Here is a 71,446-nt window from a genome sequence, read left to right as displayed (position 1 = left end):
AAAGCACGACTTGCAAAGATGTGTGCATCTACGAATCTTAAATGTCCAGATGCATTGCCTTTGGTTTGATGAGCATGAGAAACACATTTGATAGGAAGACAGGACTGTCACCCCATGAAATCCTCATGGGTAGAGCAATGAAGATGCAGGCTGTTCCTGCAAATGCTCTTGTGAATATAACAGATGATATGGTGCTGGATTACTGCGAAAATATCGGTGATGTGGTTCGCTCTTTCTCTCATCAGGTGGAAGCGATAAGCGTGCAACCATCCCAGGACCAGGGTCACAGTCTGTGGGCTGGCGACTGGGTAGTGGTCAGCCACAAAAGGAAATTGCCCTATCCACTAGAAGATGAAAATGAACAGTCTCAAGAAGCAAGAAGAGAGACTGTGGAAACAGAAACAGAGACAATGCAAACTGGTGAAGATCTAGGTATACCTTGTATTTTGTAAGTTTGAACCGCTTTTGGGTCAAAAAGTGATACAAATGCGGCGCACAAAAAATGTAAATATGGGCCTAAGACAAAAAAGGGAAACCTATTCTGAAATAATTGGGGTGTTAAACGTGGCATCCTTGGTGTGGTCTTTCCTGTCTTTTTTGCCGCTGCTTCCCATGTTTTGGTGTGAATTCCCTCTAGACTGTGAGACAAAGGGAGATGGGAAGTAGCCTGCATATCCTGATGGGCCATCTGAGCTAGAGTGGAGGGAGGAGTGGGCAATTACACCTAAATGGGCTCTCCCTACCCTCACATAATGCAGTCTCCAACCCCCTCGTCTGAGTCTGGAGCCTGGCCTGGGCAAGGCAGGATCTTGTGAACAACAGAGACTTTCCTTTGAAGTTTGCCAACTTCAAAGGCAGAAAGGGGTATAAGTATTGGGCCCAACCCCCCTGAAAATCAGATTACTTCAAGGATTCAGGAGCAACCTCTGCCTGGAGAAGAGCTGAACAGCTGAGGAGAAGTGCTGCCCTGGCCTGTGCTGTGTTGGGCTATCCTGCAGTTGCTGCTTCTGCCTGTGCAAAGGGACAGAGACTGGACTTTGTTACATTCCTGCTTGAGAAGTAACTCCAAGGGCTGAGAGTAGAGCTTGCCGTCTGTTTTGAAGCCTCAGGGACAGCAAAGGCTTCACCATCCAGACCCAAGTCTACTTGCTGTGAACTCTAGCTTGCCAGAGGGTGACATTCCAGTTTTGCGACTCCTGGAAGTGAATTCCTGGAGAAAAAACAGCCTAACGACACCATGCAACTTCGCAAAGGACGCCGCTGCCCAGAACCGCGCCACCACCTGCCCCGAGGCCGTGAACCTGTCTGAGTGCGACAAATCCGATGACTCTGTAGGCCGATGCCACTACTCCGGAACCAGAACACTGCCTGCCCAAGGCTGTGGACCTCAAAAAAGTCCGACGACCCTGTAGGTCTCTTATCGCTGCAGCCGCTAATCCCGCCCGACTTCGCTGACATCAGAGTGTCGTAAGACCGACGTCCGTGACGAGCCAACACCATTGCAGCACCTGCGGCCCTGTGACATCATCGCAGCCCGTGAGGTTGATCCACAGCATTGTGACTCTGTTGGACCTCGCATCTGCCGGAACCAGGGGACCGACTTCGCATCTGAAGCCGCTTCATCTCCACCGCCCTGCAGTAAGGACCTGACGCCGCTGTACGACGCCTCTGCTCTTCTGCCCTGTGTCACCGGAACCAACGCTGCATCGAACCCATTGACACTGCTCTCCCCGACTCCGTGCCCCGGCCTGTTTTCTACTTGTTTACTAAGGTACTGTACCTGGGGGTCAAAAGACTCCGTAAACAACGCCATCGGCATCGCATTGTAGGAACAACTCCATCACAACGCCGCTTGTTACCAACTTTCAGTATTTGTGCCTCAAGGCACTGTTTTCATGCTTTTTATTGCTAAATTCATACTTTTAACTGTATGTTGTGGATTTTTATCGTATTTGGTCTTGTTTATTTAGAAAAATAATAACTATTTTTTTCTAAACCTGTGTTGTGTCATTTTGTAGTGGTTCACTGTCTTACTGTGTGTGTTTGTACAAATACTTAACACATTGGCCCTCATTCTGACCTTGGCGGGCGGCGGAGGCCGCCCGCCAAAGTCCCGCCGTCAGGTTACCGTTCCGCGGTCGAAAGACCGCAGCGGTAATTCTGACTTTCCCGCTGGGCTGGCGGGCGGTCGCCTTCAGACCGCCCGCCAGCCCAGCGGGAAAGAGGCTTCCACGATGAAGCCGGCTCGGAATCGAGCCGGCGGAGTGGAAGCTGTGCGACGGGTGCAGTTGCACCCGTCGCGTATTTCACTGTCTGCGCAGCAGACAGTGAAATACATTTAGGGGCCCTCTTACGGGGGCCCCTGCAATGCCCATGCCAGTGGCTTGGGCACTGCAGGGGCCCCCAGGGGCCCCGCGACCCCCCCTACCGCCATCCGGATCCCGGCGGTCGGACCGCCGGGATCTGGATGGCGGTAGGGGGGGTCGGAATCCCCTCGGCGGCGCAGCAAGCTGCGCCGCCTTGGAGGATTCAATGGGGCGGCGGTACACTGGCGGGAGCCCGCCAGTGGTGCCGGTCCGACCGCGGCTTTACCGCCGCGGTCGGAATCCCCATTGGAGCACCGCCGGCCTGTCGGCGGTGCTCCCGCGGTCCTCCGCCCTGGCGGTCTTTGACCGCCAGGGTCAGAATGACCGCCATTGTCTCTGAAGTTAAGCCTGCCTGCTCGTTCCAAGTTACCAAGGGGGTGAGCAGCAGTTAACTGACTGTGATTCTCCTTTACCCTGACTAGAGTGAGGGTCCTTGCTTGGACAGAGTGTAACCTGACTGCCAAACAAAGACACCATTTCTAACATGAGATATATTTGGAGCAATTATTCCTTCTACAGGAATTGCTCTGAATGCTCTGAAAATTAGAAAGTTGTCTACTATTGTGGATAACATGCTAACTGATTTTTCTGGAGGTGTAATTTTAATCGATACTGAAATGGCTGCGGTCCATTTAATGGTTCTTCAGAACCATCTTGCATTAGAAATCATTTTAGCAAAAGAAGGCTGAGTCTGGCGGATACTGAAATCGAAACATTGTTGTGCGTACATTTCCGAAAATAGTAAAGGAATTAGAAATTTTATTAAGAACCTGACAGATTCAAATTCAGACTTAAAAGATCTTGGTTAAGGGAAAATGCTGGCAAAAGTGTGACAAGTGTGAGAAATTGGCTGCGTAATATTGGTTTGGGAATTGTGGGAAAAATTCTAAGACCATTATTGAGCGTAATTACTTGTGTCATTTGTACTATCGGATTTTACAAACTGTATAAACTGATTAAGAGAAATCAAATTAAAAATTAACAAAGAAGGGAAGAATTGAGCCTTGAGAAACTGAGAAGCAAACAATGTTATGAATTAGGACAAACTGAAAATTGGAGAAATACAAAAAAGAATAGATGTATTAGAGAGACTAAGGCCCTCATTAGGACCTTGACGGTCGGTGCAATAGTGGCGGTAGTACCGCCAACAGGCTGGCGGTACATACTGCATATTATGACATTGGCAGTTTGGCAAAAGCCAAACTGCCAATCTAACACACCGACAGCCATGGCAGTAACGACGCCAGGCTGGAGACTACAGTCTCCAGCCCGGAGGCCGTCACTAGGCCACCCACGGCAGTATGACACCCCCCACCGACCATAGTTTCCGTGGCTTTTGTACCACCATGCAAACCATGGTTGTAGGCAATATCAGTGCCAGGGAATTCCTTCCCTGGCACTGATAGGGGTCTCCCATGCCCCCTCCCCAGAGTCCTCCCCCTCCCTCCCCATTCCGCTCCTCAACATAAAAATACATGCACACATGGCAAAACACACGCATACACACGCATACCCACATTCACCTACGCATGCATACATCCATGCATACACACATACCCACACACACTGACATCCATACAAGCACACATGCATTCACACATCACAACATACACGCACACTCGCCCCACACCCGCAATCACGCACACAGACACAAACACACACACCCCCACAAACTCACACAACACCCCCTTTCTCCTGTCAGAGCACTGCTTGCAGGGGGTCCTCTGGCAGGACACGGAATGCAGCACTGCTGCCAGCAGCAGCGTCCGCCAGCGAAACACCCCCAAGCCGTATCATGTGCCACCGTGACTGCAGCTTGAATTCCGCCAGCCTTCTGGCGGAAATTCGGCCACGGTCATAATATGGTGGATGGTAGCTAGCCATGGCGACGGTCTTTTTGTGGCCTTGGCCATGGCGGTAGGCGGAATTTACCACCATTATCATAATGAGGCCCTAAGATTTGGGCTAACATAAATGAATTAATACATTAATTAATTTAGTATTGTGATGACATATATATGGTCATTAGAGGAGTGATTGTTAGAGTGTGAAAATTACTAATAAAATTGCGTGATTAACTGAAAGAATAACATGCGTTTAAAAGTGCAAGGCTGAAATTAAAATGAGGCCTACACTGATAATTGAGACCGATATTTTGAAAATGAAAATAAATTAATGTGTAATTAAATGTATTTTATGTTTTACTAACTGAGAGTAATGGAAAAATAATAATTACATGTTCAGGAAATAAATAGTTTGAGTTTTATGAGATGTTGTACGCTGCACATTTTACTGTGTTTTTAAGCAGGGCTATGTTAAGCTAATTCAGAATGAAATAAATGTGATGCTTAGAAAATGCCGATGGCAGTGGAGAGTTTTCTGTTCTTTCTGAAACATCCTGTGTGATGATCTAATGTTGGAGAGAAATTTTCTTGTGCTGTATATTTTGATACGTTTATTAGTTCCACAAAAAACAATGGCTTTCAGTAGTTTTCTGCAAACGGAAACTGGTGATGGCACTGAAAGAAGCTGAACCAATGAGGGAGAAAAAGAACACAATAAATGCAACATGAAGAAATGTGCTTTAGTTTTAATTGGTTCTTTCCTAACCACTCCATAGTCTGACCAAGGTCTGACCAATGGTAGAGTAGCTAGTTATTGTCTGGGATTTTAACATAGCAAAGTTTAGGTGATGTCAGTCCAGCCTTATTCTTTCTTGCTCAAGCTCAGACTGATTCAAGATTCTCTCTTCCTGCAGTTACTGTCTGTGCTGTGTTCAGATGTGCTTTTATTTCTACTAGTGAAATAATGTGCTTTGCGCCACTGACAATTTAGATGCATTAAGGCCAAACTTTACTGAACTGTTTCCCCATATGTCACTGTCCACTGAAGCTGACCATGAAGATGCTCCACTGAAGAAGACTTCACTGCCTGCTGAACCCATTAAGGAGAGGTATAACATAGTGGGGGTGATTCTAACATCGGCGGGCGGCAGAGGCCGCCCGCCGATGTTCCCCCACCAAAATACCGCTCCGCGGTCGCAAGACCGCGGAGGGTATTTTGAGATTTGCCCTGGGCTGGCGGGCGGCCGCCAAAAGGCCGCCCGCCAGCCCAGGGCAAATCTACCTTCCCACGAGGACGCCGGCTCCGAATGGAGCCGGCGTAGTGGGAAGGTGCGACGGGTGCAGTTGCACCCGTCGCGTATTTCAGTGTCTGCTTTGCAGACACTGAAATACTTTGCGGGGCCCTCTTACGGGGGCCCCTGCAGTGCCCATGCCATTGGCATGGGCACTGCAGGGGCCCCCAGGGGCCCCGCGGCACCCCCTACCGCCATCCTGTTCCTGGCAGGAGACCCGCCAGGAACAGGATGGCGGTAGGGGGTGTCAGAATCCCCATGGCGGCGGAGCGCGCTCTGCCGCCATGGAGGATTCACCCGAGCAGCGGAAAGTCGGCGGGAGACCGCCGACTTTCCGTTTCTGACCGCGGCTGAACCGCCGTGGTCAGAATGCTCGAGGGAGCACCGCCAGCCTGTTGGCGGTGCTCCCGTGGTCGGTGACCCTGGCGGTCACCGGCCGCCAGGGTCAGAATGACCCCCAGTGTGCACATTTGTCTTTCTTGTAGGTTTTCAATTCTTTCTCTTTTGGAAACCCAACCGCTGTTTTTGCTAGCGCCAGAGATAGATGTTTTCCAAATTAGGTTTTGTCTTCTTTTCTTTTTGCATGAAGTACAACATGCTTAATCCAATTAGGGTGATAGTTAGAATGTCACATTCTGAATTTGGTTGTGCAAATAACTGATTATGAATAATACATCTGTGTTAACTCAATGTATTCCATCTCAACTGTGCATCTTTAGAAGGTTTGGTCAACCTGTGTTATTCATGTATCTTTATAATTTGGATTTGTGCTTGGTTTACGTGACCTGAGCATTCCTAATCTAAAGGGCAATAAATGTTTGAACTTTATTAAACTGATGTGGTGATTCATGGCCAAATAGGTCTTGGTGCATATAAATTACTGACTCTAATGTTGCTTAATGATGATATTCTTTGATTTTGTTTATTGTTGACTTTGTTTTGTTCAGAGCCACTCACACCTATCTGAGTCCAAAGGTTCATTCAACCTCATGAGGGTAGATGATTGATGACCCTTGCGTGTCCCCTCATAAAATAAATTATCAAAGCAAATCTAAGGTAGGACGCCCACAAACATGCATTTTTAAAAACTCTTAAATCTTAAAGTACCAGTGCCAAAGTGCAACAGTCTAAACCAACATCACTAAAGTGCCAAACGACAAAAGTCATTTTAAGCATATAATACTAAAGTTCTTAGTATCAATACAACCCTTAAAACCACCTTGTTAAGTTGATCCACAAAACTAAAATGCTGCAAATCAGCCACACTTGTTATAATAGGAACTAAAACATAAATAAAACATGGTACAGATAGGCAACTGGTTAGTACCCCAGCCACAATATAGTACTCTCATATCTAGGATGTTTTTCCTATAAAACCTATTTTGTCAGCAACATTTGCAGATGATAAAGCAGTTTAGAGACTGTAGGAAGTTGGCTCTGTATATACTATTTCAAAGTAAGAAATAGCATGCACAGAGTCCAAGGGTTCCCCTTAGAGGTAAGATAGTGGTAAAAATAGATAATTCTAATGCTCTATTTTGTGGTAGTGTGGTCGAGCAGTAGGCTTATCAGAGGGTAATGCTAAGCATTTGTTGTACACACACAGGCAATAAATGAGGAACACACACTCAAAGACAATTCCAGGCCAATAGGTTTTTATATAGAAAAATATATTTTCTTACTTTATTTTAAGAACCACAGGTTCAGGATTTACAAACAATACTTTAAATGAAAGGTATTTCACTCAGGTATCTTAGGAACTTTGAATAATCACAATAATATGTAAAGTTTTGGCAAAAATGTCAATAAGCTATTGTAAAAGTGGACACAGTGCAAAAATCAACAGTTCCTGGGGGAGGTAAGTAAATGTTAAGTTCACAGGTAAGTAAAACACTTACAGAGTTCAAAGTTGGGTTCCAAGGTAGCCCACCGTTGGGGGTTCAAGGCAACCCCAAAGTTACCACACCAGCAGCTCAGGGCCGGTCAGGTGCAGAGGTCAAAGTGGTGCCCAAAACACATAGGCTTCAATGGAAATAGGGGTGCCCGGGTTCCAGTCTGCCACCAGGTAAGTACCCGTGACTTCGGAGGGCAGACCAGGGGGGTTCTGAAAGGCACCGGGGAGGACACAAGCAGCACAGAAAGTACACCCTCAGCGGCACAGGGGCGGCGAATGCAGAGTGCAAACAGGTGTCAGGTTTGCAATAGGATTCAAGGGGGAGACCCGGGGACCTCTTCAACGATGCAGGCAGGAAAGGTGGGGGGGTCCTTGGGGTAGCCACCACCTGGGCTAGGAAGAGGGCTGCCTGGGGGTCGTTCCTGTACTGGAGTTCGGTTCCTTCAGGTCCTAGGGGCTGCTGGTGCAGTGTCTTTTCCAGGCAACAGGTTCCTTGAAGCAGGCAGTCGCGGTCAGGGGAAGCCTCTGGATTCCTTCTGCAGTCGCCGGGGAATCCTCCCTGTGGTGTTAGTTTTCTGCAGGTCGAGCCGGGGGCGTCCGGTGCAGAGTGGAAAGTCTCACGCTTTCGGCGGGAAACGTGTGGTCTCTAAAAGTTGCTTCTTTGTTGCACAGTTGCAGTTTTGTTGAACAGGGCCGCTGTCCTTGGGAGCTTCTTGGTCCTTTTAGATGCAGGGTAGTCCTCTGAGGCTTCAGAGGTCGCTGGACCCTGGGGGACGCGTCGCTGTTGCAGTTTTTCTTGAAGTGGGGAGACAGGCCGTTCGGGCTGGGGCCAAATAAGTTGGTGTCTCCGTCTTCTCTGCAGGGCTTCAGGTCAGAAGTCCTTCTTAGTCTTCAGGTTGCAGGAATCTAGTTTCCTAGGTTCTGGGGAGCCCCTAAATACTGAATTTTAGGGGTGGGAGGGCAGTAGCCAATGGCTACTGTCCTTGAGGGTAGCTACACCCTCTTTGTGCCTCCTCCCTGTGGGGAGGGGGGCACATCCCTAATCCTATTGGGGGAATCCTTCAAAACCAAGATGGAGGATTTCTAAAGGCAGGGGTCACCTCAGCTCAGGACACCTTAGGGGCTTGTCCTGACTGGTGGGTGACTTCTCCTTGTTTTTCTCATTATCTCCCCTGGACTTTCCACCAAAAGTGGGCGCTGTGTCCAGGGGGCGGGCATCTCCACTAGCTGGAGTGCCCTAGGGCATTGTAACACGAAGCCTGAGCCTTTGAGGCTCACTGCTAGGTGTCACAGTTCCTGCAGGGGGGAGGTGTGAAGCACCTCCACCCAGAGCAGGGTTTTGTTTCTGTCCTCAGAGAGCACAAAGGCCCTCACCACATGGGGTCAGAAACTCATCTCTCAGCAGCAGGCTGGCACAGACCAGTCAGTCCTGCACTGAACAATTGGGTAAAATTGAAGGGGCATCTCTAAGATGCCCTCTGTGTGCATTTTTTAATAAATTCAACACTGGCATCAGTGTGGGTTTATTATTCTGAGAAGTTTGATACCAAACTTCCCAGTATTCAGTGTAACCATTATGGAGCTGTGGAGTTCGTTTTTGACAAACTCCCAGATCATATACTTAATATGGCCACAACTGTACTTACAATGTCTAAGAATAGACTTAGACACTGTAGGGGCAATATGCCCCTACAGTGTCTATGCCCTCACCTGTGGTATAGTGCACCCTGCCTTAGGGCTGTAAGGCCTGCTAGAGGGGTGGTTTACCGATGCCACAGGCAGCATTTTGTATGCATGGCATCCTGAGGGGGATGCCATGTTGACTTTGTCTTTTTCTCTCCACCAACACACACAATCTGCAATGGCAATGTGCATGTGTTAGGTGAGGGGTCCCTTAGGGTGGCACAACATATGCTGCTGCCCTTGGGGACCTTCCCTGGCCACAGGGCCCTTGGTACAACTGGTACCTTTTACAAGGGACTTATCTGTGTTCCAGGGGTGTGCGAATTGTGGAAACAATGGTACATTTTAGGTGAAAGAACACTGGTGCTGGGGCCTGGTTAGCAGGGTCCCAGCGCACTTCTCAGTCAAGTCAGCATCAGTATCAGGCAAAAAGTGGCGGGTAATTGCAACAGGGAGCTGCTTCTCCTGGTTGCCAGGTTACGGACTCTTCCCCCGGCCCGCCCTCAGCTCTAAAAATACGGCCCGCCCCTCGCGGGACGCGGTTGCTGCTTCTCCTGGTTGCCGGGTTACGGACTCTTCCCCCGGCCCGCCCTCAGCTCTACAAATAAGGCGCGCCCCTCGCGGGACGCAGTTGCTGCTTCTCCTGGTTGCCATGTTACGGACTCTTCCCCCGGCCCGCCCTCAGCTCTACAAATAAGGCGCGCCCCTCACGGGATGCGGGACGTGCGCAGGACGTGCCCGGGCGAAGACCAGGCCAAGACGGGCCCATCTACGCCCATCTTCGACCGACTAAGGCCGGGCAGGGCCCAATCTCTTTTATTGCTGATTCATCTAACACGTAAGACCTAAAGTACTTTAACTTTTTACTGTGTTGTTGTCACTTTTTACTGGCCATATGGGGAAGAGGAAAGCTGTACATTCGTTGGATCCCCTGATTGACTGCAAAAAGCAGAAAAAGCGTTCTAGAAAACCAGTTATTAAGACCAAAGGAAGTAGCCACAAACCATTTGAAGAGATAGATCAGTTATTTGAAGAAGTGGAGGCCATTTTAAATTGCACAGCGGGTAATGACGGAGCCCTGCCTCCAAAGAAGGCTTTAGCTCATCCTAGGAGGATCCAAGAGTTTTTTAACAAAAAAAAGATGAAGGATCAAGTCTCAGATCCTGTTATTTTGTCTAATAGAGGAGGGGCTCTATCTAACACATTTAATACTACCCCTCCTCACCCCAAGGATCAACGATTGCTGCTACTGATCTTTTATTTAGACGAGGGCCACCCCAAACAGAAGAGGAAAGAAGTATATCTATTCCAGCTGTTCCACTAAGCCCCGTGATAAATCTGATCCCAAACATACCCTGCAGAAATCGGTTCGAGGCCCTAGCTGAGGAGGGTGATCCACTTAGGGCTTACAAACACCTTGCAGTCGAGCTCAATAAAGAGGATACCATTTGTCCACCCATTTCTATCTCAGCTTCCCATTTAGAGCAACCTTCTACTGGGACCAATGTGTCTCTTATACTGCAGAGACCGGATGAAGTTAGGACCCTGGTACTGCAATTAGCCAAAATTCTGCAGGAAAGGACAGTACATCCGTGCAGATGGAAATGCCATTCAAGAGGTGAAGGGGCGAAGGGTGGATTTATAACGACTGACTCGATTACATCCACCTCGACTGTACATGGGGGTCAAGCTATTCACCATCAAAGGAAAAAGGCATACAGGGACGGCTCAGATGTGAATTTAACATGCCCTGCAGATAATTTTATATATGAGCAGCTAGGCAACAAATATACCTCTACTGAGGGGGCCGCTACGACAAATCATGTTGCCCCTATTGGTCGCCCTCCTGACCTCTCAAATTGTTTGTCAACTAGGAGGTGTAAAGTGATTGACAATTCCTCATGCAAGGGGGGGCGCTTTTTTTTTTTAATGCTAGTAGGCCACTTGCACCTCTCCCTGCTTCTGATCCTATTTGTGATGTTCCCCCCCAGAGAGCCCCCAGTGGTCCAGTTACGCTGACAAAAGATCAAGGCACTAAGCCTGGGTCCAACACTCTCTTCTTGAACAACATCCCAAAGTTGCTTCCGGGGCTCACTGAGGACCATGAGTCCAGGGTCAACAAGGTCACCCACTGGCTACGACATCAATGGAATTGCTTATCGGTCATACGTACAGACATTTCCAAAGCCAAACGGTGGAGCCCCTCAGGTTGAACTATGATGTAATCTCAATTGAGTTCTATGAGAAAACCTTGGTTGAGTGCCTTATTGCATTTGATGAACGTACTCGCCTTCTCAGGGGGCAAAGCAAGGGAGGTATTACCCTAGAGACAGAAATAGACGAAGTAGGCCAGGCTTCAGCTAATAGTCATTTGTGCCGCAATACTGTATGGGATCAATTAGGGTGTAGTGAGCCTATTCAGACTAATTCTGTATGACTGTCCACAGTTCAGGAAGCTATTTCTGGGGGTAGCTTAGAGGAACCACTTTTGATCAATCTTGACGGCCCTACTACTAATGAGTTAATTCCAGAGAACACTAGTTTCCAGACACATAGTGCTGCGTCTGACAGAAATGGTCTATCAATAATGACATGGAATCTAGCTGGCCTTGGGAGGAAATTAGATGATATTGACTGGTGTTCATATATAAATACTCAGGACATATGTCTCTTTCAAGAAACATGGGCTGAGGAGAGGATTAACATAGATGGGTTTCTTTCTTTTAATATAGCTGCCCAACCACCTGAAAAGGCGACAGGTCGTGCAAAAGGGGGGCTGCTGATGTTACTAAACAAAAGAGTGCAATGTGAATATAAGATTTTAAAATTTGACCGTGCTGATTTGATGGGGTTACAAATTTCGTTTCAACAGAGTTTTAATGTAATTTTTAATAAATGTCTATGCCAGGTCTATACACTGAGCAGAATCTCAGGTTTTAACCCAGCTACTTGATTTTTTAGATACCCTACAACCAACATCCTATCTGATAATAGCTGGTGACATAAACTGCACCTTTGAACCTTCTGTGTTACTTAGTGGTCTAACAGAGGAAGAAGATCAAATATGGGGGATTGCACAGCTGAATTGTGATTGTCTTTGTCCTCGTTCCCGTGCAGCGGCCCAGTTGGCTTCCCTTTGCTTGAAGCATGGCCTTAGGGCCTGCAATGGTCATATGCCCTCTAACTTGGACACTGCACCTACATTCAAACGAGGCACAATTACAAGCTTAATCAACTACTTTTTAGTTGACGTAAGACTGTGGCCCCTGCTGAGAGATATGAAGGTGGATGTCAGATGTGAAAGTGATCATTATCCCTTGTTACTCTCCATCTCTGGGGATGTTTTTGGTAGAACCTAGAATAACCAATTTACTATGGTTCACACCCCCATTTTGAATAATCTATCCATGAAGGATAGGTGGCCGAAGGTGGTGTCGAACCCCTACCTGTTACGCAAAATTTACCTATTTTTTTTATAGATAACTTGGCTCCATACCAAGACCATGATTTCAAGGATATTCCATTTCTTCATATACACGAAAACATGGATGTCAAATTGCAAAGTATCTTTTACAGGAAGGTTGGGGCAAGACAGCAAGGAGGGACACCGGCAAACAACTCATGGTTTGATGAATCATGTAATAGGGCCAAGACAGGGTTAAAAAACGCCATTATGAAAGGGATCCCCTGGGAAATACAACAAGACAGACGCACATATAAGGGGTCCATTACACGAGCAAAAAGATCTCGGGAAGAAACAATTTGCAGGAGCTGTTGGATGCTACGGAATCCAACAACAACAAGTTGTTCTGGGAATTGTTGTACAAGCGAGAGAAAGAGGGTAGGACTAGCCTAAGGAACCACATACAACCTGAAAGATGGGTGGAACATTTTTCATGTCTTTATGATAAAATGGACATCCCTGTGACCCCTGCCAATCAGGATGTGGGGCAAGACCCTCCCCCATTCCCAGATGCAGTTTCTGCCCTTGTTTCTATAGGAGGGGGGCCCACAGGATCCCGAGGGCCACATCTGCTTCTCTATTGAAGAAACTGCTGAGGCAATCCGCTCGTTGAAACCCGGAAAAGCACCAGGTCCAGACAAGATACCAGGGGATCTTTATAGATCCGAGCCAGAAATATAGACCTGGTACATTAATACACCCTCTAATAAAATTTCTGAAGGAGGGCAGGTCCCCATGACATGGAAGGGTGCTGAAATTATTCCTATCTATAAAAAGGGTAATGTAAACCTCCCAGCAAATTATAGGCCGGTCAGACTTATAGATAATATGCAAACAATTTATGCAAAGCAACTCCTAGGCAGATTAATAAGCTGGGCCACGGAGCAGCAGAACCTTTCTCCCCTCCAAGCAGGGTTTCGATCTAGAATCAGTACAGTGGATTAGGTCTTTAGGCTGGCCGTGCTGTACTGGAAATATACAGCTCTTGCAAAACAACCTTTATATGTTGCTTTTGTTGATTTGAGATCAGCCTTTGACCTGGTTCCAAGAGAAAAGCTAGGTGCTACATAGACTAGGTACTCCAGCTAACATAATTCAACTCCTGAAGCGACTGCATGAAGATACATACGTGCAAGTGAGATGGGGCAACCAAGGCGAACTAACAGACAAAATCCCCATAAATAGGGGTGTTCGCCAGGGATGTGTGCTGGCACCGTTTTTATTTTCTATCTTTATCAATCAGGTGGTGCAGGTTCTGATGGCATGCCAGAACGATGCTCCCACCCTGTGCACTCAGAAAATCCCAATCCTTCTTTTTGCAGACGATTCCCTTCTTATCTCTGTAAGGAAATGCCTCCTTGGCATGGTTACCCCCTGACTTTTTCCCTTTGCTAATGCCAAGTTATGATTTGAAAGTGTGCTGAGGCCTGCTAATCAGGCCCCAGCACCAGTGTTCTTTCCCTAACCTGTACCTTTGTTTCCAAAATTGGCACACCCTGGCATCCAGATACGTCCCTTGTAACTGGTACCCCTTGTACCAAGGGACCTGATGCCAGGGAAGGTCTCTAAGGGCTGCAGCATGTCTTAAGCTACCCTGGGGACCCCTCACTCAGCACAGACGCACTGCTTGCCAGCTTATGTGTGCTAGTGGGGATAAAACGACTAAGTCAACATGGCACTCCCTTCAGGGTGCTATGCCAACTTCACACTGCCTATAGGTGTAGATAAATCACCCCTCTAGCAGGCCTTACAGCCCTAAGGCAGGGTGCACTATACCATAGGTGAGGGCATAAGTGCACGAGCACTATTCCCCGACAGTGTCTAAGCAAAACCTTAGACATTGTAAGTGCAGGGTAGCCATAAGAGTATATGGTCTGGGAGTCTGTCATGCATGAACTCCACAGCACCATAATGGCTACACTGAAAACTGTGAAGTTTGGTATCAAACTTCTCAGCACAATAAATGCACACTGATGCCAGTGTACATTTTATTGTAACATACACCCCGGAGGGAACCTTAGAGGTGCCCCCTGAAACCTTAACCGACTACCAGTATGGGCTGACTAGTTTTAGCACCCTGCCACACACCAGACATGTTGCTGGCCACATGGGGAGAGTGCCTTTGTCACTCTGTGGCTAGTAACAAAGCCTATAGTGGGTGGAGGTGCTTCTCACCTCCCCCTGCAGGAACTGTAACACCTGGCGGTGAACCTCAAAGGCTCACCCTCTTTGTTACTACACCCCAGGGCACTCCAGCTAGTGGAGTTGCCCGCCCCCTCCAGCCACGGCCCCACTTTTGGCGGCAAGGCCGGAGGAGATAATGAGAAAAACAAGGAGGAGTCACTGGCCAGTCAGGACAGCCCCTAAGGTGTCCTGAGCTGAGGTGACTCTGACTTTTAGAAATCCTCCATCTTGCAGATGGAGGATTCCCCCATTAGGGATAGGAATATGCCCCCCTCCCCTCAGGGAGGAGGCACAAAGAGGGTGTAGCCACCCTCAGGGCTAGTAGCCATTGGCTACTAACCCCCCAGACCTAAACACACCCCTAAATTCAGTATTTAGGGGTTCCCCAGAACCTAGGAACTCAGATTCCTGCAACCTAAGACGAAGAAGGACTGCTGAGCTGAAAAACCTGCAGAGAAGACGGAGACACCAACTGCTTTGGCCCCAGCTCTACCGGTCTGTCTCCCCACTTCTAAAGACACTGCTCCAACAACGCGTTCCACAGGGTCCAGCAACCTCTGAAGCCTCAGAGGACTACCCTGCATCTAGAAGGACCAAGAATTCCAGAGGACAGCGGCTCTGTTCCCCAAAGACTGCAACTTTGCAACAAAGAAGCAACTTTGAAACAACACACGTTTCCCGCCGGAAGCGTGAGACTTTGCACTTTGCACCCGAAGCCCCCGGCTCGACTTGTGGAGAACAAACACCACAGGGAGGACTCCCCGGCGACTACGAGACCGTGAGTAGCCAGAGTTGACCCCCCTGAGCCCCCCACAGCGACGCCTGCAGAGGGAATCCCGAGACTCCCCCTGACTGCGACGCCTGGTAAAGACTCTGCACCCGCAGCCCCCAGGACCTGAAGGATCCGACCTCCAGTGCAGGAGCGACCCCCAGGTGGCCCTCTCCCTTGCCCAGGTGGTGGCTACCCCGAGGAGCCCCCCCCTTGCCTGCCTGCATCGCTGAAGAGACCCCTTGGTCTCCCATTGAAATCTATTGCGAACCCGACGCTTGTTTGCACACTGCACCAGGACGCCGTCGTGCTGCTGAGGGTGTACTTTTTGTGTGGACTTGTGTCCCCCCCAGTGCCCTACAAAACCCCCCTGGCCTGACCTCCGAAGACGCGGGTACTTACCTGCTGGCTGACTGGAACCGGGGCACCCCCTTCTCCATTGAAGCCTATGCGTTTTGGGCACCACTTTGACCTCTGCACCTGACTGGCCCCGAGCTGCTGGTGTGGTAACTTTGGGGTTGCTCTGAACCCCCTACGGTGGGCTACCTTGGACCCAAACTTGAACCCCGTAGGTGGTTTACTTACCTGCAAAAACTAAAACACTTACCTCCCCCAGGAACTGTTGAAAATTGCACTGTGTCTAGTTTTAAAATAGCTATATGTCATTTATGTGAAAACTCTATATGCTGTTTTGCTAATTCAAAGTTCCTAAAGTTGCTAAGTGAAATACCTGTCATTTGAAGTATTACTAGTAAATCTTGAACCTGTGGTTCTTAAAATAAACTAAGAAAATATATTTTTCTAAACAAAAACCTATTAGCCTGGAATTGTCTCTGAGTGTGTGTTCCTCATTTATTGCCTGTGTGTGTACAAAAATTGCTTAACACTACTCCTCTGATAAGCCTACTGCTCGACCACACTACCACAAAATAGAGCATTAGAATTATCTCTTTTTGCCACTATCTTATCTCTAAGGGGAACCCTTGGACCCTGTGCATACTATTCCTTACTTTGAAATAGTGCATATAGAGCCATCTTCCTACATTGGTGGATCAGCGGTGGGGTACAAGACTTTGCATTTGCTGGACTACTCAGCCAATACATGATCACACGACTAAATTCCAAAAATTGTCATTAGAAACTGATTTTTGAAATTTGAGCTATTTTTCTAAATTATTAAAAGTCCTGCTAGGGCCTTGTGTTAGTCCCTGTTAGCATTTCGTTTATAGTTTAAAAGTTTTGTAAAAATCTGAATTAAGTTCTAGAGATAGTTTTAGATTCTTAAAAAGTAGTCCAACTTTTAGAAACATAGGGGGTCATTCTGACCCTGGCGGTCTTTGACCGCCAGGGTCGCGAATGACGGAAGCACCGCCAACAGGCTGGCGGTGCTTCCAAGCCCATTCTGACCGCGGCGGTAAAGCCGCGGTCAGAAAAGCGGGGCTGGCGGTTTCCCGCCGTTTTACCCCCGGCTGGCCGAACAGGGCCCCGGCCAGCTTCTCACTGTCTGCCTAGCAGACAGTGAAAAGCGCAACGGGTGCAACTGCACCCGTCGCACGCCCGCAACACCACCGGCTCCATTCGGAGCCGGCTTCTGTGTTGCAGGCCTCCTTCCCGCTGGGCCGGCGGGCGATAACATGGTTAGCGCCCGCCGTCCCAGCGGGAAGGTCGGAATGGGGGAAGCGGTATTTTGGCCGCGTAGCGGCCAAATGGCGGTTCCCGCCTGGCGGGCGGCAACCGCCGCCCGCCAGACTCGGAATCACCCCCATAATGTCTAATGCAGAAGAGAATGTGATGGAAATCGACATCGCCCCTTATCTGAATCTTAGGATGAAAGAGTTAAGGTCTCTCTGCAAAATAAAAAAGATGAGAACTGGTTCAAACCCTACCAAAATACAGCTCCAGGAGCTTTTGGCAGAGTTTGCCAAGAACAACCCCTCTGAGATGGGTTTTGGTCCCATCCATGGTGGCAGCAACATAAATAGGGTCAGAGATTCTCCTGACATGTTGAAAATCCCAAAAGGGATTGTAACTAAATATGAAGAGGGTGATGACATCACCAAATGGTTCACAGCTTTTGAGAGGGCTTGTGCAACCAGAAAAGTAAACAGATCTCACTGGGGTGCTCTCCTTTGGGAAATGTTCACTGGAAAGTGTAGGGATAGACTCCTCACACTCTCTGGAAAAGATGCAGAATCCTATGACCTCATGAAGGCTACCCTGATTGAGGGCTTTGGATTCTCCACTGAGGAGTATAGAATTAGGTTCAGGGGGCTAAAAAATCCTCGAGCCAGACCTGGGTTGATTTTGTTGACTCCTCAGTGAAAACACTGGATGGTGGGGTTCAAGGCAGTGGTGTAAATGATTATAATGGGCTGTACAATTTATTTGTGAAAGAACACCTGTTAAGTAATTATTTCAATGATAAACTGCATCAGCATCTGGTAGACCTAGGACCAATTTCTCCCCAAGAATTGGGAAAGAAGGCGGACCATTGGGTCAAGACTAGGGTGACCAAGACTTCCACAGGGGGTGACCAAAAGAAAGGGGTCACAAAGACTCCCCAGGGGAAGAGTGTTGAGACATCCAAAGGGAAAAATAGTAAAGAGTCTTCTACAGGGCGCCGAAAACCTGCTCAGGAGGGTGGGCCCAGAGCCTCTTCACAATCCAATTTTGGGTACAAGGGTAAAATCTTTGATCCCAAAAAGGCCTGGTGTCGTAGCTGTAATCAGCCATGACACAAAACTGGAGACAAGGCCTGTCCCAAGAAAGGTTCCACTTCTAACTCTACTCCAGCTAACACTGGAATGGCCAGTCTCCAAGTGGGATCAACAGTGTGCCCAGAGCAAATCAGGGTTCACACTGAAGATACATTAGTCACTGAGGGTGGAGTGGAGTTAGCCACACTAGCTGCATGGCCCCCTAATATGCAAAAATACAGGCAGAAGCTCTTAATTAATGGGACAAGTGTAGAAGGCCTGACGGATACAGGTGCCAGTGTCACCATGGTGACAGAGAAACTGGCTTCCCCTGGTCAATACCTGGCTGGACAAACTTATCCAGTCACCAACGCTGACAATCAGACTAAAGTACATCCCATGGCAATGGTAACTTTAGAGTGGGGAGGGGTCAATGGCCTGAAACAGGTGGTGGTCTCCTTAAATATCCCTGTAGACTGTTTGCTTGGAAATGACCTGGAGTCCTCAGCATGGGCTGAGGTAGAACTCAAAACCCATGCAGCCATGCTGGGTATCCCTGAACTGGTGTGTGTCAAGACAAGGGCACAGTGCAAGGCTCAGGGTGAAAAAGTGGTGTTGGAGCCTGGAAAAAGGGCCCAACCCTCCAAGAGAAAAGGAAAGAAGACTGGGGAACCAGCTTCAACACAGCAAGAAAAAGAGAACCTATCTTCTCAGGAAGAAGTTCTGCCCTCTGAGGGAACTGAGCCTCTGGAGTTAGAACCATATCAGGTTGAGCTCCTAGGCCCAGGGGGACCCTCAAGGGAACAGTTGTGTAAGGGGCAAGAAACCTGTCCCTCTCTTGAAGGCCTTAGGCAGCAAGCTGCTGAAGAGTCCAAAGGAAAAATAACAGGAACACATAAAGTCTATTGGGAAGATGGACTCCTTTACACTGAGGCAAGAGATCCCAAACCTGGTGCCACTAGGAGAGTGGTAGTGCCTCAGGAGTTCATTCTGACCTTAGCTCATGATATTCCTCTTGCTGGGCTTTTGGGATAGACCAAGACGTGGGAGAGATTAGTCAACCACTTCTATTGGCCCAACATGTCCCAGAAGGTCAAGTAGTTTTGTGTCTACTGTGCCACCTGTCAAGCCAGTGGTAAGACAGGTGGGCACCCAAAGGCCCTCCTCATTCCACTTCCAGTGGTGGGGCTCCCCTTTGAAAGAGTGGGTGTGGACATAGTGGGTCCACTTGAACCTCCCACAGCCTCAGGGAACCAATACATACTAGTAGTAGTGGATCATGCTACTAGGTACCCTGAAGCAATTCCCCTTAGGTCGACTACTGCCCCTGCAGTAGCCAAAGCACTCATTGGTATTTTTACCAGAGTGGGTTTTCCTAAGGAGGTGGTGTCTGACAGAGGTACCATCTTCATGTCAGCATACCTGAAGTACATGTGGAATGAGTGTGGGATGACTTACAAATTCACCACACCATACCATCCACAAACCAATGGTCTTGTTGAAAGGTTTAACAAGACATTGAAAGGCATAATAATGGGGCTCCCTGAAAAACTCAAAAGGAGATGGGATGTCCTCTTGCCATGTCTGCTTTTCAATTACAAAGAGGTGCCTCAGAAGGGAGTAGGGTTTTCCCCCTTTGAACTTCTGTTTGGCCATCCTGTCAGGGGACCACTAGCTCTTGTGAAAGAAGGCTGGGAGAGACCTCTTCATGAGCCTAAGCAAGATATAGTGGACTATGTACTAGGCCTACGTTCAAGGATGGCAGAGTATATGGAAAAGGCAAGTAAAAACCTTGAGGCCAGCCAACAGCTCCAGAGGTTTTGGTATGACCAAAAGGCTGCTATGGTTGAATTTCAGCCAGGGCAGAAAGTCTGGGTTCTGGAGCCTGTGGCTCCCAGGGCACTTCAGGACAGATGGAGTGGCCCTTACCCAGTGCTAGAAAAGAAGAGTCAGGTCACCTACCTGGTAGACCGAGGCACTAGCAGGACCCCCAAGAGGGTGATCCATGTGAACCGCCTCAAACTCTTCCATGACAGGGCAGATGTGAATCTGTTGATGGTAACAGATGAGGACCAGGAAGCTGAGAATGAACATCTCCCTGATCTCCTCTCCACAGACCCTAAAGATGGTTCAGTTGATTAAGTGATCTATTCAAACACCCTCTCTGGTCAACAGCAATCTGACTGCAGGAAGGTCCTGCAACAGTTTGCTGAGCTCTTTTCCATAACCCCTGGTCGGACCCACCTGTGTACCCATGATGTGGACACAGGAGACAGCATGCCTGTCAAAAACAAAATATTCAGACAGTCTGACCAAGTTAAGGAAAGCATCAAAGTCGAAGTCCACAAGATGCTGGAATTGTGAGTCATTGAGCACTCTGACAGCCCCTGGGCTAGCCCAGTGGTCTTAGTCCCCAAAATTCACAGCAAATATGGAAAGAGAGAGATGAGGTTTTGTGTGGACTACAGAGGACTTAATTCTGTCACCAAGACAGATGCCCATCCCATTCCAAGGGCAGATGAATGAATTGATAAATTAGGTGCTGCCAAATACTTAAGTGCCTTTGATTTGACAGCAGGGTACTGGCAAATCAAAATGGCACCAGGAGCAAAAGAAAAGACAGCATTCTCCACACCTGATGGGCATTATCAGTTTACTGTTATGCCCTTTGGTTTAAAGAATGCCCCTGCCACCTTCCAAAGGTTGGTGAATCAAGTCCTTGCTGGCTTGGAGTCCTTTAGTGCAGCCTATCTTGACGATATTGCTGTCTTTAGCTCCAGCTGGCAGGATCACCTGGTCCACCTGAAGAAGGATTTGAAGGCTCTGCAAGCAGCAGGCCTCTCTATCAATGCATCCAAATGCCAGATAGGGCAGGGAACTGTGGTATACTTGGGTCACCTTGTAGGTGAAGGCCAAGTTCAGCCACACCAGCCTAAGCTCCAGACTATTCTGGACTGGGCAGCTCCAAAACCCCAGACTCAAGTGAGGGCATTCCTTGGTTTGACTGGGTACTACAGGAGGTTTGTGAAGGGATATGGATCTATAGTGACATCCAAGGTAGCCCACCGTTGGGGGTTCAGGGCAACCCAAAAAAACCACACCAGCAGCTCAGGGCTGGTCAGGTGCAGAGGTCAAAGTGGTGCCCAAAACGTATAGGCTTCAATGGAGAAGGGGGTGCCCCGGTTCCAGTCTGCCAGCAGGTAAGTACCCGCGACTTCGGAGGACAGACCGGGGGGTTTTTATGGCACCTGGGCGGACACAAGTCAGCACAAAAAGTACACCCTCAGCGGCACGGGGCGGCCGGGTGCAGAGTGCAAACAGGCGTCGGGTTTGCAAAAGGATTCAATGGGAGACCCAGTTGTCTCTTCATCGAAGCAGGCAGGCAAGGGGGGGGGGCTCCTCGGGGTAGCCACCATCTGGGCAAGGGAGAGGGTCACCTGGGGGTCGCTTCTGCACTGGAGGTCGGATCCTTCCGGTCCTGGGGGCTGCGGGTGCAGTGTCTTTACCAGGCGTTGGGTTCTTTGAAGCAGGCAGTCGCGGTCAGGGGGAGCCTCTGGATTCCCTCTGCAGGCGTCGCTTGGGGGGGGCTCAGGGGGGTCAATTCTCGCTACTCACAGGGTCACAGTCACCGGGGAGTCCTCCCTGTAGTGTTGTTTCTCCACAGGCCAGGCCGGGGCGTCGGGTGCAGAGTGGAAAGTCTCACGCTTCCGGCGGGAAACGTGGAGACCTTTTAAAGTTGTTTCTTTGATGCAAGTTTTGGTTTCTTTGGAGCAGGGCCGCTGTCCTCAGGAGTTCTTGGTCCTTTTAGATGCAGGGTAGTCCTCTGAAGCTTCAGAGGTCGCTGGACCCTGGGGAACGCGTCGCTGTTGCAGTTTTTCTCGAAGTGGGGAGACAGGCCGGTAGGGCTGGGGCCAAAGCAGTTGGTGTCTCCGTCTTCTATGCAGGGCTTCAGGTCAGCAGTCCTTCTTCGTCTTAGGTTGCAGGAATCTGGTTTCCTAGGTTCTGGGGAACTCCTAAATACATAATTTAGGGGTGTGTTTTGGTTTGGGAGGGCAGTTGGCTACACCCTCTTTGTGCCTCCTCCCTGAGGAGAGCCGGGCACATCCCTATTCCTATTGGGGGAATCCTCCAAAATCAAGATGGAGGATTTCTAAAGGCAGGGGTCACCTCAGCTCAGGACACCTTAGGGGCTGTCCTGACTGGTGGGTGACTCCTCCTTGTTTTTCTCATTATCTCCCCTGGACTTGCCGCCAAAAGTGGAGGCTGTGTCCAGGGGGGCGGGCATCTCCACTAGCTGGAGTGCCCTGGGGCATTGTAACACGAAGCCTGAGCCTTTGAGGCTCACTGCTAGGTGTTACAGTTCCTGCAGGGGGGAGGTGTGAAGCACCTCCACCCAGAGCAGGCTTTTGTTTCTGTCCTCAGAGAGCACAAAGGCCCTCACCACATGGGGTCAGAAACTCGTCTCTCAGCAGCAGGCTGGCACAGACCAGTCAGTCCCGCACTGAATTGGGTAAAATACAGGGGGCATCTCTGAGATGCCCTCTGTGTGCATTGTTTAATAAATCCAACACTGTCATCAGTGTGGGTTTATTATTCTGAGAAGTTTGATACCAAACTTTCCAGTATTCAGTGTAGCCATTATGGAGCTGTGGAATTCGTTTTTGACAGACCATATACTCTTATGGCTACCCTGCACTTACAATGTCTAAGGTTTTGCTTAGACACTGTAGGGGCATAGTGCTCATGCACCTATGCCCTCACCTGTGATATTGTGCACCCTGCCTTAGGGCTGTAAGGCCTGCTAGAGGGGTGACTTACTTATGCCACAGGCAGTGTGAGGTTGGCATGGCACCCGAGGGGAGTGCCATGTCGACTTAGTCATTTTCTCCCCACCAGCACACACAAGCTGGCTAGCAGTGTGTGTGCTGAGTGAGGGATCCCTAGGGTGGCATAATACATGCTGCAGCCCTTAGAGACCTTCCCTGGCATCAGGGCCCTTGGTACCAGGGGTACCAGTTACAATGGACTTACCTGGGTGCCAGGGTTGTGCCAATTGTGGAGAAAATGGTACATTTTAGGTGAAAGAACACTGGTGCTGGGGCCTGGTTAGCAGGGTCCCAGCACACTTCAGTCAAGTCAGCATCAGTATCAGGCAACAAGTGGGGGGGTAATTGCAACTGGGAGCCATTTCCTTACAATTTCCGAAGGTGCAAAACTATCACAGTTCGAAATTGCAGTGAGTTGTCACTAATGCTGATAGACAGGTTGCTGCTTCGGTAATTGATGGTTGCTGAGTCATGCGTAGATCCGCTTTCTAAAGGAACTGTAGAGCAGATGAGGCTGATTACGTAGGGCAAGAACCTCCACCTTAATTCCTGCCTCTTAGTTTATTGTTCAATTTGCAGTAACTGAACATTTTAGAGCTTCTAACCCTCGCTCTGAGTGACGGTCAAGAAAAATTAGAGTCCTTCAAAAGACACATGTGCTAGTTCGCATTTGCTTGCCATCACAGTTTTAACGGGGCTCACCAGATTTCAGCCCCAACCCTCAGTGACCTTCAACACTGTGAGGCCAATGACTCCTATGATGCACTGCAAAGTCATTTATTTAAAAGAGTCTGAGCACTTTGAGCTTAAACCATGGGTTTCATAAACTGTTAGTAAGCCAGGGTACACCACACATTTCAGAACTCATCACAGTGTGGGGTTGGACAAGCAAGCTTCCTTAGTCCCACTCTATCCTGAGAGGAGATGGGAAGTGTGCGAAATGCAAACTAGCCTGATACAAGAGGATATTTTGCACAAGTGCTTCATTACGGGGAAAACCTTGACTATGGGCTACTATATACACCTCCGTAGAATCAATATGAGAACATAATATATATTGTGCGCACAATGTGAAACTCTCACCCCTACAAAAAAAGAGTAGTGACAACTTAAAGTATGTGGAACACCCCCGCGTAGCCTTTTCATACCAGTGTAACATTAAAACATCATATAGCAAATTGGTGCATGCCACTTGTAATTAATCGACCAAAATACCCCCTCCCCCCAACAATGGGCAGCAGAATTCGACAGACAAACGCTTGAGGTATCAGAGATATGAAAGATATGACTTTGAGCATTTTCAAAATGTTTACAAGGACGGCAGAAAGCAGATTGGCAAGATCACCTGGTCCACCTGAAGAAGGTTTTGAAGGCTCTGCAAGCAGCAGACCTCTCTATCAAGGAATCCAAATGCCAGATAGGGCAGGGAACTGTGGTTTACCTGGGACACCTTGTAGGTGGAGGCCAAGTTCAGCCACACCAGCCCAAGATCCAGACTATTCTGGACTGGGCAGCTCCAAAAACCCAGACTCAAGTCAGGGCATTCCTTGGCTTGACTGGGTACTACAGGAGGTTTGTGAAAGGATATGGATCCATAGTGACAGCCCTCACAGAACTTACCTCCAAGAAAATGCCCAAGAAAGTAAACTGGACTGTAGAATGCCAACAGGCCTTTGACACCCTGAAACAAGCAATGTGCACAGCACCAGTTCTCAAAGCTCCAGATTACTCCAAGCAGTTAATTTTGCAGACTGATGCCTCTAAACATGGGATAGGGGCAGTTTTGTCCCAAACAAATGATGATGGCCTTGACCAGCCTGTTACTTTCATTACCAGGAGGTTACTCCCCAGGGAGCAGCGTTGGAGTGCCATTGAGAGGGAGGCCTTTGCTGTGGTTTGGTCCCTGAAGAAGCTGAGACCATACCTCTTTGGTACTCACTTTGTAGTTCAGACTGACCACAGACCTCTCAGATGGCTGATGCAAATGAAAGGTGAAAATCCAAAACTGTTGAGGTGGTCCATCTCCCTACAGGGAATGGACTTTATAGTGGAACACAGACCTGGGACTGTCCATGCCAATGCAGATGGCCTTTCCAGGTTCTTCCACTTAGAAAATGAAGACTCTTTTGGGAAAGGTTAGTCTCATCCTCTTTCGTTTGGGGGGGGGGGGGGGGGGGGTTGTGTAAGGAAATGCCTCCTTGGGATGGTTACCCCCTGACTTTTTGCCTTTGCTGATGCCAAGTTATGATTTGAAAGTGTGCTGAGGCCTGCTAACCAGGCCCCAGCACCAGTGTTCTTTCCCTAAACTTTACTTTTGTTCCCACAATTGGCACACCCTGCATCCAGGTAAGTCCCTTGTAACTGGTACCCCTGGTACCAAGGGCCCTGATGCCAGGGAAGGTCTCTAAGGGCTGCAGCATGTCTTATGCCACTCTAGGGACCCCTCACTCAGCACAGACACACTGCTTGCCAGCTTGTGTGTGCTAGAGGGGATAAAAAGACTGAGTCGACATGGCACTCCCCTCAATGTTCCATGCCAACCTCACACTGCCTACAGGTATAGATAAGTCACCCCTCTAGCAGGCCTAACAGTCCTAAGGCAGGGTGCACTATACCATAGGTGAGGGCATAAGTGCATGAGCACTATGCCCCTACAGTGTCTAAGCAAAACCTTAGACATTGTATATGCAGGGTAGCCATAAGAGTATATGGTCTGGGAGTCTGTCATACACTATCTCCACAGCACCATAATAGCTACACTGAAAACTGGTAAGTTTGGTATCAAACTTCTCAGCACAATAAATACACACTGATGCCAGTGTACATTTTATTGTGAAATACACCCAGAGGGCATCTTAGAGATGCCCCCTGAAAACATACCCGACTACCCGTGTAGGCTGACTGGTTTTAGCAGCCTGCCACACACCAGACATGTTGCTGGCCACATGGGGAGAGTGCCTTTGTCACTCTGTGGCTAGTAACAAAGCCTGTACTGGATGTAGGTGCTTCTCACCTCCCCCTGCAGGAACTGTAACACCTGGCGGTGAGCCTCAAAGGCTCACCCCCTTTGTTACAGTGCCACAGGGTATCCCAGCTAGTGGAGTTGCCCGTCCCCTCCGCCCACGGCCCCACTTTTGGCGGCAAGGCCGGAGGAGATAATGAGAAAAACAAGGAGGAGTCACTGGCCAGTCAGGACAGCCCCTAGGGTGTCCTGAGCTGAGGTGACTGACTTTTAGAAATCCTCCATCTTGCAGATGGAGGATTCCCCCAATAGGATTAGGGATGTGCCCCCTCCCCTCAGGGAGGAGGCACAAAGAGGGTGTAGCCACCCTCAGGGCTAGTAGCCATTGGCTACTAACCCCCCTGACCTAAACACACCCCTAAATTGAGTATTTAGCTGTCCCCAGAACCAAGCAAGATAGATTGCTGCAACCTGTAGACGATGAAGGACTGCTGACCTAAAGCCCTGCAGAGAAGACGAAGACACCAACTGCTTTGGCCCCAGCCCTACTGGCCTGTCTCCCCACTTCAAGAAAAACTGCAACAGCAACACGTCCCCCAGGGTCCAGCGACCTCTGAAGCCTCAGAGGACTACCTGCATCTAAAAGGAACAAGAACTCCCGAGGACAGCGGCCCTGTTCCACAAAGACTGCAACTTTGCAACAAAGAACCAACTTTTAAAGACCACACGTTTCCAGCCGGAAGCGTAAGACTTTCCACTCTACACTAGACACCCCCGGCTCGACCTGCGGAGAACCAACACTACAGTGAGGACTCCCCGGCGACTGTGACCCTGTGAGTAGCCAGAGTTGACCCCCCTGACCCCCACAGCGATGCCTGCAGAGGGAATCCAGAGGCTCCCCCTGACCGCGACTGCCTGCTTCTAAGAACCCGACACCTGGGAAACACATTGCACCGGCAGCCCCCGGGACCTGAAGGATCCGACCTCCAGTGCAAGAGCGACCCCCAGGTGACCCTCTCCCTTGCCCAGGTGGTGCCTACCCCGAGGAGCCCCCCCCCCCTTGCCTGCATCGCTGAAGAGACCCTTGGGTCTCCCATTGAAACCTAATGCAAACCTGACGCCTGTTTGCACTCTGCACCCGGACGCCCCTGTGCCGCTGAGGGTGTACTTTTTGTGCTGACTTGTGTCCCCCCCGGTGCCATACAAAACCCCCCTGGTCTGCCCTCCGAAGTCACGGGTACTTACCTGCTGGCAGACTGGAACCGGGGCACCCCCTTCTCCATTGAAGCCTATGCGTTTTGGGCACCACTTTGACCTCTGCACCTGACCGGCTCTGAGCTGCTGGAGTGGTAATTTTGGGGTTGCCCTGAACCCCCAACAGTGGGCTACCTTGGACCTAACTTTGAATCCTATTAGTGCTTTACTTACCTGAAAAACTAACAAATACTTACCTCCCCAAGGAACTGTTGAATTGTGCAGTGTCCAGTTTTAAAATAGCCTATTGCCATTTTTGTCAAAACTGTACATGCTATTGTGATGATTCAAAGTTCCTAAGATACCTGAGTGAAATACCTTTCATTTAAAGTATTGTTTGTAAATCTTGAACCTGTGGTTCTTATAATAAACTAAGAAAATATATTTTTCTATATAAAAACCTATTGGCCTGGAATTGTCTTTGAGTGTGTGTTTCTCATTTATTGCCTGTGTGTGTACAACAAATGCTTAACACTACCCTCTGATAAGCCTATTGCTCGACCACACTACCATAAAATAGAGCATTAGAATTATCTCTTTTTGCCACTATCTTACCTCTAAGGGGAACCCTTGGACTCTGTGCATGCTATTTCTTACTTTGAAATAGTACATACAGAGCCAACTTCCTACAGTGGGTCTTTGGTGAGCGAGAGGATGAGATGGGTGTCATCGGCGTAGGAGAGAATGTTGAGGTTGTGTTGATGGGCTACTTGTGCGAGGGGGGCCATGTAGATGTTGAACAGCGTCGGGCTGAGGGATGAGCGTTGGGGGACGCCGCATATGATGTCAGTGGCTTCCGAGCGGAAGGGGGGGGAGGCGGACTCTCTGGGTTCTGCCTCAGAGGAATGAGATGATCCAGTTGAGGGATTTTCCTTGGATTCCGATTTCGTGGAGGCGTGTTTTTAGGGTGCGGTGGCAGACTGTGGAAGGCGGCAGATAGGTCCAGGAGGATGAGGGCTGATGTTTCGCCGTTGTCCATTTGACGTCTGATGTCGTCTGTGGCTGCGAGAAGGGCGGTCTCAGTGCTGTGGTTTCGTCTGAAGCCGGATTGGGAGGGAGACAGAAAGTTGCTGTCTTCGAGGTGGCTGGTTAGTTGTGTGTTGACTATTTTTTCAATCACCTTCGCTGGGACGGGGAGTAGGGAGATCGGTCGGAAGTTCTTGAGGTAGTTGGGGTCTGCTTTGGGCTACTTGAGGAGGGCGCAGATTTCGGTGTGCTTCCAACTTTCCGGGAAGGTCGCTGTTTCGAAGGAAATGTTGATGACCTTCCGTAGTTGGGGGGGCGATGGTGGAGTTGGCCTTGTATACGTGGTGGGGGCAGGGGTCTGACGAAGATCCGGAGTGGATGGAGTTCATGATCTTGCGTGTCTCTGTGTCGTTGGTCCAGGAGGTCAGGCTGTTTGTACAGTAGGAGCTTTCGGGGGTGGGGTGTGGAGTCGGAGTGGCGTTGAAGCTGTCGTGGATGTTGGTGATCTTTCGTGGAAGAAGGTGGACAGTGTGTTGCAGAGTTCTTGGGATGGAGGAATGTCGTTGACGTTGGCGCTGGGGTTGGAGAGTTCTTTTACGATGCTGAAGAGCTCTTTGCTGTCATGTGCGTTGTTGTCAAGGCGGTCTTTGAAGTGGGATCGTTTGGCTTCTCTGAGTTGGTGGTGTCTGGGGGTGGCGTCCTTGTGGGCTGTGAGGCTGTCATGTGTGCGTTTGAGGAGCCATTCCGTTTTTAGTTTTCGACAGTCGCGCTTGGAGTTTAGGAACTAGTCAGTGAACCAGGCGGTTTTTCTTCTGGCTTGGTTGTTGGTGGGTTTCTTGAGTGGCGCAAGGATGTTGGCGCAATCGTTGATCCACAGAGTGAGGTTGTGGGCGGCGGTGTCTGGGTCGGTGGGGTCGGAGGGTGGATTCTGGGTGAGGGTGTTGGTAAGCTGGTCTTCCGTAATTTTGCTCCAGCATCGGCGGGGTGGTTGTTGGGTGCGATGGTGCTCGGTATGTTTCTTGTAGGTGAAGTGGATGCAGTGGTGGTCGGGCCAGTGGAGTACGGTGGTGTGGTTGAAGGTGACGTGGGCGCTTGAGGAGAAGATGGGATCAAGCGTGTGGCCGCGATGTGGTTTGGTGTGTTTACGAATTGTCTGAGTCCGTGGTTTGTGAGGTTGTCGATCAGAGTAGTGGAGTTGGTGTCGTTGTTGTTCTCCAGGTGGAAATTTAGGTCCCCGAGGAGGTTGTAATCCGTTGAATTGAATGCGTGGGTGCTGGTGAGGTCGGCGATGGATTCGCTGAAGGGTGCTCGTGGTCCGGGAGGTGTGTAGATGAGCATTCCTCTGAGAGTGGTCTTGGGGTTGGTGTGGATGCGGAAGTGTAGGTGTTTGGCAGTCTTGAGTGTGTCGTCAGTGTGGGTGTGGACCTTGAGGGTGCATTTGTGGGTGATGGCTATTCCTCCTCGGATTCAGTTGGTGTGGTCCCTTTGGATGATCTTGTAGCCGTCCGGGATGGCTATTGCGATGTCGGGCGCCGAGCAGTCATTCCACCAGGTTTCGGTCAGGAAGGCTACGTCTGTGGAGGTGGAGTCGAGTAGGTCCCAGAGCTCGATGGCGTGCCAAGTGGGTATTGAGGAGTATGCAGTGGAGGTGGTTTGTTCCGGTCTTTGTATGTTTCCTTGTTCTGTCGCAGGTGAATTTGCAGGCGCAGCAGGAGAAGGGTCCGTTGGTGTCCCTCGGTGAGCACTGGAAGCATGCTGTGATGTGGCCAGGATTGAGGGCGTTGAGCTGGTCGGCTGTGTAGCAGCGTCTGGAGGTGCGGGGGTCCTTCAGACCAGAGGGGTGGCGCTGGGCGCGGCCCAGGCGCGGCCGGGCGCAGACGGGTTTACCTCTGGTGCACCAGCGGTGCGGTCGCGCATCGACCACCATTAAGTAGGGAGGGGGGAGGAAGGAGCAGCTGGGAGGCGGGAGGGAGTGGCGAATGGGGGCACGAGGGGGGCGGGGCTGCAGGGAGGCAGCGGCGGGGAAAGCGGCTCAGAGAGAGACGGCAAGGGGAGCGCACAAGGGGCAAAAGCAGGCAGAAAAACCAGGAAAAAGGCACAAAAGGAAAACGGATGAATAAGCGGCACATTAAATCAAGGCACAGAAAAACAAGTCACAATAACGAAACAGCACAATGCACAAGTCTATCGGCGCTTACCAAGCCCACTAGACACCAGGGATGAGGCGCAGGCGGATGCCTGAGGGTAGAGGAGGGTCTTGAACACACAAACAGCCGCGTGGGCAGGGGTCAAGAACACAGGCACAGCTAGGTAGTGCTGCGGACGTGCGGGGAGCGATCTCCTGACCAAAATCAGGTCAGAGGTCGCTCACCCTCGACGCGCAGCGACCATCATTAAGAAGGGAGGGGGAGGGAGGAGCAGCTGGGAGGCAGGAGGGATCGGCGAATGGGGGCGTGAGGGGGGCGGGCTGCAGGGAGGCAGCGGTGGGAAAAGCGGCTCAGGGAGAGCCAGCAAGGGGAGCGCACGAGGGGCAAAAAAGGCACATAAAGAAACTGAAAAAAGAACGGCACAGAAATTCAAGGCACAGAAAACGAGTCACAAGGTTAAAAAAAGGCACAAAAGCACAGAAAACGAGTCACTATAGCGGCACAATAATTCAAGGCTCAGAAAACGAGTCACAAAGTTAAAAAGGTACAGAAGCACAGAAAAATGAGTCACAAGTTAAAAATGCACAAAAGCACAAGTCTAGTGACGCTTACCAGAGCCCACTAGACACCAGGGATGAGGTGCTGGCGGATGCCTGCGGGTGGTGGAGGGCCTCGAACACGCGATCGGCTGCGTGTGTGGGGTCAAGGACAAGGGGACAGCTTGGTGGTGCTGCGGACGTGGGGGAGCGATCAACTGACCAAAGGCAGGTCAGAGGTCACTCACCCTCGACGCGCAGCGACCGCCATTAAGAAGGGAGGGGGAGGGAGGAGCAGCTGGGAGGCGGGAGGGAGCGGTGAATGGGGGCGCGAGGGGGGGTGGGGCCACAGGGAGGCAGCGGCGGGGAAGCGGCTCAGAGAGACCCGGCAAGGGGAGCACACAAGGGGCAAAAGCAGGCAGAAAAACCAGGAAAAAGGCACAAAAGGAAAACGGATGAATAAGCGCCACAATAAATCAAGGCACAGAAAAACAAGTCACAATAACGAAACAGCACAATGCACAAGTCTAGCGGCGCTTACCAAGCCCACTAGACACCAGGGATGAGGCGCAGGCGGATGCCTGCGGGTAGAGGAGGGTCTTGAACACGCAAACAGCCGCGTGGGCAGGGGTCAAGAACACAGGCACAGCTAGGTGGTGCTGCGGACGTGCGGGGAGCGATCTCCTGACCAAAATCAGGTCAGAGGTCGCTCACCCTCGACGCGCAGCGACCATCATTAAGAAGGGAGGGGGGAGGGAGGAGCAGCTGGGAGGCGGGAGGGATCAGCGAATGGGGGCGTGAGGGGGGCGGGCTGCAGGGAGGCAGCGGTGGGGAAAGCGGCTCAGGGAGAGCCGGCAAGGGGAGCGCACGAGGGGCAAAAAAGGCACAGAAAGAAACTGAAAAAAGAACGGCACAGAAATTCAAGGCACAGAAAACGAGTCACAAGGTTAAAAAAAGGCACAAAAGCACAGAAAACGAGTCACTATAGCGGCACAATAATTCAAGGCTCAGAAAACGAGTCACAAAGTTAAAAAGGTACAGAAGCACAGAAAAATGATTCACAAGTAAAAAATGCACAAAAGCACAAGTCTAGTGACGCTTACCAGAGCCCACTAGACACCAGGGATGAGGCGCTGGCGGATGCCTGCGGGTGGTGGAGGGCCTCGAACACGCGATCGGCTGCGTGTGTGGGGTCAAGGACAAGGGGACAGCTTGGTGGTGCTGCGGACGTGGGGGAGCGATCAACTGACCAAAGGCAGGTCAGAGGTCATTCACCCTCAACGCGCAGCGACGGCCATTAAGAAGGGAGGGGGAGGGAGGAGCAGCTGGGAGGCGGGAGGGAGCGGTGAATGGGGGCGCGAGGGGGGGTGGGGCCACAGGGAGGCAGCGGCGGGGAAGCGGCTCAGAGAGAGCCGGCAAGGGGAGCACACAAGGGGCAAAAGCAGGCAGAAAAACCAGGAAAAAGGCACAAAAGGAAAACGGATGAATAAGCGCCACAATAAATCAAGGCACAGAAAAACAAGTCACAATAACGAAACAGCACAATGCACAAGTCTAGCTACGCATACCAAGCCCACTTGACACCAGGGATGCGGCGCAGGCTGATGCCTGCGAGTGGAGGAGGGCCTCGAACACGCGAACATCCGCGTGGGTGGGGGTCAAGGACACGGGCACAGCTAGATGGTGCTGCGGACGTGGGGGATCGATCTCTTGACCAAAGGCAGGTCAGAGGTCACTCACCCTCGACGAGCAGCGACCATCATTAAGAAGGGAGTGTGGAGGGAGGAGCAGCTGGGAGGCGGGGGGAGCGGCGAATGGGGGCGTGAAGGGGGTGGGGCCGCAGGGAGGCAGCGGCGGGGAAAGCGGCTCAGGGAGAGCCGGCAAGGGGAGCGCAAAGGGCAAAAGCGGCAAAAAAGGCACGGAAAGAAACTGAAAAAAGAACAGCACAGTAATTCAAGACACAGAAAACGAGTCACAAGGTTAAAAAAGGCACAAAAGCACAGAAAACGAGTCACTATAGCGGCACAATAATTCAAGGCACAGAAAACGAGTCACAAAGTTGAAAAGGTACAGAAGCACAGCAAAACGAGTCACAAGTTAAAAAGGCACAAAAGCACAAGTCTAGTGACGCTTACCAGACCCACTAGACAGCAGGGATGAGGCGCAGGTGGATGCTTGCGCGTGGTGGAGGGCCTCGAACACGCGATCGGCTGCGTGTGTGGTCAAGGACAACGGGACAGCTAGGTGGTGCTGCGGACATGGAGGAGTGATCTCCTGACCAAAATCAGGTCAGAGGTCGCTCACCCTCGACGCGCAGCGACCATCATTAAGAAGGGAGGGGGGAGGGAGGAGCAGCTGGGAGGCAGAAGGGAGCGGCGAACGGGGGCGCGAGGGTGGCGGGACGGGGCCGCAGGGACGCAACGGCGGGGAAAGCGGCTCAGGGAGAGCCGGCAAGGGGAGCGCACAAGGGGCAAAAGCAGGCAGAAAAACCAGGAAAAAAGCACAAAAGGAAAATGGATGAATAAGCGGCACAATAAATCAAGGCACAGAAAAAACAAGTCACAATAACGAAACGGCACAATGCACAAGTCTAGCGACGCTTACCAAGCCCACAAGACACCAGGGATGAGGCGCAGGCTGATGCCTGCGAGTGGAGGAGGACCTCGAACACGCGAACAGCCGCGTGGGCGGGGGTCAATGACACGGGCACAGCTAGGTGGTGCTGCGGACGTGCGGGGAGCGATCTCCTGACCAAAATCAGGTCAGAGGTCGCTCACCCTCGACGCGCAGCGGCCGCCATTAAGAAGGGAGGGGGGAGCAAGGAGCAGCTAGGAGGCGGGAGGAAGCGGCGAATGGGGGCGCGAGGGGGGTGGGTAAAGCGGCTCAGGGAGAGCCGGAAAGGGGAGGGCACAAGGGGCTAAAGCGGCAAAAAAGGCACAGAAAGAAACTGAAAAAAGAACGGCACAGTAACTCAAGACACAGAAAATGAGTCACAAGGTTAAAAAAGGCACAAAAGCACAGAAAACGAGTCACAATAGCGGCACAATAATTCAAGGCACAGAAAACGAGTCACAAAGTTAAAAAGGTACAGAAGCACAGAAAAACGAGTCACAAGTTAAAAAGGCACAAAAGCACAAGTCTAGTGACGCTTACCAGAGCCCACTAGCCAGGGATGAGGCGGAGGCGGATGCCTGTGGGTGGTGGAGGGCCTCGAACACGCGATCGGCTGCGTGTGTGGGGTCAAGCACAAGGGGACAGCTTGGTGGCACTGCGGACGTGGAGAAACGATCTCTTGACCAAAGGCAGGTCAGAGGTCACTCACCCTCGACACGCAGCGACCGCCATTAAAAAGGGAGGGGGGAGCAGCTGGGAGGGAGCGGCGAATGGGGGCGCGAGGGTGGCGGGGCGGGGCCGCAGGGACGCAACGGCGGGGAAAGCGGCTCAGAGAGATCCGGCAAGGGGAGCGCACAAGGGGCAAAAGCAGAAAGAAAAACCAGGAAAAAGGCACAAAAGTAAAACGGATTAATAAGCAGCACAATAAATCAAGGCACAGAAAAACATGTCACAATAATGAAACGGCACAATGCACAAGTCTAGCGACGGTTACCAAGCCCACTAGACACCAGGGATGAGGCGCAAGCGGATGCCTGCGGGTGGAGGAGGGACTAGAACACGCGAACAGCCGCGTGGGCGGGGGTCAAGGACACAGGCACAGCTAGGTGGTGCTGCGGACGTGCGGGGAGCGATCTCCTGACCAAAATCAGGTCAGAGGTCGCTCACCCTCGACGCGCAGCGACCGCCATTAAGAAGGGAGGGGGAGGGAGGAGCAGCTGGGAGGCGGGAGGGAGCGGCGAACGGGGGTGTGCGGGGGGCGGGCTGCAAGGAGGCAGCGGCGGGGAAAGCGGCTCAGGGAGAGCCGGCAAGGGGAGCGCACAAGGGGCAAAAGCAGCAAAAAAGGCACAGAAAGAAACTGAAAAAAGAACGGCACAGTAATTCAAGGCACAGAAAACGAGTCACAAGGTTAAAAAAGGCACAAAATCACAGAAAACGAGTCACTATAGCGGCACAATAATTCAAGGCACAGAAAACAAGTCACAAAGTTAAAAAGCTACAGAAGCACAGAAAAACGAGTCACAAGTTAAAAAGGCACAAAAGCACAAGTCTAGTGACGCTTACCAGAGCCCACTAGCCAGGGATGAGGCGCAGGCGAATGCCTGCGGGTGGTGGAGGGCCTCGAACACGCGATCGGCTGCATGTGTGGGGTCAAGGACAAGGGGACAGCTTGGTGGTGCTGCGGATGTGGGGGAGCGATCTCCTGACCAAAATCAGGTCAGAGGTCGCTCACCCTCGACGCGCAGCGACCATCATTAAGAAGGGAGGGGGGAGGGAGGAGCAGCTGGGAGACGGGCGGGAGCAGCGAATGGGGGCGTCGGCTAGAGGGCGGCAGGGAGGCAGCAGCGGGGAAAGCGGCTCAGGGAGAGCTGGCAAGGGGAGCGCACAAGGGGCAAAAGCAGGCAGAAAAAAAGGAAAAAGGCACAAAAGGAAAACGGATGAATAAGTGGCACAATAAATCAAGGCACAGAAAAACAAGTCACAATAACGAAACAGCACAATGCACAAGTCTAGCAACGCTTACCAAGCCCACTAGAAACCAGGGATGAGGCGCTGGCGGATGCCTGCGAGTGGAGGAGGGCCTCGAACACGCGAACAGCCGCGTGGGCGGGGGTCAAGGACACGGGCACAGGTAGGTGGTGCTGCGGACGTGGGGGAGCGATCTCTTGACCAACGGCAGGTCAGAGGTCACTCACCCTCGACGCGCAGCGACCATCATTAAGAAGGGAGGTTGGAGGGAGGAGCAGCTGGGAGGCGGGGGGGAGCGGCGAATGGGGGCGTGAAGGGGGTGGGGCCGCAGGGAGGCAGCGGCGGGGAAAGCGGCTCAGGGAGAGCCGGCAAGGGGAGCGCAAAGGGCAAAAGCGGCAAAAAAGGCACGGAAAGAAACTGAAAAAAGAACAGCACAGTAATTCAAGACACAGAAAACGAGTCACAAGGTTAAAAAAGGCACAAAAGCACAGAAAACAAGTCACAATAGCGGCACAATAATTCAAGGCACAGAAAACGAGTCACAAAGTTAAAAAGGTACAGAAGCACAGAAAAACGAGTCACAAGTTAAAAAGGCACAAAAGCACAAGTCTAGTGACGCTTACCAGAGCCCAGTAGACACCAGGGATGAGGCGCAGGCAGATGCCAGCGGGTGGTGGAGGGCCTCGAACACGCGATCGGCTGTGTGTGTGGGGTCAAGGATAAGGGGACAGCTTGGTGGTGCTGCGGATGTGGGGGAGCGAGCTCCTGGCCAAAATCAGGTCAGAGGTAGCTCACCCTCGACGCGCAGCGACCATCATTAAGAAGGGAGGGGGAGGGAGGAGCAGCTGGGAGGTGGGAGGGAGCGGCGAATGGGGGCGTGAGGGGGCGGGGCGGCAGGGAGGCAGCGGCGGGGAAAGCGGCTCAGGGAGAGCCGGCAAGGGGAGCGCACAAGGGGCAAAAGCAGGCAGAAAAAGGCACAGAAAGAAACTGTAAAAAGAACGGCACAGTAATTCAAGGCACAGAAAACGAGTCAGAAGGTTAAAAAATGCACAAAAGCACAGAAAAACGAGTCACAGGTTAAAAAGGCACAAAAGCACAAGTCTAGTGGCGCTTACCAGAGCCCACTAGCCAGGGATGAGGCGCAGGCGGATGCCTGCGGGTGGTGGAGTGCCTCGAACACGCGAACAGCCGCGTGGGCGCTGTCAAGGAAACGGACACAGCTAGGTGGTGCTGCGGACGTGGGGGGAGCGATCTCCTGACGAAAATCAGGTCAGAGGTCGCTCACCCTCGACGCGCAACGACCGCCATTAACAATGGAGGGGGGAGGGAGGAGCAGCTGGGAGACGGGAGGGAGCGGCGAATGGGGGCGCGAGGGGGGCTGGCAAAGCGGCTCAGGGAGAGCCGGCAAGGGGAGCGCACAAGGGGCAAAAGCGGCAAAAAGGGCACAAAAGAATCTGAAAAAAGAACGGCACAGTAATTCAAGACACAGAAAACGAGTCACAAAGTTGAAAAAGGCACAAAAGCACAGAAAACGAGTCACAATTGCGGCACAATAATTCAAGGCACAGAAAACGAGTCACAAAATTAAAAAGGTACAGAAGCACAAAAAAAAGGGTCACAAGTTAAAAAGGCACAAAAGCACAAGTCTAGTGACGCTTACCAGAGCCCACTAGCCAGGGATGAGGCGCAGGCCGATGCCTGCGGGTGGTGGAGTGCTTCGAACACGCGATCGGCTGCGTGTGTGGGGTCAAGGACAAGGGGACAGCTTGGTGGTGCTGCAGACGTGGGGGAGCGATCTCTTGACCAAAGGCAGGGCATAGGTCACTCACCCTCGACGCGCAGCGACGGTCATTAAGAAGGGAGGGGGAGGGAGGAGCAGCTGGGAGGCGGGGGGAGCGGCGAACGGGGGTGTGAGGGGGCGGGCTGCAAGGAGGCAGCGGCGGGGAAAGCGGCTCAGGGAGAGCCGGTAAGGGGAGCGCACAAGGGGCAAAATTGGCAAAAAAGGCACGGAAAGAAACTGAAAAAAGAACAGCACAGTAATTCAAGACACAGAAAACGAGTCACAAGGTTAAAAAAAGGCACAAAAGCACAGAAAACAAGTCACAATAGCGGCACAATAATTCAAGGCACAGAAAACGAGTCACAAAGTTAAAAAGGTACAGAAGCACAGAAAAACGAGTCACAAGTTAAAAAGGCACAAAAGCACAAGTCTAGTGACGCTTACCAGAGCCCAGTAGACACCAGGGATGAGGCGCAGGCAGATGCCTGCGGGTGGTGGAGGGCCTCGAACACGCGATCGGCTGTGTGTGTGGGGTCAAGGATAAGGGGACAGCTTGGTGGTGCTGCGGATGTGGGGGAGCGAGCTCCTGACCAAAATCAGGTCAGAGGTCGCTCACCCTCGACGCGCAACAACTGCCATTAAGAAGGGAGGGGGAGGGAGGAGCAGCTGGGAGGCGGGAGGGAGCGGCGAAAGGGGTCGCGAAGGGGCCGGTCGCGGGGAGGCAGCAGCGGGGAAGCGGCTCAGAGAGAGCCGGCAAGGGGAGCTCACAAGGGGCAAAAGCAGGCAAAAAAACCAGGAAAAAGGCACAAAAGGAAAACGGATGAATAAGCGGCACAATAAATCAAGGCACAGAAAAACAAGTCACAATAACGAAACGGCACAATGCACAAGTCTAGCAACGCTTACCAAGCCCGGTAGACACCAGGGATGAGGCGCAGGCGGATGCCTGCGGGTGGAGGAGGGCCTCGAACACGTAAACAGCCGTGTGGGCGGGGGTCAAGGACACCGGCACAGCTAGGTGGTGCTGCGGACGTGGGGGAGCGATCTCTTGACCAAAGGCAGGTCAGACGTCACTCACCCTCGACGCGCAGTGACCGCCATTAAGAAGGGAGGGGGAGGGAGGAGCAGCTGGGAGGCGGGAGGGAGCAGCGAATGGGGGCGCGAGGGGGGTGGGGCCGCAGGGAGGTAGCGGCGGGGAAGCGGCTCAGAGAGAGCCGGCAAGGGGAGCGCACAAGGGGCAAAAGCAGGCAGAAAAAACAGGAAAAAGGCACAAAAGGAAAACGGATGAATAAGCGGCACAATAAATCAAGGCACAGAAAAACAAGTCACAATAACGAAACAGCACAATGCACAAGTCTAGCTACGCTTACCAAGCCCACTAGACACCAGGGATGAGGCGCAGGCTGATGCCTGCGAGTGGAGGAGGGCCTCGAACACGCGAACATCCGCGTGGGTGGGGGTCAAGGGCTCGGGCACAGCTAGATGGTGCTGCGGACGTGGGGGATCGATCTCTTGACCAAAGGCAGGTCAGAGGTCACTCACCCTCGAAGAGCAGCGACCATCATTAAGAAGGGAGTGTAGAGGGAGGAGCAGCTGGGAGGCGGGGGGAGCGGCGAATGGGGGCGTGAAGGGGGTGGGGCCGCAGGGACGCAGCAGCGGGGAAAGCGGCTCAGGGAGAGCCGGCAAGGGGAGCGCACAAGGGGCAAAAGCGGCAAAAAAGGCACGGAAAGAAACTGAAAAAATAAACAGCACAGTAATTCAAGACACAGAAAACGAGTCACAAGGTTAAAAAAGGCACAAAAGCACAGAAAACGAGTCACAATAGCGGCACAATAATTCAAGGCACAGAAAACGAGTCACAAAGTTGAAAAGGTACAGAAGCACAGCAAAACGAGTCACAAGTTAAAAAGGCACAAAAGCACAAGTCTAGTGACGCTTACCAGACCCACTAGACAGCAGGGATGAGGCGCAGGTGGATGCTTGCGTGTGGTGGAGGGCCTCGAACACGCGATCGGCTGCGTGTGTGGGGTGAAGGACAACGGGACAGCTAGGTGGTGCTGCGGACGTGGAGGAGCGATCTCCTGACCAAAATCAGGTCAGAGGTCGCTCACCCTCGACGAGCAGCGACCATCATTAAGAAGGGAGGGGGGAGGGAGGAGCAGCTGGGAGGCGGAAGGGAGCGGTGAACGGGGGCGCGAGGATGGCGGGACGGGCCGCAGGGACGCAACGGCGGGGAAAGCGGCTCAGGGAGAGCCGGCAAGGGGAGCGCACAAGGGGCAAAAGCAGGCAGAAAAACCAGGAAAAAGGCACAAAAGGAAAATGGATGAATAAGCGGCACAATAAATCAAGGCACAGAAAAACAAGTCACAATAACGAAACGGCACAATGCACAAGTCTAGCGACGCTTACCAAGCCCACAAGACACCAGGGATGAGGCGCAGGCTGATGCCTGCGAGTGGAGGAGGGCCTCGAACACACGAACAGCCGCGTGGGCGGGGGTCAACGACACAGGCACAGCTAGGTGGTGCTGCGGACGTGCGGGGAGCGATCTCCTGACCAAAACCAGGTCAGAGGTCGCTCACCCTCGACGCGCAGCGGCCGCCATTAAGAAGGGAGGGGGGAGGAAGGAGCAGCTAGGAGGCGGGAGGAAGCGGTGAAGGGGGGCGCGAGGGGGGTGGGGAAAGCGGCTCAGGGAGAGCCGGAAAGGGGAGGGCACAAGGGGCTAAAGCGGCAAAAAAGGCACGGAAAGAAACTGAAAAAAGAACGGCACAGTAATTCAAGACACAGAAAACGAGTCACAAGGTTAAAAAAGGCACAAAAGCACAGAAAACGAGTCACAATAGCGGCACAATAATTCAAGGCACAGAAAACGAGTCACAAAGTTAAAAAGGTACAGAAGCACAGAAAAACGAGTCACAAGTTAAAAAGGCACAAAAGCACAAGTCTAGTGACGCTTACCAGAGCCCACTAGCCAGGGATGAGGCGGAGGCGGATGCCTGTGGGTGGTGGAGGGCCTCGAACACGCGATCGGCTGCGTGTGTGCGGTCAAGCACAAGGGGACAGCTTGGTGGCACTGCGGACGTGGGGAAACGATCTCTTGACCAAAGTCAGGTCAGAGGTCACTCACCCTCGACGCGCAGCGACCGCCATTAAGAAGGGAGGGGGGAGCAGCTGGGAGGGAGCGGCGAATGGGGGTGCGAGGGTGGCGGGGCGGGGCCGCAGGGACGCAACGGCGGGGAAAGCGGCTCAGAGAGATCCGGCAAGGGGAGCGCACAAGGGGCAAAAGCAGAAAGAAAAACCAGGAAAAAGGCACAAAAGTAAAACGGATTAATAAGCAGCACAATAAATCAAGGCACAGAAAAACATGTCACAATAATGAAACGACACAATGCACAAGTCTAGCGACGGTTACCAAGCCCACTAGACACCAGGGATGAGGCGCAAGCGGATGCCTGCGGGTGGAGGAGGGACTAGAACACGCGAACAGCCGTGTGGGCAGGGGTCAAGGACACAGGCACAGCTAGGTGGTGCTGCAGACGTGCGGGGAGCGATCTCCTGACCAAAATCAGGTCAGAGGTCGCTCACCCTCGACGCGCAGCGACCGCCATTAAGAAGGGAGGGGGAGGGAGGAGCAGCTGGGAGGCGGGAGGGAGCGGCGAACGGGGGTGTGAGGGGGCGGGCTGCAAGGAGGCAGCGGCGGGGAAAGCGGCTCAGGGAGAGCCGGCAAGGGGAGCGCACAAGGGGCAAAAGCAGCAAAAAAGGCACAGAAAGAAACTGAAAAAAGAACGGCACAGTAATTCAAGGCACAGAAAACGAGTCACAAGGTTAAAAAAGGCACAAAAGCACAGAAAACGAGTCACAATAGCGGCACAATAATTCAAGGCACAGAAAACGAGTCACAAAGTTAAAAAGGTACAGAAGCACAGAAAAACGAGTCACAAGTTAAAAAGGCACAAAAGCACAAGTCTAGTGACGCTTACCAGAGCCCACTAGCCAGGGATGAGGCGGAGGCGGATGCCTGTGGGTGGTGGAGGGCCTCGAACACGCGATCGGCTGCGTGTGTGGGGTCAAGCACAAGGGGACAGCTTGGTGGCACTGCGGACGTGGGGAAACGATCTCTCGACCAAAGGCAGGTCAGAGGTCACTCACCCTCGACGCGTAGCGACCGCCATTAAGAAGGGAGGGGGGAGCAGCTGGGAGGGAGCGGCGAATGGGGGCGCGAGGGTGGCGGGGCGGGGCCGCAGGGATGCAACGGCGGGGAAAGCGGCTCAGAAAGATCCAGCAAGGGGAGCGCACAAGGGGCAAAAGCAGAAAGAAAAACCAGGAAAAAGGCACAAAAGTAAAACGGATTAATAAGCAGCACAATAAATCAAGGCACAGAAAAACATGTCACAATAATGAAACGACACAATGCACAAGTCTTGCGACGGTTACCAAGCCCACTAGACACCAGGGATGAGGCGCAAGCGGATGCCTGCGGGTGGAGGAGGGACTAGAACACGCGAACAGCCGCGTGGGCGGGGGTCAAGGACACAGGCACAGCTAGGTGGTGCTGCGGACGTGCGGGGAGCGATCTCCTGACCAAAATCAGGTCAGAGGTCGCTCACCCTCGACGCGCAGCGACCGCCATTAAGAAGGGAGGGGGAGGGAGGAGCAGCTGGGAGGCGGGAGCGAGCGGCGAACGGGGGAGTGAGGGGGCGGGCAGCAAGGAGGCAGCGGCGGGGAAAGCGGCTCAGGGAGAGCCGGCAAGGGGAGCGCACAAGGGGCAAAAGCAGCAAAAAAGGCACAGAAAGAAACTGAAAAAAGAACAGCACAGTAATTCAAGACACAGAAAACGAGTCACAAGGTTAAAAAAGGCACAAAAGCACAGAAAACAAGTCACAATAGCGGCACAATAATTCAAGGCACAGAAAACGAGTCACAAAGTTAAAAAGGTACAGAAGCACAGAAAAACGAGTCACAAGTTAAAAAGGCACAAAAGCACAAGTCTAGTGACGCTTACCAGAGCCCAGTAGACACCAGGGATGAGGCGCAGGCAGATGCCTGCGGGTGGTGGAGGGCCTCGAACACGCGATCGGCTGTGTGTGTGGGGTCAAGGATAAGGGGACAGCTTGGTGGTGCTGCGGATGTGGGGGAGCGAGCTCCTGGCCAAAATCAGGTCAGAGGTAGCTCACCCTCGACGCGCAGCGACCATCATTAAGAAGGGAGGGGGAGGGAGGAGCAGCTGGGAGGTGGGAGGGAGCGGCGAATGGGGGCGTGAGGGGGGCGGGGCGGCAGGGAGGCAGCAGCGGGGAAAGCGGCTCAGGGAGAGCCGGCAAGGGGAGCGCACAAGGGGCAAAAGCAGGCAGAAAAAGGCACAGAAAGAAACTGTAAAAAGAACGGCACAGTAATTCAAGGCACAGAAAACGAGTCAGAAGGTTAAAAAATGCACAAAAGCACAGAAAACAAGTCACTATAGCGGCACAATAATTCAAGGCACAGAAAACGAGTCACAAAGTTAAAAAGGTACAGAAGCACAGAAAAACGAGTCACAGGTTAAAAAGGCACAAAAGCACAAGTCTAGTGGCGCTTACCAGAGCCCACTAGCCAGGGATGAGGCGCAGGCGGATGCCTGCGGGTGGTGGAGTGCCTTGAACACGCGAACAGCCGCGTGGGCGCGGTCAAGGAAACGGACACAGCTAGGTGGTGCTGCGGACGTGGGGGGAGCGATCTCCTGACGAAAATCAGGTCAGAGGTCGCTCACCCTCGACACGCAACGACCGCCATTAACAATGGAGGGGGGAGGGAGGAGCAGCTGGGAGACGGGAGGGAGCGGCGAATGGGGGCGCGAGGGGGGCTGGCAAAGCGGCTCAGGGAGAGCCGGCAAGGGGAGCGCACAAGGGGCAAAAGCGGCAAAAAGGGCACGAAAGAATCTGAAAAAAGAACGGCACAGTAATTCAAGACACAGAAAACGAGTCACAAAGTTGAAAAAGGCACAAAAGCACAGAAAACAAGTCACAATTGCGGCACAATAATTCAAGGCACAGAAAACGAGTCACAAAATTAAAAAGGTACAGAAGCACAAAAAAAAGGGTCACAAGTTAAAAAGGCATAAAAGCACAAGTCTAGTGACGCTTACCAGAGCCCACTAGCCAGGGATGAGGCGCAGGCCGATGCCTGCGGGTGGTGGAGTGCTTCGAACACGCGATCGGCTGCGTGTGTGGGGTCAAGGACAAGGGGACAGCTTGGTGGTGCTGCAGACGTGGGGGAGCGATCTCTTGACCAAAGGCAGGGCATAGGTCACTCACCCTCGACGCGCAGCGACGGTCATTAAGAAGGGAGGGGGAGGGAGGAGCAGCTGGGAGGCGGGGGGAGCGGCGAACGGGGGTGTGAGGGGGCGGGCTGCAAGGAGGCAGCGGCGGGGAAAGCGGCTCAGGGAGAGCCGGTAAGGGGAGCGCACAAGGGGCAAAATTGGCAAAAAAGGCACGGAAAGAAACTGAAAAAAGAACAGCACAGTAATTCAAGACACAGAAAACGAGTCACAAGGTTAAAAAAAGGCACAAAAGCACAGAAAACAAGTCACAATAGCGGCACAATAATTCAAGGCACAGAAAACGAGTCACAAAGTTAAAAAGGTACAGAAGCACAGATAAACGAGTCACAAGTTAAAAAGGCACAAAAGCACAAGTCTAGTGACGCTTACCAGAGCCCAGTAGACACCAGGGATGAGGCGCAGGCAGATGCCTGCGGGTGGTGGAGGGCCTCGAACACGCGATCGGCTGTGTGTGTGGGGTCAAGGATAAGGGGACAGCTTGGTGGTGCTGCGGATGTGGGGGAGCGAGCTCCTGACCAAAATCAGGTCAGAGGTCGCTCACCCTCGACGCGCAACAACTGCCATTAAGAAGGGAGGGGGAGGGAGGAGCAGCTGGGAGGCGGGAGGGAGCGGCGAAAGGGGTCGCGAAGGGGCCGGTCGCGGGGAGGCAGCAGCGGGGAAGCGGCTCAGAGAGAGCCGGCAAGGGGAGCTCACAAGGGGCAAAAGCAGGCAAAAAAACCAGGAAAAAGGCACAAAAGGAAAACGGATGAATAAGCGGCACAATAAATCAAGGCACAGAAAAACAAGTCACAATAACGAAACGGCACAATGCACAAGTCTAGCAACGCTTACCAAGCCCGGTAGACACCAGGGATGAGGCGCAGGCGGATGCCTGCGGGTGGAAGAGGGCCTCGAACACGTAAACAGCCGTGTGGGCGGGGGTCAAGGACACCGGCACAGCTAGGTGGTGCTGCGGACGTGGGGGAGCGATCTCTTGACCAAAGGCAGGTCAGACGTTACTCACCCTCGACGCGCAGTGACCGCCATTAAGAAGGGAGGGGGGAGGGGGGAGGGAGGAGCAGCTGGGAGGCGGGAGGGAGCAGCGAATGGGGGCGCGAGGGGGGTGGGGCCGCAGGGAGGCAGCGGCGGGGAAGCGGCTCAGAGAGAGCCGGCAAGGGGAGCGCACAAGGGGCAAAAGCAGGCAGAAAAAACAGGAAAAAGGCACAAAAGGAAAACGGATGAATAAGCGGCACAATAAATCAAGGCACAGAAAAACAAGTCACAATAACGAAACAGCACAATGCACAAGTCTAGCTATGCTTACCAAGCCCACTAGACACCAGGGATGAGGCGCAGGCTGATGCCTGCGAGTGGAGGAGGGCCTCGAACACGCGAACATCCGCGTGGGTGGGGGTCAAGGGCTCGGGCACAGCTAGATGGTGCTGCGGACGTGGGGGATCGATCTCTTGACCAAAGGCAGGTCAGAGGTCACTCACCCTCGAAGAGCAGCGACCATCATTAAGAAGGGAGTGTAGAGGGAGGAGCAGCTGGGAGGCGGGGGGAGTGGCGAATGGGGGCGTGAAGGGGGTGGGGCCGCAGGGACGCAGCAGCGGGGAAAGCGGCTCAGGGAGAGCCGGCAAGGGGAGTGCACAAGGGGCAAAAGCGGCAAAAAAGGCACGGAAAGAAACTGAAAAAATAAACAGCACAGTAATTCAAGACACAGAAAACGAGTCACAAGGTTAAAAAAGGCACAAAAGCACAGAAAACGAGTCACAATAGCGGCACAATAATTCAAGGCACAGAAAACGAGTCACAAAGTTGAAAAGGTACAGAAGCACAGCAAAACGAGTCACAAGTTAAAAAGGCACAAAAGCACAAGTCTAGTGACGCTTACCAGACCCACTAGACAGCAGGGATGAGGCGCAGGTGGATGCTTGCGTGTGGTGGAGGGCCTCGAACACGCGATCGGCTGCGTGTGTGGGGTGAAGGACAACGGGACAGCTAGGTGGTGCTGCGGACGTGGAGGAGCGATCTCCTGACCAAAATCAGGTCAGAAGTCGCTCACCCTCGACGAGCAGCGACCATCATTAAGAAGGGAGGGGGGAGGGAGGAGCAGCTGGGAGGCGGAAGGGAGCGGTGAACGGGGGCGCGAGGATGGCGGGACGGGCCGCAGGGACGCAACGGCGGGGAAAGCGGCTCAGGGAGAGCCGGCAAGGGGAGCGCACAAGGGGCAAAAGCAGGCAGAAAAACCAGGAAAAAGGCACAAAAGGAAAATGGATGAATAAGCGGCACAATAAATCAAGGCACAGAAAAACAAGTCACAATAACGAAACGGCACAATGCACAAGTCTAGCGACGCTTACCAAGCCCACAAGACACCAGGGATGAGGCGCAGGCTGATGCCTGCGAGTGGAGGAGGGCCTCGAACACGCGAACAGCCGCGTGGGCGGGGGTCAAGGACACGGGCACAGCTAGGTGGTGCTGCGGACGTGCGGGGAGCGATCTCCTGACCAAAATCAGGTCAGAGGTCGCTCACCCTCGACGCGCAGCGGCCGCCATTAAGAAGGGAGGGGGGAGGAAGGAGCAGCTAGGAGGCGGGAGGAAGCGGTGAAGGGGGGCGCGAGGGGGGTGGGGAAAGCGGCTCAGGGAGAGCCGGAAAGGGGAGGGCACAAGGGGCTAAAGCGGCAAAAAAGGCACGGAAAGAAACTGAAAAAAGAACGGCACAGTAATTCAAGACACAGAAAACGAGTCACAAGGTTAAAAAAGGCACAAAAGCACAGAAAACGAGTCACAATAGCGGCACAATAATTCAAGGCACAGAAAACGAGTCACAAAGTTAAAAAGGTACAGAAGCACAGAAAAACGAGTCACAAGTTAAAAAGGCACAAAAGCACAAGTCTAGTGACGCTTACCAGAGCCCACTAGCCAGGGATGAGGCGGAGGCGGATGCCTGTGGGTGGTGGAGGGCCTCGAACACGCGATCGGCTGCGTGTGTGCGGTCAAGCACAAGGGGACAGCTTGGTGGCACTGCGGACGTGGGGAAACGATCTCTTGACCAAAGGCAGGTCAGAGGTCACTCACCCTCGACGCGCAGCGACCGCCATTAAGAATGGAGGGGGGAGCAGCTGGGAGGGAGCGGCGAATGGGGGTGCGAGGGTGGCGGGGCGGGGCCGCAGGGACGCAACGGCGGGGAAAGCGGCTCAGAGAGATCCGGCAAGGGGAGCGCACAAGGGGCAAAAGCAGAAAGAAAAACCAGGAAAAAGGCACAAAAGTAAAACGGATTAATAAGCAGCACAATAAATCAAGGCACAGAAAAACATGTCACAATAATGAAACGACACAATGCACAAGTCTAGCGACGGTTACCAAGCCCACTAGACACCAGGGATGAGGCGCAAGCGGATGCCTGCGGGTGGAGGAGGGACTAGAACACGCGAACAGCCGTGTGGGCAGGGGTCAAGGACACAGGCACAGCTAGGTGGTGCTGCAGACGTGCGGGGAGCGATCTCCTGACCAAAATCAGGTCAGAGGTCGCTCACCCTCGACGCGCAGCGACCGCCATTAAGAAGGGAGGGGGAGGGAGGAGCAGCTGGGAGGCGGGAGGGAGCGGCGAACGGGGGTGTGAGGGGGCGGGCTGCAAGGAGGCAGCGGCGGGGAAAGCGGCTCAGGGAGAGCCGGCAAGGGGAGAGCACAAGGGGCAAAAGCAGCAAAAAAGGCACAGAAAGAAACTGAAAAAAGAACGGCACAGTAATTCAAGGCACAGAAAACGAGTCACAAGGTTAAAAAAGGCACAAAAGCACAGAAAACGAGTCACAATAGCGGCACAATAATTCAAGGCACAGAAAACGAGTCACAAAGTTAAAAAGGTACAGAAGCACAGAAAAACGAGTCACAAGTTAAAAAGGCACAAAAGCACAAGTCTAGTGACGCTTACCAGAGCCCACTAGCCAGGGATGAGGCGGAGGCGGATGCCTGTGGGTGGTGGAGGGCCTCGAACACGCGATCGGCTGCGTGTGTGGGGTCAAGCACAAGGGGACAGCTTGGTGGCACTGCGGACGTGGGGAAACGATCTCTTGACCAAAGGCAGGTCAGAGGTCACTCACCCTCGACGCGCAGCGACCGCCATTAAGAAGGGAGGGGGGAGCAGCTGGGAGGGAGCGGCGAATGGGGGCGCGAGGGTGGCGGGGCGGGGCCGCAGGGACGCAACGGCGGGGAAAGCGGCTCAGAAAGATCCAGCAAGGGGAGCGCACAAGGGGCAAAAGCAGAAAGAAAAACCAGGAAAAAGGCACAAAAGTAAAACGGATTAATAAGCAGCACAATAAATCAAGGCACAGAAAAACATGTCACAATAATGAAACGACACAATGCACAAGTCTTGCGACGGTTACCAAGCCCACTAGACACCAGGGATGAGGCGCAAGCGGATGCCTGCGGGTGGAGGAGGGACTAGAACACGCGAACAGCCGCGTGGGCGGGGGTCAAGGACACAGGCACAGCTAGGTGGTGCTGCGGACGTGCAGGGAGCGATCTCCTGACCAAAATCAGGTCAGAGGTCGCTCACCCTCGACGCGCAGCGACCGCCATTAAGAAGGGAGGGGGAGGGAGGAGCAGCTGGGAGGCGGGAGCGAGCGGCGAACGGGGGTGTGAAGGCGCGGGCTGCAAGGAGGCAGCGGCGGGGAAAGCGGCTCAGGGAGAGCCGGCAAGGGGAGCGCACAAGGGGCAAAAGCAGCAAAAAAGGCACAGAAAGAAACTGAAAAAAGAACGGCACAGTAATTCAAGGCACAGAAAACGAGTCACAAGGTTAAAAAAGGCACAAAAGCACAGAAAACGAGTCACAAAAGCGGCACAATAATTCAAGGCACAGAAAACGAGTCACAAAGTTAAAAAGGTACAGAAGCACAGAAAAACGAGTCACAAGTTAAAAAGGCACAAAAGCACAAGTCTAGTGACGCTTACCAGAGCCCACTAGCCAGGGATGAGGCGGAGGCAGAGGCGGATGCCTGTGGGTGGTGGAGGGCCTCGAACACGCGATCGGCTGCGTGTGTGGGGTCAAGCACAAGGGGACTGCTTGGTGGCACTGCGGACGTGGGGAAACGATCTCTTGACCAAAGGCAGGTCAGAGGTCACTCACCCTCGACGCGCAGCGACCGCCATTAAGAAGGGAGGGGGGAGCAGCTGGGAGGGAGCGGCGAATGGGGGCGCGAGGGTGGCGGGGCGGGGCCGCAGGGACGCAACGGCGGGGAAAGCGGCTCAGAAAGATCCAGCAAGGGGAGCGCACAAGGGGCAAAAGCAGAAAGAAAAACCAGGAAAAAGGCACAAAAGTAAAACGGATTAATAAGCAGCACAATAAATCAAGGCACAGAAAAACATGTCACAATAATGAAACGACACAATGCACAAGTCTAGCGACGGTTACCAAGCCCACTAGACACCAGGGATGAGGCGCAAGCGGATGCCTGCGGGTGGAGGAGGGACTAGAACACGCGAACAGCCGTGTGGGCAGGGGTCAAGGACACAGGCACAGCTAGGTGGTGCTGCAGACGTGCGGGGAGCGATCTCCTGACCAAAATCAGGTCAGAGGTCGCTCACCCTCGACGCGCAGCGACCGCCATTAAGAAGGGAGGGGGAGGGAGGAGCAGCTGGGAGGCGGCAGGGAGCGGCGAACGGGGGTGTGAGGGGGCGGGCTGCAAGGAGGCAGCGGCGGGGAAAGCGGCTCAGGGAGCGCACAAGGGGCAAAAGCAGCAAAAAAGGCACAGAAAGAAACTGAAAAAAGAACAGCACAGTAATTCAAGGCACAGAAAACGAGTCACAAGGTTAAAAAAGGCACAAAATCACAGAAAACGAGTCACTATAGCGGCACAATAATTCAAGGCACAGAAAACAAGTCACAAAGTTAAAAAGGTACAGAAGCACAGAAAAACGAGTCACAAGTTAAAAAGGCACAAAAGCACAAGTCTAGTGACGCTTACCAGAGCCCACTAGCCAGGGATGAGGCGAAGGCGGATGCCTGTGGGTGGTGGAGGACCTCGAACACGCGATCGGCTGCGTGTGTGGGGTCAAGCACAAGGGGACAGCTTGGTGGCACTGCGGACGTGGGGAAACGATCTCTTGACCAAAGGCAGGTCAGAGGTCACTCACCCTCGACGCGCAGCGACCGCCATTAAGAAGGGAGGGGGGAGCAGCTGGGAGGGAGCGGCGAATGGGGGCGCGAGGGTGGCGGGGCGGGGACGCAGGGACGCAACGGCGGGGAAAGCGGCTCACAAGAGATCCGGCAAGGGGAGCGCACAAGGGGCAAAAGCAGAAAGAAAAACCAGGAAAAAGGCACAAAAGGAAAACGGATTAATAAGCAGCACAATAAATCAAGGCACAGAAAAACAGGTCACAATAATGAAACGCACAATGCACAAGTCTAGCGACGGTTACCAAGCCCACTAGACACCAGGGATGAGGCGCAAGTGGATGCCTGCGGGTGGATGAGGGACTAGAACACGCGAACAGCCGCGTGGGCGGGGGTCAAGGACACGGGCACAGCTTTGTGGTGCTGCGGATGTGGGGGAGCGATCTCCTGACCAAAATCAGGTCAGAGGTCGCTCACCCTCGACGCGCAGCGACCATCATTACGAAGGGAGGGGGGAGGGAGGAGCAGCTGGGAGGCGGGGGGAGCCGAGAATGGGGGTGTGGGGGGGTGGGCCCGCAGGGAGGCAGCGGCGGGGAAAGGGGCTCAGGGAGAGTCGGCAAGGGGAGCGCACAAGGGGCAAAATCGACAAAAAAGGCATGGAAAGAAACTGAAAAAAGAACGGCACAGTAATTCAAGACACAGAAAACAAGTCACAAGGTTAAAAAAGGCACAAAAGCACAGAAAACAAGTCACAATAGCGGCACAATAATTCAAGGCACAGAAAACGAGTCACAAAGTTAAAAAGGTACAGAAGCACAGAAAAACGAGTCACAAGTTAAAAAGGCACAAAAGCACAAGTCTAGTGACGCTTACCAGAGCCCAGTAGACACCAGGGATGAGGCGCAGGCAGATGCCTGCGGGTGGTGGAGGGCCTCAAACACGCGATCGACTGCGTGTGTGGGGTCAAGGACACAGACACAGCTAGGTGGTGCTGCGGACGTGGGGGGAGCGATCTCCTGACCAAAATCAGGTCAGAGGTCGCTCACCCTCGACGCGCAACGACCGCCATTAAGATGGGAGGGGGGAGGAAGGAGCAGCTGGGATGCGAGAGGGAGGGGCAAATGGGGGCGCAAGGGGGTCGGGCCGCAGGGAGGCAGCGGCGAGGAAGCGTCTCAGAGAGAGCAGGCAAGGGGAGCGCACAAGGGGCAAAAGCAGGCAGAAAAAACAGGAAAAAGGCACAAAAGGAAAACGGATAAATAAGTGGCACAATAAATCAAGGCACAGAAAAACAAGTCACAATAACGAAACGGCACAATGCACAAGTCTATCAACGCTTACCAAGCCCACTAGAAACCAGGGATGAGGCGCAGGCGGATGCCTGCGAGTGGAGGAGGGCCTCGAACACGCGAACAGCCGCGTGGGCGGGGGTCAAGGACACGGGCACAGGTAGGTGGTGCTGCGGACGTGGGGGAGCGATCTCTTGACCAACGGCAGGTCAGAGGTCAGTCACCCTCGACGCGCAGCGACCATCATTAAGAAGGGAGGTTGGAGGGAGGAGCAGCTGGGAGGCGGTGGGAGCCGAGAATGGCGGCGTGAGGGGGTGGGGCCGCAGGGAGGCAGCGCAGGGGAAAGCGGCTCAGGGAGAGCCGGTAAGGGGAGCGCACAAGGGGCAAAATCGGCAAAAAAGGCACGGAAAGAAACTGAAAAAAGAACGGCACAGTAATTCAAGACACAGAAAACGAGTCACAAGGTTAAAAAAGGCACAAAAGCACAGAAAACAAGTCACAAGAGCGGCACAATAATTCAAGGCACAGAAAACGATTCACAAAGTTAAAAAGGTACAGAAGCACAGAAAAACGAGTCACAAGTTAAAAAGGCACAAAAGAACAAGTCTAGTGACGCTTACCAGAGCCCAGTAGACACCAGGGATGAGGCGCAGGCAGATGCCTGCGGGTGGTGGAGGGCCTCGAACACGCGATCGGCTGTGTGTGTGGGGTCAAGGATAAGGGGACAGCTTGGTGGTGCTGCCGATGTGGGGGAGCGAGCTCCTGACCAAAATCAGGTCAGAGGTCGCTCACCCTCGACGTGCAGCGACCATCATTAAGAAGGGAGGGGGAGGGGGAGGGAGGAGCAGCTGGGAGGTGGGAGGGAGCGGCGAATGGGGGCGTGAGGGGGGCGGGGCGGCAGGGAGGCAGCGGCGGGGAAAGCGGCTCAGGGAGAGACGGCAAGGGGAGCGCACAAGGGGCAAAAGCAGGCAGAAAAAGGCACAGAAAGAAACTGTAAAAAGAACGGCACAGTAATTCAAGGCACAGAAAACGAATCAGAAGGTTAAAAAATGCACAAAAGCACAGAAAAACGAGTCACAGGTTAAAAAGGCTCAAAAGCACAAGTCTAGTGACGATTACCAGAGCCCACTAGCCAGGGATGAGGCGCAGACGGATGCCTGCGGGTGGTGGAGGGCCTCGAACACGCGATTGGCTGCGTGTGTGGGGTCAAGGACAAGGGGACAGCTTGGTGGTGCTGCGGACGTGGGGGAGCGATCTCTTGACCAAAGGCAGGTCAGACGTCACTCACCCTCGACGCGCAGGGACCGCCATTAAGAAGGGAGGGGGGAGGGAGGAGCAGCTGGGAGGCGGGAGGGAGCAGCGAATGGGGGCGCGAGGGGGGTGGGGCCGCAGGGAGGCAGCGGCGGGGAAGCGGCTCAGAGAGAGCCGGCAAGGGGAGCGCACAAGGGGCAAAAGCAGGCAGAAAAAACAGGAAAAAGGCACAAAAGGAAAACGGATGAATAAGCGGCACAATAAATCAAGGCACAGAAAAATAAGTCACAATAACGAAACAGCACAATGCACAAGTCTAGCTACGCTTACCAAGCCCACTAGACACCAGGGATGAGGCGCAGGCTGATGCCTGCGAGTGGAGGAGGGCCTCGAACATGCGAACATCCGCGTGGGCGGGGGTCAAGGGCACGGGCACAGCTAGATGGTGCTGCAGACGTGGGGGATCGATCTCTTGACCAAAGGCAGGTCAGAGGTCACTCACCCTCGACAAGCAGCGACCATCATTAAGAAGGGAGTGTGGAGGGAGGAGCAGCTGGGAGGTGGGGGGAGCAGCGAATGGGGGCGTGAAGGGGGTGGGGCCGCAGGGAGGCAGCGGCCGGGAAAGCGGCTCAGGGAGAGCCGGCAAGGGGAGCGCACAAGGGGCAAAAGCAGCAAAAAAGGCACAGAAAGAAACTGAAAAAAGAACGGAACAGTAATTCAAGGCACAGAAAACGAGTCACAAGGTTAAAAAAGGCACAAAATCACAGAAAACGAGTCACTATAGCGGCACAATAATTCAAGGCACAGAAAACAAGTCACAAAGTTAAAATGCTACAGAAGCACAGAAAAACGAGTCACAAGTTAAAAAGGCACAAAAGCACAAGTCTAGTGACGCTTACCAGAGCCCACTAGCCAGGGATGAGGCGCAGGCGAATGCCTGCGGGTGGTGGAGGGCCTCGAACACTCGATCGGCAGCGTGTGTGGGGTCAAGGACAAGGGGACAGCTTGGTGGTGCTGCGGATGTGGGGGAGCGATCTCCTGACCAAAATCAGGTCAGAGGTCGCCCACCCTCAACGCTCAGCGACCATCATTAAGAAGGGAGGGGGGAGCAGCTGGGAGGCGGGAGGGAGCGGCGAATGGGGGCGTCGGGTGGCGGGGCGGCAGGGAGGCAGTGGCGGGGAAAGCGGCTCAGGGAGAGCCGGCAAGGGGAGCGCACAAGGGGCAAAAGCGGCAAAAAAGGCACGGAAAGAAACTGAAAAAAGAACAGCACAGTAATTCAAGACACAGAAAACGAGTCACAAGGTTAAAAAAGGCACAAAAGCACAGAAAATGAGTCACAATAGCAGCACAATAATTCAAGGCACAGAAAACGAGTCACAAAGTTGAAAAGGTACAGAAGCACAGCAAAACGAGTCACAAGTTAAAAAGGCACAAAAGCACAAGTCTAGTGACGCTTACCAGACCCACTAGACAGCAGGGATGAGGCGCAGGTGGATGCTTGCGCGTGGTGGAGGGCCTCGAACACGCGATCGGCTGCGTGTGTGGGGTCAAGGAGAACGGAACAGCTAGGTGGTGCTGCGGACGTGGAGGAGCGATCTCCTGACCAAAATCAGGTCAGAGGTCGCTCACCCTCGACGCGCAGCGACCATCATTAAGAAGGGAGGGGGGAGGGAGGAGCAGCTGGGAGGCGGAAGGGAGCGGCGAACGGGGGCGCGAGGATGGTGGGACGGGGCCGCAGGGACGCAACGGCGGGGAAAGCGGCTCAGGGAGAGCCGGCAAGGGGAGCGCACAAGGGGCAAAAGCAGGCAGAAAAACCAGGAAAAAGGCACAAAAGGAAAATGGATGAATAAGCGGCACAATAAATCAAGGCACAGAAAAACAAGTCACAATAACGAAACGGCACAATGCACAAGTCTAGCGACGCTTACCAAGCCCACAAGACACCAGGGATGAGGCGCAGGCTGATGCCTGCGAGTGGAGGAGGGCCTTGAACACGCGAACAGCCGTGTGAGCAGGGGTCAAGGACACGGGCACAGCTAGGTGGTGCTGCGGACGTGCGGGGAGCGATCTCCTGACCAAAATCAAGTCAGAGGTCGCTCCCCCTCGACGCGCAGCGGCCGCCATTAAGAAGGGAGGGGGGAGGGGGGAGGAAGGAGCAGCTAGGAGGCGGGAGGAAGTGACGAATGGGGGCGCGAGGGGGGTGGGGAAAGCGGCTCAGGGAGAGCCGGAAAGGGGAGGGCACAAGGGGCTAAAGCGGCAAAAAAGGCACGGAAAGAAACTGAAAAAAGAACGGCACAATAATTCAAGGCACACAAAACGAGTCACAAAGTTAAAAAGGTACAGAAGCACAGAAAAACGAGTCACAAGTTAAAAAGGCACAAAAGCACAAGTCTAGTGACGCTTACCAGAGCCCACCAGCCAGGGATGAGGTGCAGGCGGATGCCTGTGGGTGGTGGAGGGCCTCGAACACGCGATCGGCTGCGTATGTGTGTTCAAGCACAAGGGGACAGCTTGGTGGCACTGCGGACGTGGGGAAACGATCTCTTGACCAAAGGCAGGTCAGAGGTCACTCACCCTCGACGCGCAGCGACCGCCATTAAGAAGGGAGGGGGGAGCAGCTGGGAGGGAGCGGCGAATGGGGGCGAGAGGATGGCGGGGCGGGGCCGCAGGGACGCAACGGCGGGGAAAGTGGCTCAGAGAGAGCCGGCAATGGGAGCGCACAAGGGGCAAAAGCAGAAAGAAAAACCAGGAAAAAGGCACAAAAGGAAAACGGATTAATAAGCGGCACAATAAATCAAGGCACAGAAAAACATGTCACAATAATGAAACGGCACAATGCACAAGTCTAGCGACGGTTACCAAGCCCACTAGACACCAGGGATGAGGCGCAAGCGGATGCCTGCGGGTGGAGGAGGGACTAGAACACGCGAAAAGCCGCGTGGGCGGGGGTCAAGGACACGGGCACAGCTAGGTGGTGCTGCGGACGTGCGGGGAGCGATCTCCTGACCAAAATCAGGTCAGAGGTCGCTCACCCTCGACGCGCAGCGACCGCCATTAAGAAGGGGGGGGGGAGGGAGGAGCAGCTGGGAGGCGGGAGGGAGCGGCGAACGCGGGTGTGAGGGGGGCGGGTCGCAAGGAGGCAGCGGCGGGGAAAGCGGCTCAGGGAGAGCCGGCAAGGGGAGCGCACAAGGGGCAAAAGCAGCAAAAAAGGCACAGAAAGAAACTGAAAAAAGAACGGAACAGTAATTCAAGGCACAGAAAACTAGTCACAAGGTTAAAAAAGGCACAAAATCACAGAAAACAAGTCACTATAGCGGCACAATAATTCAAGGCACAGAAAACAAGTCACAAAGTTAAAATGCTACAGAAGCACAGAAAAACGAGTCACAAGTTAAAAAGGCACAAAAGCACAAGTCTAGTGACGCTTACCAGAGCCCACTAGCCAGGGATGAGGCGCAGGCGAATGCCTGCGGGTGGTGGAGGGCCTCGAACACTCGATCGGCAGCGTGTGTGGGGTCAAGGACAAGGGGACAGCTTGGTGGTGCTGCGGATGTGGGGGAGCGATCTCCTGACCAAAATCAGGTCAGAGGTCGCCCACCCTCGACGCTCAGCGACCATCATTAAGAAGGGAGGGGGGAGCAGCTGGGAGGCGGGAGGGAGCGGCGAATGGGGGCGGCAGGGAGGCAGTGGCGGGGAAAGCGGCTCAGGGAGAGCCGGCAAGGGGAGCGCACAAGGAGCAAAAGCAGGCAGAAAAAAAAGGAAAAAGGCACAAAAGGAAAACGGATGAATAAGAGGCACAATAAATCAAGGCACAAAAAACAAGTCACAATAACGAAACGGCACAATGCACAAGTCTAGCGACGGTTACCAAGCCCACTAGACACCAGGGATGAGGCACAGGCGGATGCCTGCGGGTGGTGGAGGGCCTCGAACACGCGATCGGCTGCGTGTGTGGGGTCAAGGAAAAGGGGACAGCTTGGTGGTGCTGCGGATGTGGGGGAGCGATCTCCTGACCAAAATCAGGTCAGAGGTTGCTCACCCTCGACGCGCAGCGACCATCATTAAGAAGGGATAGGGGAGGGAGGAGCAGCTGGGAGGCGGGAGGAAGCGGCGAATCGCGGCGTGGCCGCAGGGAGGCAGCGGCGGGGAAAGTGGCTCTGGGAGAGTAGGCAAGGGTAGCGCACAAGGGGCAAAAGTGGTAAAAAAGGCACAGAAAGAAACTGAAAATGGAAAGGCACAGTAATTCAAGGCACAGAAAACGAGTCACAAGGTTAAAAAAGGCACAAAAGCACAGGAAACGAGTCACAATAGCGGCACAATAATTCAAGGCACAGAAAACGAGTCACAAAGTTGAAAAGGTACAGAAGCACAGAAAAACGAGTCACAAGTTAAAAAGGCACAAAAGCACAAGTCTCGTGACGCTTACCAGACCCACTAGACACCAGGGATGAGGCGCAGGTGGATGCCTGCGGGTGGTGGAGGGCCTCGAACACGCGATTGGCTGCGTGTGTGGGGTCAAGGACAAGGGGACAGCTTGGTGATGGTGCGGATGTGGAGGAGCGATCTCCTGACCAAAATCAGGACAGAGGTCGCTCACCCTCGACGCGCAGCGCACGCCATTAAGAAGGGAGGGGGGAGGAAGGAGCAGCTGGGAGGCAGCGGCGAATGGGGTCGCGAAGGGGCCGGTCGCGGGGAGGCAGCAGCGGGGAAGCGGCTCAGAGAGAGGAGGGCCTCAAACACGCGAACAGCCGTGTGGGCGGGGGTCAAGGACACCGGCACAGCTAGGTGGTGCAGCGGACGTGGGGGAGCGATCTCCTGACCAAAATTGGTCAGAGGTCGCTCACCCTCGACGCGCAACGACCGCCATTAAGAAGGGAGGGGTGAGGGAGCAGCAGCTAGGAGGCGGGAGGAAGCGGCGAATGGGGGCGCGAGGGGGGCGGGTAAAGCGGCTCAGGGAGAGCCGGAAAGGGGAGGGCACAAGGGGCTAAAGCGGTAAAAAAGGCAAGGAAAGAAACTGAAAAAAGAACGGCACAGCAATTCAAGACACAGAAAACAAGTCACAAGGTTAAAAAAGGCACAAAAGCACAGAAGACGAGTCACTATAGCGGCACAATAATTCAAGGCACAGAAAAACAAGTCACAATAACGAAACGGCACAATGCACAAGTCTAGCAACGCTTACCAAGCCCACTAGACACCAGGGATGAGGCTAAGGCGGATGCCTGCGAGTGGAGGGGTGCCTCGAACACGCGAAGAGCCGCGTGGGCGGGGGTCAAGGACACGGGCACAGCTAGGTGGTGCTGCAGACGTGGGGGAGCGATCTCCTGACCAAAATCAGGTCAGTGGTCGCTCACCCTCGACGCGCAATGACTGCCATTAAGAAGAGAGGGGCGAGGGAGGAGCAGCTGGGAGGTGGGAGGAAGTGGCGAATGGGGGCACGGGGAAAGCGGCTCAGGGAGAGCAGGCAAGTGGAGCGCACAAGGGGCAAAAGCGGCAAAAAAGGCACAGAAAGAAACTGAAAAAAGAACGGCACAGTAATTCAAGGAACAGAAAACGAGTCACAAGGTTAAAAAAGGCACAAAAGCACAGAAAACGAGTCACTATAGCGGCACAATAATTCAAGGCACAGAAAACAAGTCACTTAGTTAAAAAGGTACAGAAGCACAGAAAAACAAGTCACAAGTTAAAATGGCATAAAAGCACAAGTCTAGTGACGCTTTCCAGAGCCCACTAGCCAGGGATGAGGCGAAGGCGATTGCCTGCGGGTGGTGGAGGGCCTCAAACACGTGATCGGCTGCGTGTGTGGGGTCAAGGACAAGGGGACAGCTTGGTGGTGCTGCGGACGTTGGGGAACGATCTCTTGACCAAAGGCAGGTCAGAGGTCACTCACCCTCGACGCGTAGCGACTGCCATTAAGAAGGGAGGGGGGAGGGATGAGCAGCTGGGAGGCGGGAGGGAGCGGCGAATGGGGGCGTGAGGGGGGGCAGACCCTCAGGGAGGCAGCGGCGGGGAAGCGGCACAGAGAGAGCCTGCAAGTGAAGCGCACAAGGGGCAAAAGCAGGCAGAAAAAACACGAAAAAGGCACAAAAGGAAAACGGATGAATAAGCGGCACAATAAATCAAGGCAGAGAAAAACTAGTCACAATAACGAAACGGCACAATGCACAAGTCTAGCAACGCTTACCAAGCCCACTAGACATCAGGGATGAGGCGCAGGCGAATGCCTGCGAGTGGAGAAGGGCCTCCAACACGCGAACAGCCGCGTGGGCGGGGGTCAACGACACGGGCACAGCTAGGTGGTGCTGTGGACGTGGGGAAGCGATCTCTTGACCAAAGGCAGGTCAGAGGTCACTCACCCTCGATGCGCAGCGACCATCATTAAGAAGGGAGGGGGGAGGGAGGAGCAGCTGGGAGGCAGGAGGGAGCGGCGAAAGGGGGTGTGAGGGGGGTGGAGCCGCAGGGAGGCTGTGGCGGGGAAAGCGGCTCAGGGAGAGCCGGCAAGGGGAGCGCACAAGGGGCAAAAGCGGCAAAAAAGTACGGAAAGAAACTGAAAAAAGAACGGCACAGTAATTCAAGACACAGAAAACGAGTCACAAGGTTAAAAAAGGCACAAAAGCACAGAAAACGAGTCACAATAGCGGCACAATGTTTCAAGGCACAGAAAACGAGTCACAAAGTTAAAAAGGTACAGAAGCACAGAAAAACGAGTCACAAGTTAAAAAGGCACAAAAGCACAAGTCTAGTGACGCTTACCAGAGCCCACTATCCAGGGATGAGGCGCAGGCGGATGCCTGCGGGTGGTGGAGGGCCTCGAACACACGATCGGCTGCGTCTGTGAGATCAAGGACAAGGGGACAGCTTGGTGGTGCTGCGGACGTGGGGGAGCGATGTCTTGACCAAAGGCAGGTCAGAGGTCATTCACCCTCAACGCGCAGCGACCGCCATTAAGAAGGGAGGGCGGAGGGAGGAGCGGCTGGGAGGCTGGAGGGAGCGGTGCATGGGGGAACGAGGGGGGCGGGCCGCAGGGAGGAAGCGTCGGGGAAGCGGCTCAGAGAGAGCCGACAAGGGGAGCACACAAGGGGCAAAAGCAGGCAGAAAAAACACGAAAAAGGCACAAAAGGAAAACGGATGAATAAGCGGCACAATAAATCAAGGCACAGAAAAACAAGTCACAATAACGAAACAGCACAATGCACAAGTCTAGCAACGCTTACCAAGCCCACTAGACATCAGGGATGAGGCAGAGGCGGATGCCTGCGGGTGGAGAATGGCCTCGAACACGCGAAGAGCCGCGTGGACGGGGGTCAAGGACACCGGAACAGCTAGGTGGTGCTAAGGACGTGGGGGAGCGATCTCCTGAACAAAATCAGGTCAGAGGTCGCTCACCCTCGACGCGCAACGACCGCCATTAAGAAGGGACGGGGGAGGGAAGAGCAGCTGGGAGGCGGAAGGGAGCGGCGAATGGGGGCGCAAGGGTCGCGGGCGAGGCCGCAGGGACGCAGCGGCGGGGAAGCGGCTCAGAGAGAGCCGGCAAGGGGAGTGCACAAGTGGCGAAAGCAGGCAGAACAACAAGGAAAAAGGCACAAAAGGAAAACGGATAAATAAGCGGCACAATAAATCAAGGCACAGAAAAACATGGCACAATAACGAAACGGCACAATGCACAAGTCTAGCGACACTTACCAAGCCCACTAGACACCAGGGATGAGGCGCAAGCGGATGCCTGCAGGTGGAGGAGGGCCTCGAACACGCGAACAGCCGCGTGGGCGGGGGTCAAGGACACGGGCACAGCTAGGTGGTGCTGCGGACGTGCGGGGAGCGATCTCCTGAGCAAAATCAGGTCAGAGGTCGCTCACCCTCGACGCGCAGCGACCGCCATTAAGAAGGGAGGGGGGAGGGAGGAGCAGCTGGGAGGCGGGAGGGAGCTGCGAAAGGGGGCGTGAGGGGGGCGAGCCGCAAGGAGGCAGCGGCGGGGAAAGCGGCTCAGGAAGAGCCGGCAAGGGGAGCACACACGATCGGCTGCGTCTGTGAGGTCAAGGAGAAGGGGACAGCTTGGTTGTGCTGCGGACGTGGGGGAGCGATGTCTTGACCAAAGGCAGGTCAGAGGTCATTCACCCTCAACGCGCAGCGACCGCCATTAAGAAGGTAGGGGGGAGGGAGGAGCGGCTGGGAGGCTGGAGGGAGCGGCGCATGGGGGTGCGAGGGGGACGGGCCGCAGGGAGGAAGCGTCGGGGAAGCGGCTCAGAGAGAGCCGGCAAGGGGAGCACACAAGGGGCAAAAGCAGGCAGAAAAAACACGAAAAAGGCACAAAAGGAAAACGGATGAATAAGCGGCACAATAAATCAAGGCACAGAAAAACAAGTCACAATAACGAAACGGCACAATGCACAAGTCTAGCAACGCTTACCAAGCCCACTAGACACCAGGGATGAGGCAGAGGCGGATGCCTGCGGGTGGAGAAGGGCCTCCAACACACGAACAGCCGCGTGGACGGGGGTCAAGGACAGCGGAACAGCTAGGTGGTGCTGCGGACGTGGGGGAGCGATCTCCTGACCAAAATCAGGTCAGAGGTCGCTCACCCTCGACGCGCAACGACCGCCATTAAGAAGGGAGGGGGGAGGGAAGAGCAGCTGGGAGGCGGAAGGGAGCGGCGAATGGGTGTGCAAGGGGGGCGGGGAAAGCGGATCAGGGAGAGCCAGCAAGGGGAGCGCACAAGGGGCAAAAGCGGCAAAAAAGGCACGGAAAGAAACTGAAAAAAGAACGGCACAGCAATTCAAGACACAGAAAACGAGTCACAAGGTTCAAAAAGGCACAAAAGCACAGAAAACGAGTCACAATAGCGGCACAATAATTCAAGGCACAGAAAATGAGTCACAGTTAAAAACGTACAGAAGCACAGAAAAACGAGTCACAAGTTAAAAAGGCACAAAAGCACATGTCTAGTGACGCTTACCAGAGCCCACTAGCCAGGGATGAGGCGCAGGCGGATGCCTGCGGATGGTGGAGGGCCCCGAACACGCGATCGGCTGCGTGTGTGGGGTCAAGGACAAGGGGAGAGCTTGGTGGCGCTGCGGACGTGGGGGAACGATCTCTTTACCAAAGGCAGGTCAGAGGTCACTCACCCTCGACGCTCAGTGACCGCTATTAGGAAGGGAGGGGGGAGGGAGGAGCAGCTGGGAGGCGGGAGCGAGCGGCAAATGGGGGCGCGAGGGGGGCCGGGCCGCAGGGATGCAGCGGCGGGGAAAGCGGCTCAGGGAGAGCCGGCAAGGGGAGCGCACAAGGGGCAAAAGCGGCACAGAAAGAAACTGAAAAAGGAACGGCACAGTAATTCAAAGCACAGAAAACGAATCACAAGGTTAAAAAAGGCACAAATGCACAGAAAACGGGTCACAATAGCGGCACAATAATTCAAGGCACAGAAAACGAGTCACAAAGTTGAAAAGGTACAGAAGCACAGAAAAACGAGTCACAAGTTAAAAAGGCACAAAAGCACAAGTCTCGTGACGCTCACCAGACCCACTAGACACCAGGGATTAGGCGTAGGTGGATGCCTGCGGGTGGTGGAGGGCCTCGAACACGCGATCGGCTGCGTGTGTGGGGTCAAGGACAAGGGGACAGCTTGGTGATGGTGCGGACTTGGAGGAGCGATCTCCTGACCAAAATCAGGTCAGAGGTCGCTCACCCTCGACGCGCAGCGCACGCCATTAAGAAGGGAGGGGGGAGGGAGGAGCAGCTGGGAGGCAGGAGGAAGTGGCGAATGGGGGCGCGAGGGGGGCGGGTAAAGCGGCTCAGGGAGAGCCGGAAAGGGGAGGGCACAAGGGGCTAAAGTGGCAAAAAAGGCAAGGAAAGAAACTGAAAAAAGAACAGCACAGTAATTCAAGACACAGAAAACAAGTCACAAGGTTAAAAAAGGCACAAAAGCACAGAAAACGAGTCACAATACCGGCACAATAATTCAAGGCACAGAAAACTAGTCACAAAGTTAAAAAGGTACAGAAGCACAGAAAAACGAGTCAAGTTAAAAAGGCACAAAAGCACAAGTCTATTGACGCTTACCAGAGCCCACTAGCCAGGGATGAGGCACAGGCGGATGCCTGCAGGTGGTGGAGGGCCTCGAACACGCGATCGGCTGTGTGTGTGTGGTCAAGGACAAGGGGACAGCTTGGTGGAGCTGCGGACGTGGGGGAGCGATCTCTTGACCAAAGGCAGGTCAGACGTCACTCACCCAGGACGCGCAGCGACCGCCATTAAGAAGGGAGGGGGAAGGGAGGAGCAGCTGGGAGGCGGGAGGGAGCAGCGAATGGGGGCGCGAGGGAGGCGGGCCGCAGGGAGGCAGCGGCGGGGAAGCGGCTCAGAGAGAGCCGGCAAGGGGAGCGCACAAGGGGCAAAAGCAGGCAGAAAAAACAGGAAAAAGGCACAAAAGGAAAACGGATGAATAAGCGGCACAATAAATCAAGGCACATAAAAACAAGTCACAATAACGAAACGGCACAATGCACAAGTCTAGCAACGCTTACCAAGCCCACTAGACACCAGGGATGAGGCTAAGGCGGATGCCTGCGAGTGGAGGGGTGCCTCGAACATGCGAAGAGCCGCGTGGGCGGGGGTCAAGGACACGGGCACAGGTAGGTGGTGCTGCAGACGTGGGGGAGCGATCTCCTGACCAAAATCAGGTCAGTGGTCGCTCACCCTCGACGCGCAATGACTGCCATTAAGAAGAGAGGGGCGAGGGAGGAGCAGCTGGGAGGTGGGAGGAAGCGGCAAATGGGGGCGCGGGGAAAGCGGCTCAGGGAGAGCTGGCAAGTGGAGCGCAAAAGGGGCAAAAGCGGCACATAAAGAAACTGAAAAAAGAACGGCACAGTAATTCAAGGCACAGAAAACAAGTCACTTAGTTAAAAAGGTACAGAAGCACAGAAAAACGAGTCACAAGTTAAAATGGCACAAAAGCACAAGTCTAGTGACGCTTTCCAGAGCCCACTAGCCAGGGATGAGGCGAAGGCGATTGCCTGCGGGTGGTGGAGGGCCTCGAACACGTGATCGGCTGCGTGTGTGGGGTCAAGGACAAGGGGACAGCTTGGTGGTGCTGCGGACGTTGGGGAACGATCTCTTGACCAAAGGCAGGTCAGAGGTCACTCACCCTCGACGCGTAGCGACTGCCATTAAGAAGGGAGGGGGGAGGGATGAGCAGCTGGGAGGCGGGAGGGAGCGGCGAATGGGGGCGTGAGGGAGGCGGACCCTCAGGGAGGCAGCGGCGGGGAAGCGGCTCAGAGAGAGCCAGCAAGTGGAGCGCACAAGGGGCAAAAGCAGGCAGAAAAAAGAGGAAAAAGGCACAAAAGGAAACAGATGAATAAGCGGCACAATAAATCAAGGCAGAGAAAAACTAGTCACAATAACGAAACGGCACAATGAACAAGTCTAGCAACGTTTACCAAGCCCACTAGACATCAGGGATGAGGCGCAGGCGAATGCCTGCGAGTGGAGAAGGGCCTCCAACACACGAACAGCCGCGTGAGCGGGGGTCAAGGACACGGGCACAGCTAGGTGGTGCTGTGGACGTGGGAGAGCGATCTCTTGACCAAAGGCAGGTCAGAGATCACTCACCCTCGACGCGCAGCGACCATCATTAAGAAGGGAGGGGGGAGTGAGGAGCAGCTGGGAGGCAGGAGGGAGCGGCGAAAGGGGGCGTGAGGGGGGTGGAGCCGCAGGGAGGCTGTGGCGGGGAAAGCGGCTCAGGGAGAGCCGGCAAGGGGAGCGCACAAGGGGCAAAAGCGGCAAAAAAGTACGGAAAGAAACTGAAAAAAGAACGGCACAGTAATTCAAGACACAGAAAACGAGTCACAAGGTTAAAAAAGGCACAAAAGCACAGAAAACGAGTCACAATAGCGGCACAATAATTCAAGGCACAGAAAACGAGTCACAAAGTTAAAAAGGTACAGAAGCACAGAAAAACGAATCACAAGTCTAGTGACGCTTACCAGAGCCCACTATCCAGGGATGAGGCGCAGGCGGATGCCTGCGGGTGGTGAAGGGCCTCGAACACGCGATCGGCTGCGTGTGTGGGGTGAAGCACAAGGGGACAGCTTGGTGGTGCTGCAGACGTGGGGGAGCGATCTCCTGACCAAAATCAGGTCAGAGGTCGCTCACCCTCGACGCGCAGCGACCATCATTAAGAAGGGAGGGGGGAGGGAGGAGCACCTGGGAGGCGGGAGGGAGCGGCGAAAGGTAGCGTGAGCGGGGAGGGGCCGCAGGGAAGCTGCAGCGGGGAAAGCGTCTCAGAGAGAGCCGGCAAGGGGAAAGCACAAGGGGCAAAAGCAGGCAGAAAAACCAGGAAAAAGGCACAAAAGGAAAACGGATGAATAAGCGGCACAATAAATCAAGGCACAGAAAAACAAGTCACAATAACGAAACGGCACAATGCACAAGTCTAGCGACGCTTACCAAGCCCACTAGACACCAGGGATGAGGCGCAGGCGGATGCCTGCGAGTGGAGGAGGGCCTTGAACACGCGAACAGCCGCGTGAGCGGGGGTCAAGGACACGGGCACAGCTAGGTGGGGCTGCGGCCGTGTGGGGGCGATCGCTTGATCAAAGGCAAGTCAGAGGTCACTCACCCTCGACGCGCAGCGACCGCCATTAAGAAGGGAGGGGGGAGGGAGGAGCAGATGGGAGGCGGGAGGGAGCGGCGAAAGGGGGCGTGAGGGGGGTGGGGCCGCAGGGAGGCTGCGGCGGGGAAAGCAGCTCAGGGAGAGCCGGCAAAGGGAGCGCACAAGGAGCAAAAGCAGCAAAAAAGGCACGGAAAGAAACTGAAAAAAGAACTGCACAGTAATTCAAGACACAGAAAATGAGTCACAAGGTTAAAAAAGGCACAAAATCACAGAAAACGAGTCACAATAGCGGCATAACAATTCAAGGCACAGAAAACGAGTCACAAAGTTAAAAAGGTACAGAAGCACAGAAAAACGTGTCACACGTTAAAAAGGCACAAAAGCACAAGTCTACTGATGCTTACCAAGCCCACTAGACACCAGGGATAAGGCGCAGGCGGATGCCTGCGAGTGGAGGAGTGCCTCGAACACGCGAACAGCCGCGTGGGCGGGGGTCAAGGACACGGGCACAGCTAGGTGGTGCTGTGGACGTGGGGGAGCGATCTCTTGACCAAAGGCAGGTCAGAGGTCACTCACCCTGGACGCGCAGCGACCGCCATTAAGAAGGGAGGGGGGAGCAGCTGGGAGGCGGGAGGGAGCAGCGAATGGGGGCGCCAGGGGGGCGGGGAAAGCGGCTCAGGGAGAGCCGGCAAGGGGAGCGCACAAGGGGCAAATGCGGCACAGAAAGAAACTGAAAAAAGAACGGCACAGTAATTCAAGGCACAGAAAAACGTGTCACAAGTTAAAAAGGCACAAAAGCACAAGTCTAGTGACGCTTACCAGAGCCCACTAGCCAGGGATGAGGCGCAGGCGGATGCCTGCGATGGTGGAGGGCCTCGAACACGCGATTAGCCAGGGGGGTTTTGTAGGGCACCGGAGGGGACACAAGTCAGCACAAAAAGTACACCCTCAGCGGCACGGGGGCGGCCGGGTGCAGTGTGCAAACAGGCGTCGGGTTTGCAATGTAGTTCAATGGGAGACCTAGGGTTCGCTTCAGCAATGCAGGCAGGCAAGGGGGGGGCTCCTCAGGTAAGCCACCACCTGGGCAAGAGAGAGGGCCACCTAGGGGTCGCTCCTGCACTGGAGGTCGGATCCTTCAGGTCCTGGGGGCTGCGGGTGCAGTGTCCTTACCAGGCGTCGGGTTCTTAGAAGCAGGCAGTCGCGGTCAGGGGGAGCCTCTAGATTCCCTCTGCAGGCGTCGCTGTGGGGGCTCAGGGGGTCAACTCTGGCTACTCACGGGCTCGCAGTCGCCGGGGAGTCCTCCCTTTAATTTTGGATCTCCACAAGTCGAGCCAGGGGCGTCAGGTGCAGAGTGCAAAGTCTCACGCTTCCGGCAGGAAACGTGGAGTCCTTTTAAAGTTGTTTCTTTGTTACAAGTTTTGGTTTCTTTGGAACAGGGCCGCTGTCCTCTGGAGTTCTTGGTCCTTTTAGATGCAGGGTAGTCCTCTGAGGCTTCAGAGGTCGCTGGACCCTGGGGAGCGCGTTGCTGTTGCAGTTTCTCTCAAAAGCCCCGGTAGGGCTGGGGCCAAAGCAGTTGGTGTCTCCGTCTTCTCTGCAGGGCTTCAGATCAGCAGTCCTTCTTCATCTTAGGTTGCAAGAATCTAGTTTCCTAGGTTCTGGGGAGCCCCTAAATACTGAATTTAGGGGTGTGTTTAGGTCTGGGAGGGCAGTAGCCAGTGGCTACTGTCCTTGAGGGTGGCTACACCCTCTTTGTGCCTCCTCCCTGAGGGGGGGGGGGGCACATCCCTATTCCTATTGGGGGAATCCTCACAAATCAAGATGGAGGATTTCTAAAGGCAGGGGTCACCTCAGCTCAGGACACCTAAGGGGCTGTCCTGACTGGTGGGTGACTCATCCTTGTTTTTCTCATTATCTCCCCTGGACTTGCTGCCAAAAGGGGGGGCTGTGTCCAGGGGGCGGGAATCTCCACTAGCTGGAGTGCCCTGGGGCATTTTAACACGAAGCCTGAGCCTTTGAGGCTCACTGCTAGGTGTTACAGTTCCTGCAGGGGGGATGTGTGAAGCACCTCCACCCAGAGTAGGTTTTTGTTTCTTTCCTCAGAGAGCACAAAGGCCCTCACCACATGGGGTCAGAAACTCGTCTCTCAGCAGCAGGCAGACAAAGACCAGTCAGTCCTGCACTGAACAATTGGGTAAAATACAGGGGGCATCTCTAAGATGCCCTCTGTGTGCATTTTTTAATAAATCCAACACTGGCATCAGTGTGGGTTTCTTATTCTGAGAAGTTTGATACGAAACTTCCCAGTATTCAGTGTAGCCTTTATGGAGCTGTGGAGTTCGTTTTTGACAGACTCCCAGACCATATACTCTTATGGCTACCCTGCACTTACAATGTCTAAGGTTTTGCTTAGACACTGTAGGGGCATAGTGCTCATGCACCTATGCCCTCACCTGTGGTATTGTGCACCCTGCCTTAGGGCTGTAAGGCCTGCTAGAGGGGTGACTTACCTATGCCACAGGCAGTGTGAGGTTGGCATGGCACCCTGAGGGGAGTGCCATGTCGACTTAGTCATTTTCTCCCCACTAGCACACACAAGCTGGCAAGCAGTGTGTCTGTGCTGAGTGAGGGGTCCCCAGGGTGGCATAAGACATGCTGCAAGCGATTAGAGACCTTCCCTGGCATCCGGGCCCTTGGTACCAGGGGTACCAGTTACAAGGGACTTACCTGGGTGCCAGGGTTGTGCCAATTGTGGAGACAATGGTACATTTTAGGTGAAAGAACACTGGTGCTGGGGCCTGGTTAGCAGGGTCCCAGCATACTTCTTAGTCAAGGCAGCATCAGTATCAGGCAAAAGGTGGGGGGTAACTGCAACAGGGAGCCATTTCCTTACAATGGCCAAAAGGTTGGCTTTGGAAAGACAGATCCTAGCCATAGAAAGGGTAGGACAAGAGATGGCCCTAGGTCCCATCAATGGTGGTAGCAACTTAAATAGGGTCAGAGATACTCCTGACATGCTAAAAATCCCCAAAGGGATTGTAACTAAATATGAAGATGGTGATGACATCACCAAATGGTTCACAGCTTTTGAGAGGGCTTGTGCAACCAGAAAAGTAAACAGATCTCTCTGGGGTGCTCTCCTTTGGGCAATGTTCACTGGAAAGTGTAGGGATAGAGTCCTCACACTCTCTGGTAAAGATGCAGAATCCTATGACCTCATGAAGGCTCCCCTGATTGAGGGTTTTGAATTCTCCACTGAGGAGTACAGGATTAGATCCAGGGGGGCTCAAAAATCCTCGAGCCAGACCTGGGTTGATTTTGCAGACTACTCAGTGAAAACACTGGATGGTTGGGTAACTGGAATTGAAGTGCATGACTATGTTGGGCTTTATAATTTCTTTATGAAAGAACAAATTTTAAGTAACTGCTTCAATGAAAAGTTGCATCAGTTTCTGGTAGACCTAGGTCCAATTTCTCCCCATGAATTGGGAAAGAAGGCAGACCACTGGGTCAAGACTAGGGTAACCAAAACTTCCACTGGGGGTGACCAAAAGAAAGGGGTTACAAAACCTCCCCAGGAGAAAGTGGGTGACACTAGAAACAAAGAAAAAGAGTCCTCTGTAGGACCCCAAAAAACAGACCAGGTGGGTGGGCCCCAAGACACAACCCAAAACAAAGGTGGGTACCAGGGTAAGAACTGGGATGCCACTAAGGCATGGTGCCAAAACTGTAGACAGACAGGGCACCACACCAAGGACACTTCTTGTCCCAAAAACAAACCCCCTAGCAAAATCCCAGGGGTGACCAGTGTAGCCATTGGGGAGGACTCCACAGATGAGGAGATCTTCATAGCCTTCAACAGGAAAAAGGACCCAACAGGTGAGTTGGAGATTCCAGAGGGACGTAGACACTTCCACCACCTACTGCTGAACGGAATCCCAGCCACTGCCCTGAGAAACACTTGTGCCAGTCACACTATTGTGCAAAACATGCTGGTGTTCTCAAACCAGTACATCCCAGGTGAGGCTGCCAGAGTAAGAGTTAGCCCAGACAGGGTCACTGATAGGCCTGTGGCTTTTGTACCCATAGAAGTGGGTCCGACTTTTAGCTGGAGAAGGGTGGTAGTCAGTACAGACCTCCCCCTTGATTGTCTCCTTAGAAATGACTACCCAGATGTTAGTCAGAGCCCAAGAGAGGAACTGGTCCAGTGCCAGTGCTCTCCCAAGGATTCTGGAGGTGCTACCCCTGCAGTAACTGCAAGTAGGCCCCAAAAGAAAAAGAAAGGAAAACAGTGTAGGAAAGGTGGAAAACCTTTAGCCAAGGTTCCAGCAAGCCAAGGAGATTCTGCTCCAGTAGGGGAGAACTCCAAAAATGGCACTGGTAAAGTTCAACCTGACCCACAATTAGACCTGGCTGGTCAGGCAACTTTTAAACCTGAGTGGGTGGCTCCTCAGTTAACAGAAGGAAGAGTGTAAGAAGGGTGTTTACTACAAGATGTAGTAACCTCCCACTCTTACACAGCAGACAGGCACCCTGAACCCAAAGAAGCCGTAACATAGCTCCTTCCCTTGCAGGTGAAGAGCTAAAGGTGTGGTTCTGGGTACTGACAGCTGTCAGTGGCCTCTGCTGGGTGTTAGCCTTTATGGCTGCACTATCCTTAGCATGGTGGTCTGACCCCATGCCAAATAGCAAGTTAAGCCCCCTGACCCTGTTGGTCATGGTGAGGTTACTCCAGCTCTGGGTAACCTCTTTGGGTAAGCTAGGGGTGACCCTGGCTAAAATAAGATTAGAAGAGGTGGATACCTCTAACCCCAAAATAGAGAGAAAGGGTGAAGACATTAAAAGCACTGACAAGAGGCATTTCAGACTAGGTCCCATCACTGTGGAAGTGGGTGAGTTCCCCAGAGGGAATGACCTGAACAGGAGGATGTAAGGCAGAGTAGGCCCTGCAATAAACCAGCCTATTTCCTCTACTCTTCCTCGCCTGACAGACTAGGAAGACTCTCCCAGCTTTGGCCCAGTATCCTGGCCTGTGGGCTGGGGGGGGGGGCTTGTGTAAGGAAATTTCTCCCTGTTGCAATTACCCCCCACTTTTTGCCTGATACTGATGCTGACTTGACTGAAAAGTGTGCTGGGACCCTGCTAACCAGGCCCCAGCACCAGTCTCCTTTCACCTAAAATGTACCATTGTTTCCACAATTGGCACACCCCTGGCACACAGATAAGTCCCTTGTAAAAGGTACCAGTGGTACCAAGTGCCCTGTGACCACAGAAGGTCCCTAGTTGGGTCCAAGGTAGCCCACTGTTGGGGGTTCAGGGCAACCCCAAAGTTACCACACCAGCAGCTCAGGGCCGGTCAGGTGCAGAGGTCAAAGTTGTGCCCAACACGCATAGGCTTCAAAGGAGAAGGGGGTGCCCCGGTTCCAGTCTGCCAGCAGGTAAGTACCTGCGACTTCGGAGGGCAGACCAGGGGGTTTTGTAGGGCACCGGGGGACACACAAGTCAGCACAGAAAGTACACCCTCAGCAGCAAGGGGGCGACTGCAGGTCTGATCCTTCAGGTCCTTTGGGCTGCGGGTGCAGTGTCTTTACCAGGCGTTGGGTTCTTTGAAGCAGGCAGTCGCGGTCAAGGGGAGCCTCTGGATTACCTCTTCAGGTGTCGCTGTGGGGGCTCAGGGGAGGGTCAACTCTGGCTGCTCACAGGCTCGCAGTCACCGGGGAGTCCTCCCTGTAGTGTTAGTTTTCCGCAGGTTGAGTCGGGGGTGTCGGTGCAGAGTGTAAAGTCTCACGCTTCCAGCGGGAAACATGTGGTCTTTAAAAGTTGCTTCTTTGTTGCAAAGTTGCAGTTTCTTTGGAACAGGGCCGCTGTCCTCCTGAGTCCTTTTAGATGCAGGGTAGTCCTCTGAGGATTCAGAGGTCGCTGGACCCTGGGGAGCGCGTCGCTGTTTCTCTTGAAGTGGGGAGACAGGCCGGTAGGGCTGGGGCCAAAGCAGTTGGTGTCTCCATCTTCTCTGCAGGGCTTCAGGTCAGCAGTCCTTCGTCTTAGGTTGCAGGAATCTGTTTTCCTAGGTTCTGGGGGCCCTGAAATACTCAATTTAGAGGTGTGTTTAGGTCTGGGGGTTAGTAGCCAATGGCTACTAGCCCGGAGGGTGGCTACACCCTCTTTGTGCCTCCTCCCTGAGGGGAGGGGGGCACATCCCTAATCCTATTGGGGGAATCCTCCATCTGCAAGATGGAGCATTTCTAAAAGCCAGAGTCACCTCAGCTAAGGACACCTTAGGGGTTGTCCTGACCGGCCAGTGACTCCTCCTTGTTTTTCTCATTATCTCCTCCGGCCTTGCCGCCAAAAGTGGGGCCATGGCCGGAGGGGGTGGGAAACTCCACTATCTGGAGTGCCCTGGGGTGCTGTAACAAAAGGGGGTGAGCCTTTGAGGCTCACCGCCAGGTGTTACAGTGCCTGCAGGGGGAGGTGAGAGGCACCTTCTCCCAGTACAGGCTTTCTTACTACCCACAGAGTGACAAAGGTACTCTCCACATGTGGCCAGCAACATGTCTGGTGTGTGGCAGGCTGCTAAAACTAGTCAGCCCACACTGGAAGTCGGGTATGGTTTCAGGGGTCATCTCTAAGATGCCCTTTGGGTGTATTTCACAATAAA

The sequence above is a fragment of the Pleurodeles waltl genome, chromosome 11 (genome assembly GCF_031143425.1).
Source record: "Pleurodeles waltl isolate 20211129_DDA chromosome 11, aPleWal1.hap1.20221129, whole genome shotgun sequence".
In the NCBI taxonomy this organism is placed as follows: domain Eukaryota; kingdom Metazoa; phylum Chordata; class Amphibia; order Caudata; family Salamandridae; genus Pleurodeles; species Pleurodeles waltl.
This window is presented reverse-complemented; position numbering follows the sequence as displayed.